Here is a 72,089-nt window from a genome sequence, read left to right as displayed (position 1 = left end):
TGTGAATACATTTACCAGTCAGTTGTGCACACCAAAAATGACATTGATAATTACTTCACAAACAGCCCTGTCCATGACCATGCAACAAGAGATAGACTCAACTTACATTTACCAAGAAAAAATAAACATAAAACTAAAAACAGCATTTTCTACCAAGGAATAAAACTGTAAAAAAATTACCAAAAGAGTTAAAGGAAATTGCAAAAATACACTTATTTAAAAAGGCATCTAAAAAGTACCTGTTATGCAATAAATTTTATACTTTGAAGGATTACACAGATAAAACAGAGTAGGGGTTTGATAAAAAAAAATGTTGTAAAAATAAATAATAATGATTATAAAACAGCCCACTTTCCAAATAACACCTTCAATTTATGTTCTTTCTTACTTCTTCTTTCCTTTCTAGAAATAGTTACCTCTCTTTCTGAGCTCAACATCTCATTCATTATGTACGGATGCTGACTCAGTGTTTCAGGATAGCAAATGGGAAGATGTACAGAAAATACCCCAGAGATGACCAGTGTGTGAGTGCGTATGTGTGTGCGTGCGCGCGCGTGTGCATATCCTTGTAAAAAGAGATCTTCGGACGAATAAAGCTACTACTACTAATAATAATATCTTAAAATTTTGACAAATCTTTGTGTGTGTGTGTGCGTGTGTGTGTGTGTAGTAAGTGAAGTGTTATAAAACAATGTTTATACAGTGAGTGCAGTGACGTAGTGAGATATGAGTGAACAGTGTAGCATTACATTAGTTGATAAGTTATTTGTAAAAAAATATACTGTATACCCGGAGTAAATCTAACGATTGCCTCTAACTAGAATTCTGTAAATGTAAGTGTATACGAATTAGATTATTTTAAATTGATCAAAACTTGTAAATACTTTGACATGTCCTATATCCTTGTATAAAGAGATCTTCGGACGAATAAAGCTACTACTACTATAATAATATCTTAAAATTTTGCCAAATCTTTTAAATACTTTAATCTCAAAAATACGTAACATTACAATTATAAACTAGAATTGTCTGATAAGCAACACTCTTCAGATCTGTATAAGTAACGGGGAAACTGCCTTAGATGAAATTGACTTTAACGAATTTGAATAACATGCTCTGTTTCAAAGTAATCAACATTAAAGAGTGTTACCATACCACTTATGGCGATGTCTCTGTGTCTACGTACACCGTAGGCTAGAAAGCCATCGTACGATATTATATCTCGGAACTACGTTGCATAAATATTGGGAAAAAACGAAAATACTTTTTTACGCTGACCTAAATAGGTAAATACGACCGTCAAAATAAAATAAGGGAAAACATAGCTCGCACGGAAACGTATAGGTGTTCGTTTTTCCGCGCGCTGTTAGAAAGTGGAGCAACAGAGAATTATTGTGAAGGTGGTTCGATGAAACATCTGGCAGGCTGATTTGCAGAGTAGCCATGAAAGATTCAAATATAGATATGTAAATAAACCGAAAGTTCCTATCAGTCACTGTGAACAGTTAACAATTTTAAGACATTACCGGAATAGGTAAATAAAGATACTGACAGCATACCATATTCACTTATGAGGTTGGTTTCATCACATTTTTGATTATACCAACGAAGTTAGAGATTGAAATTTCGAACCTGCCGTTTCAAATGAAACACGTACTCCTGTTAAACATAAAGGCACCAGGCCATGTTGAATCCACCAATCAATTTATAAATAGATGGACGCGAGAAATATAAAATGTAAGAAACATACCGAACATATGAAGAAGCGTATCAGAGTACAATGTTTACACTTCCTCATTATTGTTACTCAACAATTCTAAAAAATATAAAATATGAAAGTATGATAAACTGGTGAAGCTAGTTTGCCGTCATAACCCTAACAGCAGTGTGTGCTTATCGGCACTAATCAAAATTCCCCTGAAGAAACGACAGGTGGCGCGCAAGTACAGTCAGAAGTCAAATAACAAAATAGAATTTTTATTAAAATGATAATAATTACATATTTGAGGTAAATGCGAGACATTATATAAAAACGACAGAATCACAATATTAACGTCTGTTTCGCTGTATCTGTATTACGAATATATTAGAGACGAATGTAGTATCAAAAGACAACAATTTCAACAAAGAAAAATTCAAGGAATCTAAATTGTATGTTTGAAACAGATGAATGCGGATTAAAAATGTATTAATGTACTAGAGGCCAATGTACTGCCAATGTGACTGAGAAGCCACCTCCCAGCTTGCATATGCAGCGGAGCCGATGTTGGCACGGACACACAGATGGCCATGGCTAAGACGGCAATGTATGACGCCGTCTTCCATGAAAAATATATTCAAATCCGTCCGTAGCACCAACTCCTCCACATTCCAAACTTGCAACTTATTTATGAAGCAGATGATCGAAAATATTGATGAAATTCACGTTGTTCATTTGGTGTTTGTTCGGGAGATATTTAGTATAAGTTTCTATTTCCTTAAACTAATCAAGGCGCCTTTCTTTGTGCGTACAGTACATTACTTCTGTACCACGTCCACTATCTTGTACTGCACTGTACTGTACTGTACGGCTCTCTGTTAGAATGTGCGCAGCCAGGGCAGTTCTGTTCTGGGAGTATGCGGTGCTTTAAAACGAGTTTCAAATGAATGGCCTGTGTTGCCAATAGAATATTGCTCAAAGTCACTGGATTTGACTTTTTGCGCTCCTGGATTACGAAATCTGTGACGTTTGGGACAAAATTGATGCCGAAGGCATGATTTTAATGTATTAACTGTTTGGAAAAGTATGCTGAAATTCGTTCTCAGAGAGCATTGTTCAGTCTTCAGTGACACATCATCATTACAAGCCACAGATTCAAATACAGTTTTGTGCTTGCGGTTGTTATTCTTAGGCAAGGATCTATTAGCATCTTGTGAGGTGCTCTGTTTTTTTAGGTTTGTTATAAATATTAGTAGCATTGTCCCCTTTATACTCATTCGCTCCTATAGTCTGTTGTAAAATTCCTGTCTGTTTATCGATTTCGTCTTGCTGTAAGCGAAACCGCAAAAGACAGTGGACCATGGAGTTAAAAAGCGTCTTGTTATAACATTGTGAATGATACGAATGTGCGCTAATTATAACTCCAGTACATGTCGGTTACCTAAAAACCCCGAACACATCATAATAACTTTTCCTAGTGATAACCACATCAAGATTACAAATGGAACAATTCTGTTCAAGTTTCAGAGTAAAATTAGATTTTGGGGTTTAACGCTTAACGATGTAGGGCAGTTACTTACGTCCCATTCATTACCTTTAAAAAGGAGCAAAAAGTCATTCTCATAACGTGTGTAGTAACGGTTTTTTCCTGTAAACTGTTTCCCAACACAGAAAAAATCATTTACGTAATTGTAAGTGTAGAATTCCGTGGCCATTGTCACAGTCAATAAACTTTTGCTTCGTCCATGACCGCACTGATAATGTGTAAATAAAACTTCCGACACTTCGGCCACTATTGCAAAGTTATATAGTTCTTTCTGCATGTGAGCTGCAACCATCTGAGCGACAAATGACAGATTCATCAACCGTCTTTTTGAGATAAGAAGTGCAGTAATTATTGTTACGTAGGAGCTTCACAAAGTAAATTACACGTGTCGTTCCACGCTGACAAGGTAACTTCACCAACTTAACCTCACCTTTAAAAGAGAAAAAATCACAATTGCTAGATATGAGACCCATCAGTCGATCCCGCTAGAAAATACCTGTCTTAGATGTGATAATAAGCAGTTATGACCATCTGAAGACTGAGCTTCTAAAATTTCGCGCTCATGGATTGTTTGTCACTCGCACCAACCCACTCCAGTTGCCTGATGCCCGAGAGCGAGATACTGTATAGTGGAGTGACGATCAGAGCCCTACCATTCGCGCAATGTCGATGGCGACCCAAAGGACGGGGGCTTCACGTTTGCCAAACGCGCTTTTAGACCTAGTTCTGGAGTAACCATGTTGTTACACACGAAAAGAGGTATGTAATACGGCTAAGTAATCTATCAACGTCACCGACATCATCATCATCATCAGCGGCCAATTCAATCATTAAATGGTGTGATTTCTTCGAATAGTGGATTCAGGTAGGCTTTCAGCAGTCCTCTCCAAGTGAACGGTCGCGCTCGGTAGCCGCGCGGTCTTGGGCGCCTTGCTACGGTTCGCGCGGCTCCCCAGTCGGAGGTTCGAGTCCTCCCTCGGGCACGGGTGTGTGTGTTGTCCTTAGCGTAATTTAGTTTAAGTTAGATTTAGTAGTGTGGGAGCATAGGGACCGATGACCTCAGCCGTTTGGTCTCATAGGAACTTACCACATGTTTCCAATTATCCAAGTGCAACGGGCTTGGGCAGTTCTCTGGCAGGGGCTACCAGCGATCATATTGACGTCTTTGCCCCTCTGTTCTCTGGTCTTCCTCTAGGCCTCCGATTCGCTCTCGGACTCCACTCCAGTACTAGCTTCATCCATCTGCTGTCTTTGCGCCTCTCGACATGGCAGCCCACTCCCATTTCAAGGAGCCTACTGTCTCTAAGATGTCCTTAACCTTCGTCACAGACTGGATGTCATCTTCCCTTTCACTATTCTTTAATATTACTTTAAAATTATTCTGATATTGACATTCTTCAGCAGTTATTCATATAAGCATTCGAAGAATCAATAAGAAATGAATTGTGTGATTTTAGTTTCATATTTTAATCGGGCCTGTTACGTTGAAGGATAGTGCAACTCGTGCAAATTTACTTCTGCAAGGACAGGAACTTTAACAGTGGCAACTATTTATTTACAGCTCGTACAAAATAGATACGTGTTTCAAAGTTTTACTGACCTTCAAAATAGTCACCAGCGCAGTGTATAACCCGTTGCCAGCGATGTGGAAGTCGTATGGTACTCTTAGCGGTGCCCGTTGTGTTGAGAGTTCGAGCGGCGCGGTCTGTTGCCCGACGAATTTGTAGCAGTTCTGAAATGAATGCCATGAAGTGTTTTCTTCGGTTTAGAAATCGAGTTGAACTCAAGAGGGCCTACGTCAGGGGAGTCCAGCAGGTGGTATAGCACGCAGCAGTCCCATTAGTCAAACAAATCAGTAACAGCTTGCACTTTACGTGCTTGAGCATTGTTCTTCAAAATGATGGTAAGGTCCTGCAGAAAGTATCATCACTTCTGTCTCTATGCTGTTCATTTTGGGAACACAACCTACGACGAAAGGGTTACGGAGATGATAGATAAGCTCCAATGGAAGACTCTGCAGGAGAGACGCTCAGTAGCTCGGTACGGTCTTTTGTTGAAGTTTCGAGAACAGACCTTCACCGAGGAGTCAAGAGACCATGAGGATAAAATCAGAGAGATTAGAACTCACACAGAGGCGTACCGACAATCTTTCATTCCACGAACAATACGAAACTGGAATAGAAGGGAGAAGCGATAGAGATACTCAAAGTACCCTCCGCCACACACCGTCAGGTGGCATGCGGAGTATGGCTGTAGATGTAGATGTAGAAGATATGCCACAGTATTTTCCATGCAATCCTTTCTAGACACATTTAAGATCGCACCAAGAACAAACACAGTTACATTGTCGTAAGTGAAACAACTCAAGGGAAAACAGTTACACATCTACAAATCAGAATCACAGGAGATAGTACAGGTGTTTCACGTGAATGTCGTTCTCCCAAACAAGACGTATCGACATACAATCTAGAAAACGAGAGAAGGAAGCTACAATAGGAGCACCACTGAAGAGAATCTGACTCCCAGTCTCCACAGTGGAACGGCGGACTCCGCTCAACGAACATTTCACTGACGACGACCTCGACGACGCACTGACGGCGAGTCCAAGACGATGATACGGAACGGATGGCTTACTAGCAGAATACTATCTAAAATACTGTCACATCCCGGGAGGTACTTCCCCACAGATCACCAACAAAATTGCAAGTAGAACACATGTTCCATAAATCCTGGAAATCCTTACTCCTATAATTCCACAACGTCAAAAGAAATACTGAATCGAGAATTTTCGAGCCATCACACCTCTTAACTGCGAATATAAAACCGTAGTTCGTAGCTTTGCCGAATTCCTCAATACGGTCATGAACGAATTTCTTAGTACGAACCAAATTTGTACCAAACCAGGCAGCTCAATATTCTAAGCATTTCTAATATACCTTGATTGTGTTGGATATGGAACAGGCACCCCAATTCTCACACCATTAAAAGGAATTCAACAGAGGCAGCTATGAGTACTGAAAGATAGAAACGCGCTCTTAGATTTGAGATTAATTTTAGGACTGCAATCAATTGAGAAATTAAAAATTCTGGAGTCTTCGTCAGTGCTAAAGGGTGCTGAGTAAAACAAGGATGCCCGTTACCTCCAGAAATGTCTTATCGCTCGACCCATTACCACGCAAAATCTCGTCATCCTGCTCGAATCTGACAATGGGAGACTCACGCTCAATTTGTAATTTTACGGAGATGAACTACGGATATCTACTGTAGATGTTTACTCAGATGACATGGATATTTATGCCCAAGACATGGACAAGCGGTCGAGAGCGTTGTAACAGAATGCTAATACTGATTCAGCCCAAATATCCACATTATCAGCGAAGTGGTTAACTGCTGTAGTTGACTAAAGGTGCCAGATGGCATTCTCACTAATTAAACACTTGCTTCACAAGTCACTCCTCGAAGATAAATGCCGTAACGTAGTATTTGTTAAGAGTATGTTGTAAAACGGTACTTATTTTTGATACCGTTTGATGCGTGGCGCTTAATGCCCTATATCTAATACAATAATATACAAATAACCTTTCTGTCTCTTGGCAGTCTATTATATTGTCACTATGACTGAATGTAATGTTACAGTCTTAGGTATCTCATGTAATAATCTACTGCTGAATAGGAAAGTAATCTTCAGAGTACTGTACTGAGATGCCTGTAGGAACTGAACTGAATTGCCTACTTGCCGATGTCAAACTTTCTGAGTGCCTGCAGTGCGTCGAGTTTTGGTCCCTGTCGTTGGAAGAATTTCAATGTCCCGCAGTATTAGGCGAAAGAAATACGAGGTGCATTCAAGTTCTAAGGCCTCCGATTTTTTTTTCTAATTAACTACTCACCGGAATTCTATGAAACTGGCGTTACTTCTCGACGTAATCGTCCTGCAGACGTACACATTTTTCACAACGCTGACGCCATAATTCCATGGCAGCGGCGAAGGCTTCTTTGGGAGTCTGTTTTGACCATTGGAAAATCGCTGAGGCAATAGCAGCACGGCTGGTGAATGTGCGGCCACGGAGAGTGTCTTTCATTGTTGGAAAAAGCCAAATGTCACTAGGAGCCAGGTCAGGTGAGTAGGAAGAATGAGGAATCTCTTCAAAGTTGTTACCACGAAGAAACTGTTGTGTAACGTTAGCTCGATGTGCGGGTTCGTTGTCTCGGTGAAACAGCACACGCGCAGCCCTTCCCGGACGTTTTTGTTGCAGTGCAGGAAGGAATTTGTGCTTCAAAACATTATCGTAGGATGCCCCTGTTACCGCAGTGCCCTTTGGATACCATCATATTTTCAACACTGGCGGTTACCCGAAATTTTTTGGGTGGCGGTGAATCTGTGTACTTCCATTGAGCTGTCAGGCGCGTTGTTTCTGGATTGAAAAATGGCATCCACGTCTCATCCATTGTCACAACCTACGAAAAGAAAGTCCCATTCATGCTGTCGTTGCGCATCAACATTGCTTGGCAACATCCCACACGGGCAGCCATGTGGTCGTCCGTCAGCATTCGTGGCAACCACCTGGATGGCACTTTTCGCGTTTTCTGGTCGTCATGCAGGATTGTGTGTACAGAACCCACAGAAATGCCAACTCTGGAGGCGGCCTGTTCAACAGTCATTCGGCGATCCCCCAAAACAATTCTCTCCACTTTCTCGACCATGTCGTCAGATCGGCTTGTGCGAGCCGAGGTTGTTTTGGTTTGTTGTCACACGATGTTCTGCCTTCATTAAACTGTCTAACCCACGAACGCACTTTCGACACATCCATAACTCCATAACCACATGTCTCCTTCAACTGTCGATGAATGTCAATTGGTTTCACACCACGCAAATTCAGAAAACGAATGATTGCACGCTGTTCAAGTAAGGAAAACGTCACCATTTTAAGTATTTAAAACAGTTCTCATTCTCGACGCTGGCGGTAAAATTCCATCTGCCGTATGGTGCTGCCATCTCTGGGACGTATTGACAATGTACGCGGCCTCATTTTAAAACAATGCGCATGTATCTATCTATTTCCAGTCCGGAGGAAAAAAATCGGAGGACTTAGAACTTGAATGCACCTCGTAAAGTCTGTGGTTGACAGCTCTCTTTTGGTGGCTTTCCACACTGTTGGCAGACATATTAGACGCGGTGAAGGATGGTGCCGTGGAAGCAGAAAGACGTCTCAGTTTCTGAGGATTATCTCGAGGTTACTACATGGAAGAGAGTGACAACAGGCAAGTAATTGTGCCTGTCTGGTGGTGACATCTGGCGCTATTTGTTGTGTATGAATTGTTACGTAAACAGGATGAAGCAAGATTTAAATCTGCATGAAAAAGCAGTGAGTGCAGTTTAGTGTCACGAACCTGGTTTTAAGTGAACTTGTAGGAATTATAAGAAAATTGCTGTAAAGCGTTGCGTTAGCTGCCACTGAACTGTAAGTGCAGTGTGGTGACTTGTGACATGTAGATTATAGCCACATGTACACTAAAGGATTTAAACACCGGTTAGCGGTGCTAGGGAAAACATACGCTACACAGTGTTACCAAACTAAGGCCAGAACCATGTTACGAGCTATATCACTGGGGATGGTTACCAGTTCGACAAATACGCCTTGGAGCTTTATAAGCAGCTGTGAAATTTGAGGCAGATCGTTCGGAGAACGGCTGCACCACTATGGCAACAGAGCTAGTCCGGATGAAGAAAGTGGACACTGTCAGCTACAGCCATGAGTTCGAAATCGTATCGGGGAAGCTGCCTCTCGCACTAAGTGTTCCCTTTGGGACATGGTTCCACAGTGCTGATGACCTGCTGTCTGCATCTGGTGACGCTAAACTCTTGCCAGTAGCAGTCACTCCATGTCTCCACAGTGGGAGCGATCTGGGTACGAGTCGCCTGGGTGCGAGTGTTCAACAGGAGAACGCAGACGCAGGGAGAAGAAGAAACACGCCAATGACGTCATTGCCTTGACCCACTGTGGACCACCGGCCGCTACTCGGTCTGACGTCAGCAGCACACGATGTTGACACATGTACAGTACCTGTTCACTGGGGCACAAGCCAGCCTCCAGCTGGTTATCGTCGGCCTGGCGTGCCGGAGTGGAGCATGACTGCGTCACATTGTCTACGACTAAATGTGTAATTGGCATCTAACAAAATATTTGTCTGTTAATGGTCACACCAGTCCATAGCCCCCCACTCGCCCTATGGAATGGAGTCAGAAATCAACCCCATCTCCACAGCAGTTATAAAATAGATTAGATAGTTAGATTCGTTTGACTTGTTTGACCTTAGCATCCAAGATAATCATGATAATGTAATTTTGGTGGCTGCTTTTAATCCAAAAGATGGTGTAGCTCGTTTGCTTGAAGAATTTCCAAAACTCTTTTCCAATGGGCTTCGAAAAGCTAATAGGTTTTAGCGCACTTTGCCCTGCAAGACAATGCACAGCCTTACTTTTTCCGGTCTCTGCCCGTTCCCATTGCCTTACGAGACGAAGTAGAAAGTAAATTAAAAAAATTCAAAGAGATTGGTACGATTGCTCCAATAGAAGCTAGCCAGAGGGTATGTCCATTGGTTTTGATGCGCAAGCCTTTTGCACGCATTCGCATTTGTGTTGACGTCAAAACTATATTCAAAGCACACACAATAACTGACACATCCATTGCCTCATCCTGAGGAAAGTATGGACAGGCTTGGTGCAGGTCTTACTTTTCTGAGATAGATTTGCGTGATGTTTATTTGTAAATACCACTAGATGAAAAATCACAGAAAGTGTTTGATGTTAATACATACTTAGGCCTGTACAAGTATTTGCGTTTGCCCTTCTGCAGTGCCTCCACACCGGCATTTTTCAACGTTACTTGGAACAGCTGACTGCTCAAGTGCCGTTTTGTTTGAACTACCTTGACGATATTTTCGTCTCAGACCGTACGTCAGAGGAACACATTGCCTATTTGTGTACTCTTTTTTGAGTGTTGTCGCAAGCAGGACTCAGGTGTCGTCTCACAAAGTACGGCTTTTTCCAGACAGCACTACAGTACTAATGTCATGTGATAAACAGACAGGGTGTGCACCCCTCTTATCGCATTTGCTTGCGGTCCGTGACCTGCCTGTTCCTCGTAATGTATCTGAAGTGCAGTCAGTGCTAGGCAAGTTGACATAGTACTTTCGTTTCATTCCGAACGTTTCACAGATCGCGGCTCCATTGCATGGCTTGCGTCGCAAAAATGTGCCATTCGTGAGGACCAAAGAGTGTCACGGCGCATTTCAGAAACTCAAAAATGCCTTGGTCAGTTGCATATATTTAGCACATTTTGATCCTGCCAAACCATTATTTTGCAAGTAGACGCTCCCTCTTACGGAATCGGCGCTGAGATTTCGCACAGAACTGGTGTACAAGACAGACCTATTGCTTTTGCCTCAAAGTCATTAACTCAAACACAGTGCAATTATTCACAAACTGGAGAAGAAGTTCTCGCTGTTGTGTATCCTGTAAAAAAAAGTCTATTACTATGTGTTTGGTCCCAACTTCTATTTAGTGACAATTCACAAGCCTTTCCATTCATTGTTTCACCCATTCCTACGCATACTGCTCAAAAACTGCAACGTTGGGCTTTGCTTCTAACCCACAATCAGTACGAAATTGTGTACCGACCTACGACAAAGCATGGCGATGCTGACGCCCTTTCTCGCCTTCTAATCGGCGTCGACTCTAATTTTGATTTCTATGACGCATTTTGTTGCCTGATCGATACGCAGGACACTAAATTGCTGCAATCTTTGCCACTGAATTACAGACAGTTTGCACAGGTAACGGAAGCGGATCCTGAACTGAAGATTTTTTTTTGCATTACATTTGCTGTCTTGGCCTCGCTCGTTGAACAGTATTCAGCTTTCCGTAGTGCGCCGTTTCTTTGCTCGTCGGCATAACTTTTCAATACAGTAAGGTTTGGTCTTCGTATAATCTGACAGAGGACAATCGCATGTGCTCATTCCACAGAGCTGCAAAAGCATGTTTTACAATTACAGAAGGATGTATTACAGTTGCCTCACTAAGGGCATTGGGGAATTGTTCGCACTAAACTGTTAGCGCACCGGCATGAACGCCAACATTGAACACATGACGGGACAGTATCGCACATGCGCGAAGAACCAGTCTGCTCCTCTGCAAACATTCTCAGCTTGGCCTAAGACTCAATCGCCATAGACATGAGTGCACACTGACTTTGCAGGACCATTCTGCAAAACTCGTTGGTTTATTGTTGTAGGCTCTTTTAGCAAATTTCCATTTGCAGTGCATATGAACTCTACCACGTCACGTGGCACCGTTCACATGTTGTCCTCAATTTTTTTGCATTGATGGATTGCCTGAAGCCAGATACAACGGGGCTCCGTTCACGTCACATGATTTTGAACACTTTTGTGAACGGAAAAGCATTCGTCATCTAACAAGTACTCCGTTTCACCCCCAATCCAACGGAGACGCAGAACGCTTCGTACGCACTTTTAAACTGCAGCTTGCCAAGCTTCGCACATCCCACATAGGGGAACAGGCGCTGCCACTCTTTGTCGCCTCTTATCATCTCCACCCACGCGACGCACCCTCACCGGTGGAACTTTTGCAAGGCCGCCGCTATCGGACGCTGCTTCACTTTGGTCCACTTACCGCAGCACCACAGCATCCGGCGCATATGATGGTCCACAAGTATTGCTTCGCACCTCGTGATTTTGTTCTTTACACTGTTTTGGCCGACGTTAGCACCGGGAGCGAGGCGAGATCCAGAAACGTAATGGTACATACACTCCTGGAAATGGAAAAAAGAACACATTGACACCGGTGTGTCAGACCCACCATACTTGTTCCGGACACTGCGAGAGGGCTGTACAAGCAATGATCACACGCACTGCACAGCGGACACACCAGGAACCGCGGTGTTGGCCCTAGCTGCGCAGCATTTGTGCACCGCCGCCGTCAGTGTCAGGCTGTTTGCCGTGGCATACGGAGCTCCATCGCAGTCTTTAACACTGGTAGCATGCCGCGACAGCGTGGACGTGAACCGTATGTGCAGTTGACGGACTTGGAGCGAGGGCGTATAGTGGGCATGCGGGAGGGCGGGTGGACGTACCGCCGAATTGCTCAACACGTGGGGCGTGAGGTCTCCACAGTACATCGATGTTGTCGCCAGTTGTCGGCGGAAGGTGCACGTGCCCGTCGACCTGGGACCGGACCGCAGCGACGCACGGATGCACACCAAGACCGTAGGATCCTACGCAGTACCGTAGGGGACCACACCGCCACTTCCCAGCAAATTAGGGACACTGTTGCTCCTGGGGTATCGGCGAGGACCATTCGCAACCGTCTCCATGAAGCTGGGCTACGGTCCCGCACACCGTTAGGCCGTCTTCCGCTCACGCCCCAACATCGTGCAGCCCGCCTCCAGTGGTGTCGCGACAGACGTGAATGGAGGGACGAATGGAGACGTGACGTCTTCAGCGATGAGAGTCGCTTCTGCCTTGGTGCCAATGATTGTCGTATGCGTGTTTGGCGCCGAGCAGGTGAGCGCCACAATCAGGACTGCATACGACCGAGGCACACAGGGCCAACACCCGGCATCATGGTGTGGGGAGCGATCTCCTACACTGGCCATACGCCTCTGGTGATCGTCGAGGGGACCCACTGAATAGTGCACGGTACATCTAAACCGTCATCGAACCCATCGTTCTACCATTCCTAGACCAGCAAGGGAACTTGCTGTTCCAACAGGACAATGCACGTCCGCATGTATCCCGTGCCACCCAACGTGCTCTAGAAGGTGTAAGTCAACTACCCTGGCCAGCAAGATCTCCGGATCTGTCCCCCATTGAGCATGTTTGGTACTGGATGAAGCGTCGTCTCACGCGGTCTGCACGTACAGCACGAACGCTGGTCCAACTGAGGCGCCAGGTGGAAATGGCATGGCAAGCCGCTCCACAGGACTACATCCAGCATCTCTACGATCGTCTCCATGGGAGAATAGCAGCCTGCATTGCTGCGAAAGGTGGATATACACTGTACTAGTGCCGACATTGTGCATGCTCTGTTGCCTGTGTGTATGTGCCTGTGGTTCTGTCAGTGTGATCATGTGATGTATCTGACCCCAGGAATGTGTCAATAAAGTTTCGCCTTCCTGGGACAATGAATTCACGGTGTTCTTATTTCAATTTCCGGGAGTGTATATGTCTCTAATTGCAGGTCCCGATGGTTTGCAGTGTCATCCCGGAATGAAATTGGCATTTCTCGTTCGCCCCGTTATTCTGCTGATTTTCTTCCCCCAGATTCATGGCCTCTCACGCGGCCTTCGTAGCTACCCACTGGTGCCGCCTCGGCATCCGGGGACGAGCCAATGGACGTCACGCCATCGCCTCCGCCGTCACCGCTCTCCGACCCTGGACCCGCAGTCGCCGTTGCCATCGCCGTCACAGCCCCATGAGACGCTCTCAGGGCTGGACGTGTATCCTGAGCAGTGTTTTCGGATGGACGTTCCTCTGTTCTCCCAAGCCAGATGGCGGGGCACGGTGGGGAATATGGCGTCCTTTACAGCTACGACTCCCTGCAGATCTCTATGCCGAGCTTAAAGTCTCCCTTCCCCACCCTCCGTTGTCGTCCGCATCTCCAGTATACGACAGTGGTGAGGCATTTCGAGGGGGTAGGGTGGGGTGGGGGGAGGGGGGAGAAATCTGTTGGCGTACGCCTTGGGTAGCACACTGTTCGGCACTAGTAAACATGTAAAGCAGGCGCTGAATTATGTGCGCCTATGACAAGAGAAGACCAAGACATGACCCTAGACTCCACGCTGATAATGCAGTCTAGGCAACTTGCGTATAGGCCGCCGCCACCGACCGAGCAGCCTCAATCTCTCAATCTCTGTCTCATTACCTCAGTACTTCGCATCGGCACTCAGTTCGCATCGCATTCAATAAGTCGCACTGTGCTCTAGTCTTCCACAGTTATAGTTGCCGCCTTTCACTTAAGCTAGCTGTGAGGGAACGTTAGTCGTTGTATATAGCTGTGATATGGACACGAACAAGATTCAAGAATTAGTACATGTTATTTGATTGATGTGAACCACAGAATTTCACATCACTGAAGTTATGTACTCAATTGGTTCCTGTAGTAAAACAGTATTTTAACCACGTATACATTTTGAGTTGTAGCGAGAGGAAACGAGCGACCCACCTGCCAAACCCCCCTCTCCTCGTCCAGGAACCATAAAACAGTATAAGAGGGCGCAACCACAACAACGACGAAGTGAAGCAAAAAATTAAATTAAATTAAATTAAAATAAAGATATTTTTAGCGAAGAAGTCTTGGGACATGGCTCACATTTTAAACGAGGGCAAAGAACTGGGATGAGCTGTAATACAAGCAGTATCGTGGCTACGGCATGGAGAAATGTGTACTGTCGGCTTCTGCCGACAGTGCGCTGCTCTGCTGATACACAGGACATCCATAGTCATAGAAAACAAAGCAGTCAATCCGAAAGTGGCCTTGTTCGACAAATACAGACAGAAGTTGGCAACAGCGCGCATTGACTACACAAAAATCATATCTACTCGTAACTCAGCACCATGTGGCAATATCATAACCAGAACCAGAAAAACTAATAAAGCCGTAAAACATAAAGAAATCTCTAGACTGGCCAGCAAACTGTTCAACAGCAATACACGAGAGATGGGCTTCTAACAACATCAGGCCACAGCAACACAGCCTATGAAGACGTGAGATGGAAGCGGCAGCAAGGGAACCAAGAAGGCATGATTGTGAATGGAGTCTGATATCAGGAACACCCAGTCGCAACAGGACACTTGCTGTAAACAATGCGAATGCACAGGAATCACGAATACGAAAATAAAAAGCTTCTTATGTGTTAAATCGACTTTCTTAAATTACTGCTTTTGCTAATCCCTCTCATTGTTCATTTTATGCCACTACTGTGCCAAGTGTCAAAACATTTCTATTGCTAAAATTTAAAAGGTACATCGCAGGCTTCTTTCCTGTTTGCTTTTCAGTTTATATTCTTAAATTTATTTCGTGCTGTGCGTTTACAGAGCACAGTCCTACTTTTTAACAATTTTTTGGCGTATTGCTCCGCTATCGTCGGTGTGGATAGGTGACTGTGATTACTGTGTTCGGATACGAAGTTGTGTCAGCGACTCTTCTCTCATAGCTCCAGATACCGCTGGATTCAGTACGCAACTAGAGGCTGCTGCTAATGGAAATCACTGTGGGGAGAATCAAATCTCCCCCGATGAGTCCACTGCTGTGACTGCCCCGGTTGACGCCCTTACTAAGGTTGACAACCCGACCGTGAGGGGTCATTTCAATATAAGACAGTGATAATCTTCCTGACAATTCGATTGAAGGCTCCCCGGTTCGCCCGACTAACAGGTTTTGGGCAACAAAGGCTGATAAGGATCCTGAACCAGATGCAGTCACTTGCCCTATTTCAGAGAATGCCTGTCAGCCTGCGGAAACAGGTCTACTGGGAACTTGTTATTCGCGTTTGTGGAATTTGAGCATACTTTGGACGTTTGAGGCTCTGTGGGACATTCTTGAACTGCTCATTATTCACGCACAGTCTTTGGTACAGCTGTATCGATGGAAGACGTTCTTCGTTTGTCACCGTTACTGTACAGCGAGGATCGCGAGAGTAGTGAGACAGACACCGATCTGAGGACTCGTGGAGATGCAGGCGTAAAGTTAAGGACATCTGTGTATAAGTTAAAGGATTTTTGTTTGTATATCGTGAAACAGAGGATACAGAAACGATTAGTGATTTGGAACTAAATGTGGTTTAGTGAGATTATAAAAAGAAACAACATATAAAGATGAGTGAAGGTAATATTGTTTATTTAGCCGAATTGCAGTAGCGCGCAGTTTGGAACCATTGTTGAATGAGACTTTCATATCAGGGAACTTCAGATTTTTCATTAGAGATTGAATAATTTCACTGTTAGGTACTTATCGTGTTTATTAATTATTTGTCGTGTTTTTCATTTTTATTTTAAGAATAAGAGTTTGAGATCAATGTTGTCCTTTGTCAGCTTAATGCGTGTTGTAAAATTAATTTAATGCATGTAATAATATATCAGCTAATTTAAAACCAGTTTCTTAAAGAAATATTTCACCTAAGAGCATTGTCCACATCCACGATTAAAGCTGCAGTCAGCAAGTGTGGTTAGAAATTTGCAGCTGGCGTATATCGAGCAGCAAGCACCGCGTTCCCAAGCAATTCCATTACGAGGTAAGATTTTTCGTTTCAGGATCGGTTTGCTACGAAAATTATTAACGGACAGGGACCATTTTATGAACAGCATTATTATGCAGAAAGTTAAGTCACAGATATCACTCTGTTTAATTAAAGAGATTAACTCTAAAGTTAAGGATTTAATCAGTTAGCAGATTTTGAGAAAGATTATACAACAGGGCCAAATCATGTTGTATTCTCGCAGTCAGATACAATGTATTTGGTTTCTCTGGCAGCAGGAAATGAACAAAGTCGCCCATAGCTAAACAACAGCAATGTTACAACCAGCCAATCAAGCTAGTACGAGTTCAAAGTCAAACGAAAACTAAATTTTACTGGTTATTGGCAGCCCCAATGTCAGGCATATAACGGGGTCACTTAGGAATATGGCTGCCAAGGAGAGGGATGAATCCAATGTGTATTCTGTATGAATACCTGGAGCAGTCATTAGAGATACGCAACGGGTCCTTTCAGATGATATAAAGAGCACAGAGTGCGATCAACTGCACGTGGTGACTCATTTCGGCGTGTAATTACAGATCGAAAGACATTCTGTCTTGCTTCGTGCGGCTGTCTGAAGCGGTAAAGACTACCAGCCTTGCTTCCTCTCTGAACCCAGAGCTCACCAACTGTAGCATCGTCGACAGGAATCATGTGGATTCTTGCTGCAGAGCAGAATGGAGGGTTTGAGTCAGCTCACACAGGTCTGCGAGCATGTTGACTGCAGATTCCTCGACTATCGTCATAGGTTGACAGGGTTTTGCGTTCCGCTTAATAAGTCAAGCGCCCGTTACGCGTAGAAGGTGTCTACACTGTGGCGGGGGTTGGAGTACACTGGACGTTTTTAGGTTACAGGATGTCTTTGGAAAATACAGAAAGGGCTTCGGTCATAATGGATGCACGGCAAACACATGGGTACACTTAACGACGGTCGCTATTATAGTTGCAAATTGTCGTAACTGCGATGGAATAGAAGCAGAGCACCTGGCATTAATAGAAGATGCTATGGAAGCTCAAATCGTTATGGGGTACGGAAAGCTGGCTAAATCGGGAGCTAATTTCAGGCGAAAATTCTGCAAAGGAACTAACAGTGTTCAGAAGAGGTAGGGAGTGTTTATTGCTGTTCGAAGTATTTTACCTCGTATTTAAACTTAAGCAGGTAGTCTCTGTGAGCTATACTTGACAACAGAAATAAATTAATAACCGGTTCCTTTTACCGACCGATCACTCAGGTGATGCAGTCCCTGAATTGGCCAGAGAAATCCTGAGTCTCATTGATAATAGGAATCTGACTCACACAGTTCCAGTTGGTGGTGACGTCGGTTTGTCCTCGGTATGTTGGCGCAGATACTTGTTTAAAGTCGGTGGTAGGCACAAAAAGTTGTCCGAAATCTTACTGAATGCTTCCCAAAATATTAATTTGATTAATTAGTGGAGGAGCTCACTCAATGCATGAATGTGTGCGAAAATATACTTGACCTCTTAGCAACAAAGAATGCCGTCCAGATAACGAGTATCTTGACGGTTACGGGGTATAATTAACATAAAGTCGGTGCAGCACAATAGTTCATTTGACGCCTTCCGAAGAGGCAGACATCACTTCGCCCAAACTAAATATGTAAGCACCGATCAGACTGACTTTCAAGAAAATAATTTTGACGTTAATTGAGCTATATATATACAAAATAAATTGATAAAAATACCACTGATCCCCCATGGCAGGCCTACACACAACAAGTCAGAACACTGTTTCAGAAGCAAAAGCCAAATTTAAAAGAACACTAAATCCCCAAGATTGGTGCGGTTTTACTGAAGCTCTAAAGTTACCGCGGACTTCAATGCGACATGCCCTTAATAGTTTCAACAATGAAACTCTGTCTCGAAATCTACCGGAAAATCCAACGACTTTTGGCCATATCTAATGTACACCAGTGGTAAAACACAACGGTAGTATCACTGAAGCGGAGGTACAGTTCATGGTTTTTCGAAATACCTTCACCAAAGAAAAGTAAATATTCCAGAATTTCAGCACAGAACAGCTGACAATATGAGTAACTTAGAGCACATTTCCTCGATGTATTGATGTAACTGAATCCACTTAATGAGGGCAAGACCTGATTATACACTCCTGGATATTGAAATAAGAACACCGTGAATTCATTGTCCCAGGAAGGGGACACATTCCTGGGGTCGGATACATCACATGATTACACTGACAGAACCACAGGCACATAGACACAGGCAACAGAGCATGCACAATGTCGGCACTAGTACAGTGTATATCCACCTTTCGCAGCAATGCAGGCTGCTATTCTCCCATGGGATCGTAGAGATGCTGGATGTAGTCCTGTGGAACGGCTTGCCATGACATTTCCACCTGGCGCCTCAGTTGGACCAGCGTTCGTGCTGGACGTGCAGACCGCGTGAGACGACGCTTCATCCAGTCCCAAACATGCTCAATGGGGGACAGATCCGGAGATCTTGCTGGCCAGTGTAGTTGACTTACACCTTCTAGAGCACGTCGGGTGGCACGGGATACATGCGGACGTGCATTGTCCTGTTGGAACAGCAAGTTCCCTTGCCGGTCTAGGAATGGTAGAACGATGGGTTCGATGACGGTTTGGATGTACCGTGCACTATTCAGTGTCCTCTCGACGATCACCAGAGGTGTACGACCAGTGTAGGAGATCGCTCCCCACACCATGATGCCGGGTGTTGGCCCTGTGTGCCTCGGTCGTATGCAGTCCTGATTGTGGCGCTCACCTGCACGGCGCCAAACACGCATACGACAATCATTGGCACCAAGGCAGAAGCGACTCTCATCGCTGAAGACGACACGTCTCCATTCGTCCCTCCATTCACGCCTGTCGCGACACCACTGGAGGCAGGCTGCACAATGTTGGGGCGTGAGCGGAAGATGGCCTAACGGTGTGCGGGACCGTAGCCCAGCTTCATGGAGACGGTTGCGAATGGTTCTCGCCGATACCCGAGGAATAACAGTGTCCTTAATTTGCTGGGAAGTGGCGGTGCGGTCCCCTACGGCACTGCGTAGGATCCTACGGTCTTGGCGTGCATCCGTGCGTCGCTGCGGTCCGGTCCCAGGTCGACGGGCACGTGCACCTTCCGCCGACAACTGGCGACAACATCGATGTACTGTGGAGACCTCACGCCCCAAGTGTTGCGCAATTCGGCGGTACGTCCACCCGGCCTCCCGCATGCCCACTATACGCCCTCGTTCAAAGTCAGTCAACTGCACATACGGTTCACGTCCACGCTGTCGCGGCATGCTACCAGTGTTAAAGACTGCAATGGAGCTCCGTATGCCACGGCAAACTGGCTGACACTGACGGCGGCGGTGCACAAATGCTGCGCAGCTAGCGCCATTCGACGGCCAACACCGCGTATCCTGGTGTGTCCGCTGTGCCGTGCGTGTGATCATTGCTTGTACAGCTCTCTCGCAGTGTCCGGAGCAAGTATGGTGGGTCTGACACACCGGTGTCAATGTGTTCTTTTTTCCATTTCCAGGAGTGTATCTGTACCATATAAAGAAACGTAACTTTGTGTTGAAAGTGATGTTTCTTTAATTGCAGTAACTGTAAATTCCTGCCCATTGTGTGAGCCGCCGGACATATGTACATCCCTCCTCAGCTGCAAGCTGCATTTGTCACATCTTGTTCCATATCGGAAATACATAATGTGGAAGAGATAGGTGGGACGTGGTGAGGATAATGGCACTTCAACACAAATAATGAAAAGGTGTCCATTACATTTAGGTTACACGATAAATCACACAAATCTAAAGGCTGTCAGATGAAGTAAATACTTAACAAATACAATTAAGAATAACAGAAATCTGAACGATCACACTGATAGCGGTGTGAGGAAAGTGGACGAAACACTAGGTTTAACTGGCTGGACACTTAAAAGCTACCGAGAGTGTACTAAAGAGACTGCTGATGCTACAGTTGTGTGTCATTTCTGAAGTATTTCTGAGGGGTATGGGATCCGTGTCGGATATGGCAGTTCGTTTCGTATTGTCGCGAAATGGGAGACAAATGTCATTGCTATGACACGCGAAGTCTGGTGGCAACCATTAAAATGATGGCGTGTTTTGTTGCATCCTTTTCGTGATATTACAGCATTTACCAGTAGAATCATTAACTTTCTCCTTATAATACCAGAATGTTTCGTTGGATTCCACATTCGCAGGGCGAAATTGACGTCGTTGTAAGAGAAATCTGGTTCGCATGCAAATATTTATTCGCTTGTTTTCCCATGCGTGGTTCGAGAATGAAACGTTAGAGAGATAGGTTGAAGGTGGCTCGATGAACGCTCTGCCAGGTACTTAAGCGTGAATTCCAAAGTACTCACGTGGATAATGGACTCCGTTAGTAGTCAGCCGTTCGCTATCAGAACTGCTATTAATTCGACTGGTTACTTCGTCACAATTTGCCGAGTGATGCTGAACGTCTGGCACCTATGCCGAATAGGATTGTAAAACTGCATTTTGCCAGTGCTTGAAATTTAGTCTTTGGCTTGAGAAACTTACATCCCGTAGAGATTACTCGGCAGGCCTGTCTAATAAACCCACTTCAATTGTGCCTTTTCGGCTGCAGCAGTGTTTTGCTGATACAGCACAGGTGAAATCTGAAAGTGTTGCTACAGTAGAAAAATAGTTGAATTGTGTAACATGGTTCCGTAAATGAAAACGATCATTTTAACATCTATCTAATCTACTGGAGTTAGTAAAACTCGAAAAAGCTGCTGCAAAGATATCACACAATATTCACCGTATTTCACTGTCGCCACAACACACACGCACGCCCATGAGTTCCATATTCGGCCGTTTTACGTCATGTGCCATAATTCATATCACCATAAGCTGTAGAACCATACGAGAAATAAGTGCGTAGTGTCCACCACTAACGATACCTACAGTTGCACGTTGTTACTAGTAACTCCTGGGTGGCCTTATAATCGAAAAAAACTGTTCATCTCAGGGTTTACAAACTTCTTCTCTGAAGGAACACGTTGAGAATCCTCGTAATTTGATCGAGCATGTTTTTTATTTTGAAGGTTAATAAAAACTTTTAAAATGAAAAAAAGATGTTTAGTCGGTTGCTACTTTAGCATAAAATCATAACTAGTAATTCATAGATCATAAAAAATCTAAAACGAAATAATTTAATCTCATCAAAATGCCAACAAAACGCCATGTTATCGTTTTCCTCAGAACACTTACTCACTTCCCAAGGTACACCAGTGTCCCGCAGAACACTGTTGGGAAACCGTGCCCCAGACGGACTGAGATTTTTGGTACTGTCATAGGTACACCATTATGCCATTGGTGTTCCATTATTCCACAACAAGTAGTCACATTCTATTGAGGAAACAAGACGAAGAGCTTACCTTGCTCCGTGAATCACAATGTCTCCTTCATAAACATCACTGTCTTTATCACTGCAGTTACTTTGAGCTTCAGTGTAACACTCAGACAGTACTGAAATCTAGTACTACAATAATCAGTTTGTCCAAAAAAAATGTACATTCGTGTGTAAATGTTTAATGTCATCAGCCAGTTAGTGACCGATGACGCCTGCAGTTTGGTCCCTTAGGAATTCACACAGACACACACACTTGCCAGAGTTTGTACTGTTGCCTTGGACAAAATGTTTCCAGCAGCACTAGAGCAGAAGAGTATCCGCATGTCATACTGAACCCAGACACAAAAATAAATACTACAGTATGTTGATTCTGCCAACCAATTTTTTCGTTGGTGGAACAACAAGAAATGGTTCAAATGGCTCTGAGCACTATGGAACTCAACTTCTGAGGTCATCAGTCCCCTAGAACTTAGAACTACGTAAACCTAACTAACCTAAGGACATCACACATCCATGCCCGAGGCAGGATTCGAATTCGAACCTGCGACCGTAGCTGTCTCGCGGTTCCAGACTGTAGCGCCTACAACAACAAAAAGTAAGGAGTATCAGAGGTCTATAAATATCACACTAGCGTTCATCTGTACCTTCTCCAGGACGGGGAAAGTAATCTGTCATGTGTTTCAACCAAGTACTATCAAGGATTTGCCACGTAAATCGACTGCCTCACTGTCATACTGGACAGTGCTACGTGTGGTATAGGCAGACGGCAGCTTTCCTTATTCTTCGTAGCCAAGATAATGTCAGGCAATATCTCTGAGAAATGAGGGCAGATTTTCAGATGGAAGATATTGCCTTGAAAGGGGTAAAATATGGAAATGTAAGTACTGAAATATACAGGGTGTTTCCATAAGGGCGTGCTGAAATGTAACAGGACATAGAAAAGGCTCCACTGAACAATTTTCGATAGGGAACCTGGGGTCGACGAAGCCAGCTACAGGAGATATGGAAATAAACTAGTCTATCGCTTTGTCTAGCATTAATGTTTTCCAGCTTATTTACAACAAACACGAGTACAAGTTTACACATACTTTGCTGTTTATTTACATGTACATTCTTTATTTCCTGCAAGGAAACAAGGAGGAAATCATTAATCAGTTTTTGTTTGCTTTATTTGTGCATAAGGTGCCTCTGCTGAATCGTATTTACATTGTCCCATAAGAGAATGTGTTATGAATCAACGTCAGACCCATTCATTACTCAGTGCTATTAAGAGACGTATCCTACAATGCGATAGAGCAGTACCGGTATTGTTACTGGTACTGGTACAGTAGCGATACAGTACTGGTCGCTGGATTGGAAGGGGAGGTCCTATTCCGTAGCCACCGAGATCATCTTCCCTGAATCCCCTTGCCTATATCCTGTAGGGTTATCTAAATGCCGGCCACAGTGGGCATGCGGTTCTAGGCGCTCCAGTCCGGAGCCGAGCTGCTGCTACGGTCGCAGGTTCGAATCCTGCCTCGGGCATGGGTGTGTGTGCTGTCCTTAGGTTAGTTAGGTTTAAGTAGTTCTACGTTCTAGGGGACTAATGACCACAGCAGTTGAGTCCCTTAATGCTCAGAGCCATTTGAACCATTTGGTTATCTAAAGTCACTTGTGTGTGAGACCACATTGGATTACACGGAATTAATTGCCGGAATTGTAGCTGCCTATGATGTGATTCGAAATACACCAGTGATATTTGTCAGGGTGTGTCAGAATTTTGTTCGCCGATGTCATTCTTGCATTGTAGCTGATGTCCGTCAGTTTCAGCAAATTCTGTAAGATACAGTGCAATTGGTACGTTTATTATGTCAATGATGGTATTTGCAGTTAAATATAGCTAATGAAAATAAAAACGTACACAGTAACGTTATTTTATTCCTATTATCTCCTTCAAATGGCTTCTCCAACCCCATGTTCGTACCTCAAATTGTTAAGTGCACCATCGTCTACGTCCTGTTATATTTTCGCACCCTCTTACGGGAACACCCTATATACAAATCATCTCTTTCCCCCAGACGACCTTTTCTCTTCATAAATGACTTTAAGGATCTCTATAAACTTTCAGTGTTTTTGCCTGTAGACAGATGAAACATATGATGAAACGAAGTCTCTAGAGTGGTTGACGAAGTCCTGGTCGACCCCTTCGTCTCGCATATTGCGATAACACTTATACCCATCTAATACGACACCCGTACCAGGTAAAATAAAATACCTTACAAGGGGTTCTTAAGTTGCCTCACCACGAGAGTACACAAGAAGGATAGAGCACTTCGTAGATAGTCTCTCTATGCCATAAAATACAAGGGTCACTCCAAAAGAAATGCACACTATTTTTGTAAAAATACAGTTTTCATTCGGAATGTGTGAAACTTTTTTTCAAACTTAGTTCAACCTGTTCCCGTGAGTGGTGCCGTCACAGCATGTCTTCAAGATGGCTGCTACACTTGACGTTCGTCAGAAGCAACGTGCTGTTATAGAATTCCTGTGCTGTGAAATCAAGAGGTTGAAAAAGGTGCATGGAGATGATGCTGTCGATCGCAGTGGGCAAGCAAGTTACGTGATGAAAGCGGGCATGGCAATATTGAGGATTGTCCTCGCAGCGGCAGGACTCGTACTCCACACACTCCAGACAATGTGCAGAGAGTTAACGAATTGGTGTCTGATGATAGACGCATTACTGTGAACGAATTGTCACGCTACGTTGGGATAGGGGAATGAAGTGTTTGCAGAATACTGAAAGTGATGGCGTTAAGAAAGGTTTGTGCCAGGTGGGTTCCCAGGATGTTGACAGTAGCTTAAAAAGAAACAAGAAAAAAATTATGCAGCGAACTTCTGAAACAATTCGAGAATGGTGAAGATGAATTTCTTGGAAGAATTGTGACAGATGATGAAACATGGCTCCATCAATTTTCACCAGAGACGAAGAGCCAACCAATGTGGTGGCATCATGCAAATTCACCCAAGAAAAAAATTCAAAACCACACCTTGTGCTGGAAAAGTTATGGCTACGGTGTTTTTAGATTCCGTAGGACTTTTGCTTGTGGACATCATGCCAAGTGGAACTACCATAAATACTATTGCATATGTGACAACACTGAAGAAACTTCAAGCTCGACTGAGCCGTATTCGACCACATCGCCAAAACCAGGATGTTTTGCTGTTGCACGACAATGCACGGCCACATGTCAGTCAAAAAAAAAAAAAAAAAAACATGGAAGCGATCACAAAACTCGGATGGAGAACACTGAAAGACCCGCCTTACAGTCCTGACATGGCTCCATGTGAATATCATCTCTTTGGGAAACTGAAAGACTCTCTTCGTGGAACAAGGTTTGAAGACGATGACTCCCTTGTGTGGCCATAACCGAATATTCATCCTTATTCACTTCCTTTCCTTATATTTGGTGCGATACAGCTCAAGGGGGAACACATCATTAGTTTTCTTATAAGGTTTAACACATGTCTGACCATGAAATTATTTTATTTCGCATTTGGCTGCAAGCTCCACTTCCAACAAAACTTTAAGCACTTTTCCAGTGTACATACTCGAGTAATTAATTTCCGCCACGAAAAGGTGCTTTCGTTAGATGTTAAGACATATTCAGTTATTACTGTTTACACCGTTACTGGGTGATTCCAAACAACATCCAAATTCTCTAACTCGACTATTTTTCCCCTTGTGATATGATACAGTACAACATCACCGGTCTATTGCGGTCTAACTGTGTTGGTGAGGCAATAAGTTTATCCACAGGGCAGTAACTGTGTCTCTGCCATTCACTTTGGAGGTGTGGCGGTGGGACGTATAGTCCCGTACCACCCTCTGACGGTGACAGTACTCAACTCGACTATGAGGCATTCGATATATGTATCCCTCGAGTTGCACACGCGACTACAACACACAAAGCTTCTTCCAAAGCACAGTCCACATACGCTAGGATGGGGTACATAATTAAACATGTTCTTCAGCCAATTAGTATCACGGCATTTACCATATCTTATTTAAGGAAATCATTAAAAACCTGAGCCTCAGAGACTTTAAGGTGTGTTGGAGTGCAACCCTCTCGGATGAAAGTCCAGTGCGTTACCCACACTGAAATTCCGCTCATATGTGTTCAAAGATTAGCTTTGGTTCAGAATACCAGATTAAAATGTCCAACTTTGGACTCAGTCAAAGAAGACAGAATAGTTATCATTAGGAATCACTTACTACATGCCTGTATCCACCTTTTTTGACACCATGTGATGAAATATGTTCCAGATCCTCGAATAATGGAGCCAAGTTCAAGGTAGCAGGTGTGCAGGTGCATGGTGGGCACCTTTCGTGCTATATAAACTTTCAAACAGATACATCGTACTCATTGCTGGCATACAATACCGTTGAAGGATTTTACAGTATCTTCGAATAGGCCAAGTCTTCGGACACATAGAAAGATGATTTCACGTTTTACAATCACTGTGAACCACATGTGACACATGTTTTTAAGTGAGCTACAGCAGTTATTTGAAAGTAGATCTTTCGTTGTGAAAACATGACTAACAATGCACAAAACAAGCTAGAAAAAGGATAATTTATCTGTGCAATGAAAGAGTAGTACCTGAAACTTTTTATTTACCTCAGAAATACCATCAATATATAAAATTCGACCGTAAATATTGGGAGAGGAGAAGTTACTTTCTGACTTATTTTACACATACCGAAAATTATTAATGATTTTACTATGACATGACACACCTTGAGCGAGACACAATGTTCTGACCACACATTCAGTGAGCCTGGTAGGGCTCTAAAAGTATGAGGTATTTTTATGGTTCTTAGCTCGGCATGTTGGGAGTTGAAAGCAATTGGCTACTTCCCATTCTCAGTATATCTTACCGGAGAGACCCACAGCCATACAGGGCAGACAGGGCAGCCTCTTGTCGAGACAGGTTTCCAGCAGAACAATGCAGAGCTACTTTCTGTGGCGCCAGCAGAAGACGTGCCTATACTGTGGATTCGTAAGCCGGGCATTGTGTGTAGAGCCACACATAATAAAAATTCACCTGTTTTCGTATTTGCGAATAAGGCAAGTAGGCCAGTGAACCACTTCTCCAGCCAACTCAGTTGTATTAGAAAAACAAGGAGTCTGAGAAACGTTTGGAAATAGAATCTTTATTACACTTCATAGCTAGGACGAACAAGCTCCAAGACATAGGCGTTTTAGATAAAGATCTTTAAGATTGTATCTGTTCGCTTGTTGCCGTCGGAAGTGACACAACTTTGGAGAACACCATCTTCCTCCTCCGCAAAAACTTAAGAGAGCCAGTAATTGGCTCTCTTCTTTTTTTCTTCCACATATGCAGGTTTCTTAACTCTTGGCCTTATTGACAGGAGTTCGTGCTGTCATGTGGGAGCTGAGATTTAGCGCCTCTTAGAGCCCTATGATTGGCTCAAGATGGTGTGAAGATGGTGCCGTTCATGCTCTTTGCAGGTTGGAATGATTACAATGGCTCTAAGCACTATGGAACTTAACATATGGGGTCATCAGTCCTCTAGACTTAGAACTACTTAAACCTAACTAACCTAAGGACATCTCACACATCCCTGCCCCTGGCAGGTATCGAACCTGTGACCGTTGCAGCACTCTTTGCAGGAAAACGGATTTTTTTCTGAGGAGGTGCAAAGCAGTGAGGTATGCTGGTTGGCTTGTCCATGAGTGGCAGCAGCAGCGCTTATCGATAACTGCACTGACCTAGTGTGGAGTTCAGCCGGGAACGGAGCGCCAGTGAAGTGCGCTCAGGCAGTACTTTCCGACCACTGGCCACACATATCAACTGTCCGATGGAAGGAGATTGGAGCAGGAACGACTCTCGGTTGGTCATTCGATCGGTCGTCTCATTAGGCGACGTGTATTTGGTTTTTTGACCGTTTCTGGGCCTCGTCAGTTGGTCGTCTTGACTGACGTGGGTCGGTTTCTTCTTTGTGCAGAGATGTTGAAAGGTGGCTACACTGAGTCACAGCGCCAGAGATTGCGCCAAAGGGTATTATTCCGCCACCTCCACTGACGCAGTGGTTGTTCTGAGAATGTCGAGGGCAGCAGTAGTTCAGAGGTTGCCGTGAGCAGTGATTGTTGAGAGGATGTCGAGAGCAGTACTAGTTGAGAGCATGTCGTGCGAATTTGTTCTATTGGGCGAGACAGCAGATGCTGTTTAGTTGGTGTAATGTATAGATGGAAAATGTTGCAATGATCACAGTGTACGTTTCGTCAATATATATGAAGGTAACAAAAAAAATTTATTTCAACTTTCCTAAATAACAATGCCTCCTGGTCACAGGTTCAGTCAACAAAGCATCTGCCTCGTGTTCATGTATTAGACTGTAATTCTGGTTCCTATGTGCAATTATAGTATTTCTGGTTTTTCAATTAGTTCATTGTAAATTGTGTTTAAAATATGTCGTCGTATTGAGGAAGAACCTTGCCAGATACGTGTACGTTGAATCACACTTCCACACACAGAACAGTTACATTTGTGCTTCATTGTTTCGTAACTTTTATAGTTGCTGGGGACTTAATTAATCAATTGTGGTAACGGAAATTTCCCCTCATTCTTTATTGTTATTTTACGCAGTCAGATTGCGTACTAATACTAGTCAGGTCCAACCTGTTACGAGACTTGGTAACCGGACACACAGCTACCAAAATTACTTTTACTGTGTATTTTTTTAAATTAAGCCCCCATGCACGTGGCGACAGCTGCTTCCGATCGCCCCTTCGAATTCTGTTGATAGTAAAAATAGCAGACAGTAGTATTGTTGTCGTAATTTGAAGTTTAGTAATTGTAGTCTATATTGCAGTGTAGATTTGGTAATTGAACATTTGTAGTTGTCTTGTCATTCTTCTAATGGTATTTTTACAGAATTTAATTTTTAATGTCTCGTACACGGGTGTGACAATTATGTGCAATTATGAAGATTTCAATTGTTCGTTAATCGTGTATGTCGGGAAGCATTTCGTGTGAATGGTAGTGTTGGTGATAAATTGTTATATTGTGTGTAATTTTCGTATAGTGACGCGTTTTGTGTGTTATGTAAACGATTACGCGATCGATGAAAAAGGCAAAAATGATGGATAGTCAGAATGACGAACTAGGCAACGCAGGAGAACAGTATGATGACTAATGAAGTAGAAAATAATTTAATAAGCCAGGAAAATAGTCCGCAAACAAGTTCAAAATTTGTCACAATAAAAAAAATTTCCGAATACGAGATTAACGACAGAAGATTCTGGAATAGTATCGAACACAGATAGCTTTACAGATATGACGAAGGAAGTTAGTTTAACGGGAAATGTCAGGGGCGGAAAGAATTTCGAACCAGTTAATATGGAGCAGTTGATGGATGCAATATTAAATTTGTGATCACAATTAGGATCTGTATTAAACACAGTGGCAACACGGTTAGACACTGACATGGGAACAATGGAAACACGGTTAAACTCACGAATAGGGACATGTTTTAAAAACATGAAAGATGAATTAAATAGAGAAGAAGTACAACCGATTTTGAATGCTCACAATAATAGATTAATTTCAATAGAAATTAGACAAAAGGAACAGTACAGAGAACAGGAAGAAAGAGATCGCGAGATAGTACAAAAATTTTCAGAGTTAAATCTTCAACGTGCATACAAGGAAGAAATATTTGAAAGAATCGAGGAATCCGTACCAAATGACAGAATAAATAACCTAACACAACAATATGAACATTTAACTACTAAATGTGTCAATACTGAAACCCGAGTCGCGACACTTACGGAAGACGCAAATAAAGAGAAAGAACAAATAGGTGACTTATCGGAAAGAGTTGAGGAGATTACAGATAAATTGACAAGTCTCAGTTTAAATGGGTCAGAGATTCAGATGATACAGCTCCATTGCCATTTGCAGAATCAGAAAAGTACCAGAATATAAATAAACATGTTGAAAATCAGGGAAAATTTAATGAACGCGTTAAAAGGGAATTTGAGGCGTTACGAAAGCAAGTTAAACAAATTGAAATCGAAATCGTAGGAAAAGACAGTAAAAGAAACTTAGAATCACCGATAGCAGCGGGTTTTGAAGAAAATAATTTATTTCATTTACGAGACGCAACAAGAGAGCGCCAGGCGCGTAGTTGACAATAATTATTTTCACTGGGACAGACCCAGTAGGTCTTTGTCGCCACGAGGCGAAAACTTTGACTATAAACACTTTTTAACTGTTCAGAAATTTAAGATCATTCGCAATTCTAATAATGACATACATCCATGTTCAAGATTAGTTCAATTTATGTACGCACTTCCGCCAAATGGCCAACAAGTCACACTGGAATTTGTGTGTGGCTATTTAAGTCCTCAGGGGATTCACTACACTAAGTGAATATGTGCCGTAGCGTGCACAGGGCCCCGAGTCGTAGTGGTGCAATTTCCCTTTCAGTTTTCTGCACTGCTGCCTACTCTTTTACTATTCTTTTTGTCTATCACAAAACTCTTCAATTATCAATCTATTTAGAAAAAGAGTTAGCAAAGAATAACCGGATATGACTATTTTACCCAAAAGTGATTTCTGAAATTACCGTTTGGACTTACTATATCTTCTGCAGCATTCATTCGTAGTTTAAACGAAATTTTACCTGTTTATCTTCGTGACAATATTACTTCATATGTTGACGATATTCTTATTGCTAAACGTTCTTGGAGGGAGCATAACAAAATTTTGGATTCATTATTACGTATTTCTGCAAGAGTCGGCATTACAGTGAACTTGAAAAAAATATGAATTTGGTCGTTCTCAGGCGAAATTTCTTGGTCATATTATTTCCACATAAGGTATTCTTTCTAATACAGAGAAACTAGACGCTATTCGTAATTATGCTGTTCCTACCACAAAACGTGGTGTTCGTAGTTTCCTTGGTGTCTGTAATTTTCTTAGACGCTTTGTTAGACTGGACAATTCGGCCACACCTCGTTTATGCGAACTATCTGGAAAGAATTCTAATTGGTGTTGGGATGAGGAAGCTCAATCAGAATTTGAACAACTTCGTGATGCTTTAGTTGCTGCTCCACTTCTTTCAAATCCGGATCGTTGTAGTACAGAAAACTATTGCATTTGGAAGCCGTGTTCTCTCTAAATCAGAAAAGAATTAGTCGATTACGGGCTTTCACAAAATTTCGCATCCTTTTGTATGGCATAGATACTAAGGTGCTATTTCCCTTTTAGTTTTCTGCATTGCTGCCTAGGGCGAACAGGCTTAGATGGTGGGGTCATGTTAAACACATGTGAGAAGCAAGGTTACCCAAGAGACTCATGGGTTCAGCAGTAGAAGGTAGGAGGAGTCGGGGCAGACCAAGGAGAAGGTACCTGGATTCGGTTAAGAATTATTTTGAAGTAATAGGTTTAACATCAGAAGAGGCACCAATGTTAGCACTGAATAGGGGATCATGAATGAATTTGATAAGGGGGCTATGCTGCAGACTGAACGCTGAAAGGCATAATCAGTCTTAATTGATGATGATACATACTAAGGTTTACACCGATCATCGAGCTTTGGAATTTCTTATGTCAACGAAATTAACACATGGAAGATTATCACGATGGGCGCTGTATCTACAGGAATTTCATTTTCGTATTGTTTACATACAGGGTTCTTCAAATATTATTGTCGATGCTTTATCACGTGCACCTACGGGTTTGAAACAAAGTGCTGAGGAGGACTGCATAGAAAACAATAATAGTTTGATGTATATTCAAGGTGTTGCGTTTGAAAATTTTCTTTCGTCTTCGCTCCAGGACATCGCTATGGAGCAAAACAAGGATCCAATCAGGAAGGACATTAAGGAGAAGTGGAGGAGAAACGAAAGCGTAGCGATTAGACAGTATCATTTAGTTTTGATATTATTTTTAAACGAAAATCTGTTTACAACTCTGTTTGGTTAGTTTGCATTCCTGATGAGTGGGTTAATAAATTGATTTGGTATACACATTTCAGTTTATGCACACTTTGGTCCCAGAAAATGCTTTCATAAATTATGAGAAAATTGCTACTTCAGTAATATGGAAAAACGTATTCGATTTGTTCTTGCCAAATGCAAATTATGTCAAAAGGCTAAGCCGCCAACTATTTCTCACAGAGCACCGTTGTTTCCTATCATTCCAGCGAAAGTAGAGGAGATGACTGCAGTCGAATTGTTCGGTCCAGTGGTTCGTTCTACTAATGGTTTTTCGTACATTTTGGTAGCAGTGGAACTGACATCAAAATATGTGTGTTTTACACCTATAGGCAAAGCAATAGCTCGTTCAGTATCTAATGCTTTCATCAAACATTTTCTTAAAGAAGTGGGTCATGTTGATAAGGTTATGTCAGATAATGGATCACAGTTTTGCTCTAAAATTTGGCTTCGTACTCTACGGCGTCGTAAGTTTAAACCAATTTTAATTTCACTTTTTCACCCTCAATCTAAAGCTTCAGAGAGAGGGATGAAGAAAATCAATAAATTGTGTCGACCTTAGTGTCATCAGAATCACAGAACGTGGGATCAGTATCTTCATATTTTTCAAAACATTATGAAAGAACTCCCTAATGATTCAACTTCTTTACCGCCCATATTGATATTAAAAAATAAAGCAGCTACAAATCGCATTTCTGAAATAGTTCCTTTTCCGCGTACACGGAAACTGCGGCATTCTGAAGTTGTCAACATGGCTCTACTAAATATTGAATCTGCGACTGTTTAAAAACCTTGTCAGTTGGTCAAAAGTGTTAATTAAGTCTCACCGTTTGTCTCACAAAGGAAAAGGATTGTGTTGCAAATTTTTTCTGCTTTATAACGGTCCATATAGAGTTCTCAAAATTATTCATGATAACACTGTCGAAGTAGAAACTCTTAAATCACGGTGCTGTGGGAATACGTCATATATCGAACGTTAAAATTTTTGTGCAATGGCATACTTTTGAGAAACTAACAGTTACATGCAAACACGCAGAGAATATAAAGGTACCGCGCCGGGTTCTGGCGGCGGCACATACTCAAAGCAACAGTTAAGTCTGCGCGCCGCACAAGGCAGTCGTTGACCGCAAACAATTATTTCCTACGTCACGCGTACCTACAGCTGATCGAGCGCTCAGTGCCAATGCACTGACAGCCGTAAACAAATACAAAGTCTAATTTCTCCGATTAAATTCAGAATAAAGTTACAGTAACTTGATAAATTATGTTATTAACGTTCAGTTTTTTCCAGGATACAGTTGTATAAAATACACTCCCGGAAATGGAAAAAAGAACACATTGACACCGGTGTGTCAGACCCACCATACTTGCTCCGGACACTGCGAGAGGGCTGTACAAGCAATGATCACACGCCCGGCACAGCGGGCACACCAGGAACCGCGGTGTTGGCCGTCGAATGGCGCTAGCTGCGCAGCATTTGTGCACCGCCGCCGTCAGTGTCAGCCAGTTTGTCGTGGCATACGGAGCTCCATCGCAGTCTTTAACACTGGTAGTATGCCGCGACAGCGAGGGCATATAGTGGGCATGCGGAAGGCCGGGTGGACGTACCGCCGAATTGCTCAACACGTGGGGCGTGAGGTCTCCACAGTACATCGATGTTGTCGCCAGTGGTCGGCGGGAGGTGCACGTGCTCTTCGACCTGGGACCGGACCGCAGCGACGCACGGATGCACGCCAAGACCGTAGGATGCTACGCAGTGCCATAGGGGACCGCACCGCCACTTCCCAGCAAATTAGGGACACTGTTGCTCCTGGGGTATCGGCGAGGACCATTCGCAACCGTCTCCATGAAGCTGGGCTACGGTCCCGCACACCGTTAGGCTGTCTTCCGCTCACGCCCCAACATCGTGCAGCCCGCCTCCAGTGGTGTCGCGACAGGCGTGAATGGAGGGACGAATGGAGACGTGTCGTCTTCAGCGATGAGAGTCGCTTCTGCCTTGGTGCCAATGATGGTCGTATGCGTGTTTGGCGCCGTGCAGGTGAGCGCCACAATCAGGACTGCATACGACCGAGGCACACAGGGCCAACACCCGGCATCATGGTGTGGGGAGCGATCTGCTACACTGGCCGTACACCTCTGGTGATCGTCGAGGAGACACTGAATAGCGCACGGTACATCCAAACCGTCATCGAACCCATCGTTCTACCATTCCTAGACCGGCAAGGAAACTTGCTGTTCCAACAGCACAATGCACGTCCGCATGTATCCCGTGCCACCCAACGTGCTCTAGAAGGTGTAAGTCAACTACCCTGGCCAGCAAGATCTCCGGATCTGACCACATTGAGCATGTTTGGGACTGGATGAAGCTTCGTCTCACGCGGTCTGCACGTCCAGCACGAACGCTGGTCCAACTGAGGCGCCAGGTGGAAATGTCATGGCAAGCCGTTCCACAGGACTACATCCAGCATCTCTACGATCGTCTCCATGGGAGAATAGCAGCCTGCATTGCTGCGAAAGGTGGATATACACTGTACTAGTGCCGACATTGTGCATGCTCTGTTGCCTGTGTCCATATGCCTGTGGTTCTGTCAGTGTGATCATGTGATGTATCTGACCCCAGGAATGTGTGAATAAAGTTTCCCCTTCCTGGGACAATGAATTCACGGTGTTCTTATTTCAACTTCCAGGAGTGTATTTAAGAACTTCAGGTAAATTCTGTGTGTGTCTGACGTTACGAAGACTTGCTATCGAGAAAATTTCAGGAAGAATGTAATTTCGAAGAAGAAAGTAATAGACTAAAAAGGTAACTATTAATTGAGTTTATTTTTCAGGTAACATATTTCTTCTTAGATATGTACTTTATACTTAATTTTCTGCTCGCGATTACGTGATTTATACTTTGTGTTAACTGATTTTGACAATGATTGATTAATGAACAGGGTTGTTATTTATGTATATTATGCATCGCGGTTTCATTGTTCGCCTTTTTCACTAATGTCATAAAAAACTGTTAATCATGGAATGTGTTCTGGAACTATTTTCGAGTACGTAATATGTGTAGTTTTTAATGAATGGCATATCAATGTGTTTCTGGCAGGCGAACATCTTGGATGGAAATCGAACTAGTACAAGATCTTTTTTCTATGCGATTAAGTGAACATTAAATTTGTACTAAGATTTATTTTACGTTCAAAGACTTTCGAGGCAACAAAAGTATGATAATGAACAAAACTTTATTTATATTACATTCCATCAATGAGCACTTGTTAATATCGTAATTTTAGTCTTTCACAATTCTAAGTGGTGATTGTTGTCATGGACAGAATCTTTGTAATCGAAAGAGATGAGATCGACAGAAAACGTTGTACGATTCCCAATCGTAACTTTCTACGGCATAGGAACAGAAAGTTTAGGAAACTTATGTTTTTTTCTCAGAAGTTCTGAGACATGGCACCTACTCAGGTATACTTTATTTGTAAATACCTTGATCGCTTATAACCCATTATTCACAATAGCTTAATCACAATGGACAGCTTCCGTTCATTGCCACCACCAGGTCTCTTCTAAAAATCCAAAAAACACTAATGTGGCAATAATACAGTTCATTATATACGGGGCCTAAGAACCCATCAAAAATATGAAACTTAGAATACGTAAGAAAGGATAACTTTCCACTAAAAGTATTCCGGTGAATTAGTTTTAATTAATGATTGTGAATATTTTAAAGTATTAAATATATGATAGTGATTGCTTATGTGCCTCAGAATTAGCTTCCTCTGCTGGTTAGAGCTGTGTATATATAAATATAGAACGCTCTCAGGCCATCACTAGCACTTAATATTGATGCTCGTATCTGATTACTTTCAGTGGCACGTTATCCTTTTTCTATGTATTCTACCTCTTCTTACACATGTCTTTTTTACAGGCACTTATATTTTCTGTTAATTAGGTTTCAATCGATTTGAGCTTATTAGAGTCACTTTAGTATTTTTTCTTAATTTTCGTAACAGATCTGATGATGGCAGTAAACAGGAACCGATCATTGCTAATTATTTGTACTGTTATATGCAATCAAGAGGCCAATTTATGAATTAAATGCCAGACATAAACGTGGACTCTTTTACAGACAGACGAAGTGGCTTGTCACGAACTTTTAACTTTCAGAAAAATTCATGCAAACGATATCGTCTTTCTGTTTGCCACACTGTCAGAGACGATGACATTTCAAGAAGATTCTAAGGTTTAAATGTCTCACTGAGACATTATTCATGAAGCTTTCTTTGACGTATGATATTAGAGCTTGAGGAACTACATCATATAGCTGCCCGAAAGACAACAATTTTTTTGGACACACATTAGCAAATATTTGAGGATAAATCGGAAGTGAGGATAATATTTGACATCGTTTCCAAATGAATTCATTTTGAAACCTTAGAAAATGATAATCTGTCAGTTCTCGTGACATGATCACAAGGTTGTCCATTCAAACGGTGAGTAGAGCCTACGAATTTATCTCGTCTGTACCTTCGCCTGATCACATCTCCTTCCAGGATTTGTGTCAGTCTCATAACATCTGCAGTTGTTTACACACACTATCTCAGAAGGGCAGAAGACGAGGTTTCGGCTTGTGGTACGTTGTATGTTGGCAAGAACTGCGGGGGTCCTTTAGCGGCCGATGAGCGACAGTTTGGCGTTGGGGCTGAGGAGGACTTGCTTCTCCAGCTTGGGCGGGTCCACCGTCTCGTCGACGGCCTCCAGCTTGGACTGGTAGCCGTCCTTGTCGGCGACGTAGTTGACGGAGTACTTCTGGCCGCTGGGCGACTTCCATAGGTAGCTCCCGACCGTCTTCAGGAATCCGTCCACTATTCCACCAACCTCCTGTCGCTGGCTGCCGTCACTCGACTTGTAACTGCAAGAGAGGATCTTGAATGAGAATTGTATGTTAGGCACGTGTCTGGAAGCTCCTCCCTTATCATTTACTCGTTGGGATGAAATTCTTATACTCCTAACTTGCAAAGTCACTATCTTTGATTGAAGGTACATTCCTGTAATGAAAGGTTTTGGGACAAGGCTGTAACGGTGACAGGTTAACACATAAGTAGAGAGCAAAGACTAAGTTCCTTATCTCATTTACCCAAAACATCCGATTTGAAAGTTATTTATATCGTTAAGGACTACGTGGCACGAACATACTGACAACCCAATACTGAATAGAAATAAGACTAGAGCAGTGGTTTTCTAACATTTTCGGTCCCCTCCGCTCTTAATCCAAACTTTAATGTCCATTGCTCCTTTTGAATAAGAACCCGACTCGAAATGTTGGATAAATTGAAAATTGACTTACGTTTACAAAGAATTAATAAGAATAGTAGCTTTTTCATTAACGCCAAAAACTTTAATCAACTTTTAATGTTAATGTACCTTATTCATGTAGCGATCTGGAAAGGATAAATTGCTTCCTCACTGCCCGTTCTTCAAATCTAGGCACGAGATTGGAAACTGTGACTCTTATCTATTTCTCCACACTCATTCCTGAACTATACATCGCGTTATTGGCTTGAAATTCAGAAAAATCCGCCTTAGATAACGAGGTTATTACAAAAAGTTCGCCCGCATCTCGTGGTCGTGCGGTACCGTTCTCGCTTCCCACGCCCGGGTTCCCGGGTTAGATTCCCGGCGAGGTCAGGGATTTTCACTGCCTCGTGATGGTTGGGTGTTGTGTGATGTCCTTAGGTTAGTTAGGTTTAAGTAGTTCTAAGTTCTAGGGGACTGATGACTATAGATGTTAAGTCCCATAGTGCACAGAGCCATTTGAACTATTTGAACAAAAAGTTTCAAAACTCCAGGAAGTTTGTTTTTAGAAGGGGTTATTTAAAAGCCTCCGCTCGGATGCTGCCAATCTAGAATTTTTTTGCCTGCAAAACTGACGTTGACTCTGAGGCCATCTCCCCGTCCGATAGGAATGCTCGTCGATTAAAGGCCAATTTTTCAGACACTGAAGACCTGATAATGGCAAGGGGAGAGTACTGTAGGGCGAGTGCTCTCACTTGAGTTGGTGTAACTTAAGCGTTACCACAGTTGTGATATGACGAAGTGAGTTCGAACAATTGGCACACCATTCCACAAAAACAGTTTTCGAAAGATGTGCTTCCCCATACACGTACTTCATTCACTGATAAATGTCTGCCGGTATCTGTCCTTCCGCAGCCAAGTAACGAATGGTAGCACGGTGGTCCTGTTTGGATGCATTTGAAATAACGCAGCCGTAGTACACGTTTCATTTACTCTCGCAAGTCAGAAAGACAAGAACTCAGCACTTATTCCTCCCCTCTATATCGGTGCTTACATACGCGCTACGGAGTCGCTCTACGTTGCAGGATCATGGAACTATTTTCAAAAAGATAATGCACGTCTACAAATAGCATGCGTGGCTCTGAACTTCGGCGATGTGATGAGCTGCTCCCATGGCCAGCAGTGTTTCAGGATTTGTCTCTTTTGGAACATGTGTGGAACCCACCGAGACACCTACAGCGTCGCAGTGCCAGCATTTTGATTGTCAAGGACCTGTTAGAACAGTTGTTGGCCAGCTGCCCTCTGGAGAGGAGAGGAACGCCTTATGACACTATTCCCAACCGAACCAGTGGCCGCATCCAGTTCAGAGGGGCGCAGCGTCGTACTGATAAATTATCCCAGTCTGCCGAGTCCCCTGTAAATTTGAGTCGGTTGTGTAATCACAGAAGTAATATCATATACCCTCTCAACCCGTGAAGTTTAATCTCGTTTCCTCCTCCATTTGTGAACGCCACATCTTTTTTTAAGGAAATGGAATTTTCCAGCACAATCATCCATGTTCGATGTCCTTGTCTCAGTGGTTGGAGGAAAGTACTCTATGTGTCTTTGATTTGAAGATGACTGGCGATGACCGAAATCGGCAATATGTTATTGAAAGCGCGTTTGATCGTGTCGCAAAACGAACGAGTTCCAAAATAAGCATTTGAACAGATATTGACGTCCACAATATGACACAAAAGTCGTAATAGCCGAAAGCAAATAACCATATCGCTTCATTGGTTACTGATGTCAGATTACTCCCTTAACGATTCTCTAACATCCGCAAAATTTTGACCCAAAGGTTCAAGATTTTAAGAAAAGTCTGTATCGCTGTCTTAGGTCAGTCAGTTGTAATGGTCAGTTCTAATTACACACTGTTCACTCACATTAATACGAGGGAGGATGGGAAAGAAACGCACAATAATTTTTTCCCCCTGGTATTGCAGCTGGAGTGTACAAATTTCACGACGATATTGTTTTAAGCTGGCGCTGCAGAGGGTATTTTGTTTTCATGTGCAGTTCTACTCAGAGAAGCCTGAACCACGAAACAAACATGGTGCGCATGTTGCCATCGTCCACTTGTGAAGAGCAGCAAATTGTAGTTCGATATCTGTGAGGCCGGCCGCGGTGGTCTCGCGGTTCTAGGCGCGCAGTCCGGAACCGTGAGACTGCTACGGTCGCAGGTTCGAATCCTGCCTCGGGCATGGCTGTGTGTGATGTCCTTAGGTTAGTTAGGTTTAAGTAGTTCTAAGTTCTAGGGGACAGATAACCACAGCAGTTGAGTCCCATAGTGCTCAGAGCCATTTGAGCCATATCTGTGAGCCAAAGCACATAAACCGATTAAAATTCATAGGAACATGTGCGGTGTGTATGCGGACGACTGTATGGGCCGTAGCGATCTCTTCAGGTGACTTGTATTCTTCTAAGAGGACCGTCTGAACCGTAGTGATTTGTCATGCTTCCGACGGTCGGGTACAGCTGCAACCCCGCAGATAGGCGTATCCATTGAGGCAGCAATTTTTAACGACTGCAGTGAGCAACTGGGAACAGCATTCAACATTTCCCATAGTGCGGCGTACGATATTATTCATCATACGTTGACATTTCATAAAGTTAATCTTCGCTGGGTGCTTAAGACCTGACAGAGAACCACAAGGGTCAGCAAATGATGACAAGCTTGAATCATTTAACGCACTACGCCGCAGAAAAAGGCATGACTTTCTGAACGGAATTGTCACGGGTGGTGAGTCGTGTGCGTACCACTACACTCCTGTCACGCCTGACACCAACCAGGCCTCTACGGAGTGAAAACATGCTGATTCCCCGCTCCGAAAAAGATTCAAAGTTAGTCAGTCTGCTAGAAAAGTGCTTGTGAATGTGTTCTCGGATATGAGTGGTGTGTTATTGGTGGACTTTACTGAAAACGGGACCTCTATAAACGCTGCAGCCTACATTAAAACTGCGGTTCAGTTCCATCTTGTTCTTCGTGACAAAAGCCACAACATTATTTCCGACGGTGTCAAAGTTTTTCATCAGAATGCTCGAACACATGTGACAGCTCCTGTTCGTGAGAAAATTTGGATGGGAGGAGCTTCAGCATCCACAATACTGTCCGTTACACGCACCGCCGGACTTTCATCTGTTTGGTCCCATGAAGAAATTCCTGACCGGCCAGCGCTTTGCAACAGGCGTGGAAGTGAAACGAACAGTCGACAGGTGGCTATACTCCGACCAAACCGACTTCTACCAGCAGGGCATATTGAAACCGGTATCACTATAGTAGAAATGTGTTAAGAACGTTGGTAACTGTACAAAGGTAGATAAAAGTTGTATGTTCGTTTGTGATTTTTTATGTTTTGATGCCTGTTAAAGTTTTTGTTAACAAAATGTTGTGCGGCACTTTCCGTTCTTCTCTCGTATTAGTGTGATCATCTGTAGAAAGCCTGAATCACCATATTTTTAAGAGTGGAATGCTGCGAGACGTGAGGGAAGAGTCAATGAGTATCTGAACAGTACCGACAGGGATGTTGAGCCATGCCAACTCCACTGCCGTAGCAAGGTCTGCTAGGGTTCTCGGTTGAGGATCTAAGGCGTGAACAGCCCGACTGTGGTGGTCCCATGCATTCTAGATTGGGTTTGAAATCTGGAAGTTTGGTGGCTACGGGACTACGTTAATCTCACCCCGGCGCTCTTCGATCCACCTTTTCTCCGTGACTTGTGTGACAGGCTCCATTTTCCTCCTGGTAGATGCCATCGTGCCAAGGATAAACGGACTGCATGCAGGAATGGACATGGTCCTAATAATCAAAATATCCACGGGTGTACTGCCGGTCTATAGTGTCCAACGGGCACAATATTTCGGCGATCAAACATGTCGCCATCATCAGGTGAACTGACGGACTGAGCTCCTGTGAACGCGCCGGCACGGAGATCCGTACGCTATGGCTGCTCAGGGGGAACTGGGTTCGGTCGCGGCGGCGGCCGATTTAAATACCCCATTGTCAGCAACATCAGGGCACCTACATATTTGTTGGCCAAATACCTGACGGGAATATTAAGCCCTTATGTGGGTAAATGCCCTCATCACATCCGTAATTCCGTGGATTTTGTTAAACGCCTTGATAGCTTCAGGTTGGATGAGTCAGATATCATGGTGAGTTTTGACGTCGTTTCCTTGTTTACGAGGGTACCCCTGCGAGAGTCGCTAGAGTTGATTGGTCAGAGGTTTGACGAGAATACCACTGAACTTTTTAGGCATGTCTTGACTTCCACGTATTTTCTTTTTAATGGAGAATACTACGAACAAACAGAAGGAGTCGCCATGGGTAGCCCACTCTCACCGGTAGTAGCGAATTTGTACATGGAGAACTTCGAGGAGGAAGCCCTGTCGTCATCCGAATGGAAACCTACTTGCTTTTTCCGTTACGTGGACGACACGTTCGTCATCTGGTCACATGGTATGGATAAACTCCTTGACTTCCTTACACATCTAAACTCCATACACCCCAACATCAAATTCACTATGGAGACTGAAACGGAGGGTAAATTACCTTTCCTTGACGTCTTGGTCAGGAGAAGGGCTGACGGCACCCTAGGTCATGGGGTGTATCGAAAGACAACACACACTGATCTGTATTTGCACGCAGACAGCTGCCACCACCCTTCACAGAGGAATGGGGTACTTAAAACTCTTGTACATCGGGCGCGAAGTATCTCTGACACAGAGAGTCTACCCCAGGAATTGGAACATCTGAGAACTGTATTTCGAAAAAATGGTTACTCAGAGTGGCAGATCCAACGTGCTCTCCGCCCAACCACTGCATCACAACCTGTTGAGATGGATGAAGTCACGAGGGAGGAGGTAGGCACTGCATTTATTCCATACACAGGCGCACTCTTGGGGAAAATCGCCTGCATTCTGAAGAAACACCGGGTCGTAACTGTGTTTTGTCCTCCGAATAAGACTCGTGCACTGGTTGGGAGCGCCAAAGATGACCTCGGACTGAGGAAGGCCGGCGTGTACCAGATTCCGTGTCAATGTGGCAAGTCGTATATTGATCAGACGATGCGTACCGTCGAGGATCGATGCCGTGAACACCAGAGGCACACTCGACTGATGTATCCGAGCAAGTCGGCGGTCGCTGAACATTGTTTGTCGGAAAATCACGCTATGGAGTATGACCGCACGAGGATTCTGGTACAGACGTCGAGATACTGGGACAGCGTTGTTAGAGAGGCCATTGAAATTCGCACCAATGATGACTTCATAAACCGTGACTGTGGCTATAATCATAGCAAGGCTTGGGAACCAGCGATTGCGTTAATCAAGAGTAAATCGAGCAAACGCATAGTTGTGACGACCACGGCGGACAGAGCCATCACACCGACGTCATCTCAGACGCCGTCGCAATCTGTTCCACCGCGCTACCGTGGGGCGGGGCGCGGACGGCGGAGGGAGCGCGCCGAAGGCGGAGGGTATTTAAATCGGCTGCCGCCGCGACCGAACCAACTTCCCCCTGAGCAGCCATAGCGTACGGATCTCCGTGCCGGCGCATTCACAGGAGCTCAGTCCGTCAGTTCACCTGATGATGGCGACATGTTTGATCGCCGAAATATTGTGCCCGTTGGACACTATAGACCAGCAGTACACCCATGGATATTTTGATTATCAAATACGCCGGGAGAAACTCAAGAATCACATGGTCCCTAATGACAGATAAGTACTTGTGTTGATCCATTGTGCCTTCGTCAATCACGAGATCACCAAGGAAATGCCACGGAAACATTCGTGATACCGTAACACTCCATCTTCTGGACTGCACCCTTCCGACGATTAGTGCAGGTTGTTTGCTTTAAGACGTATGATGCCTTACATTCCACCGGCTGTTTGTCATCTGAAAACGCCACCTGTCACTTTTCAGTGGACTTCCAACTGCGATATCCACATCAAAATTCCAGCCTTCGTCATCAATGAACAGAAGTCAGCATGATTGCATTAACCAGGCGCCTACTGCGGATATCCATAAGCAACAACTTTCGCTCAACAGCCGTTGAGGAGACAGTGTTGGTAGGCCCTTGTTTCATCTGGGCGGTCAGTTGCTCCACAGTTGCTCGTTTATTTGTCCGCACATATCGCCGCAGCTGTCGTTCACCGCTGTCATCTATGGCTTGTGGTATATCGCAGTTGACTGGGCGCCAGTTTTGAATTGCGCCGTTTTGCCATGCACTCACTTTAACCACGGAGGCTCGCGAACAGCTTACAAACTAACCTGTTTCGAAACTGCTTCCGCCCTTGTCACGAAAGCTAATAGTTATGCCATTTTGAAGGTCACTTAAATCTCTCTGCTTTCTAACGGCGTTTGCATTGTTTTCCCGCTCCCACAGGACACGTTTTGTATCTCCTCCTCTTTTACGATCATATTGATGTGACTGGACAGTGCACCTCCTTCCATGAATGGTGAAAACGTTTTTTTTTACTGATTTTTTATCTCCGTGCTCTCTTTAGTTGTTTTTGCCAGCATACAAACTCCCGGTGTAATATGTACCCCATAATATCATTATAAAAGAACAACAAGTAGTGTTACCGTTCTAGAAACACATACACCATACAAATTGGGACCACTCGAACGTACACCTAAGTCAGCGTCCCCACCGCTAGAGGGAATGGATATTGCGCTCCATGTGGCCAGCCACAGAAGCTCTCACCAGACCCATCGGCTCAGAAACACATAACAGTAAACTGTAATGTACGACGGCCGTTCAATAATTAAAGAGACAAAGAACAAAAAGCGTATATTTTTACAGAATAATACTTTTCCTACTTCTCAACATAACCCCTTAGAAAATTTATACAATTATTTCAACAGGCTACAAGGCTTTTTATTCTGGCTGCAAAGACCATCTTATCTTGATGTTTGAAGCAATTTTCCACAAACTTTTTCATGTCCTCCTTGTCCTGGAACCTCTCCGCACGTAATGCCTCCTTCAGTGCACCAAACAAATGGAAATCACTAAGTACTAAATCATGACTGCAACGGGGATGAGGCAGTACTTCCCAGGCCATTTTATCGATGGTTTCACCGATTAGCTCAGCAATATGAGGATATAAGTTGTCTTTCTGGAGAATCACACATCTCGTCTCTGATCCACGACGTCCCGCTCTCATGGCTGGCTTCACCATGTTTAAAAGCAAAGCCGAGTAGTATTGGCTGTTCATTGTATGCTGCTCTTCGAGGTAATCACAACAAACTGGACCTTCAGAATCCCAACACACCGTCAACATGACTTTTCCTGCTGATGCTTGGGTTTTGAAATTTTTCTTGACGGGTGAGTTGGTGTGCTTCCATTCCATGCTTCGTCTTTTGATTGTAGCTCACAATAGTGAACTCAAGTTTCATCACATGTAAAAATTTTTGTTGAGGCAGTGCCCACCTTATCTTTCATAATGTTCCTTTAGCTCTGTGGATACTGTCAACGTTGTTTCCTTGTGTAGCCGCGTCAACTCCTCTCGGACCTAGCTTGCACATGTTTTAGGGTACTTCAGCTTGTTACAGATAATGCAATGAACTGTACCAGTACTAACGTGAACCTTATAAACTGTCATTTCCACAGTCACGCGCTATTCGGCAAGAATAATCTCATGAATTCGAGGCAGTTGAAACCGCAACTCGTCGGCTACAACGGCGTTTGTCAGTCACTGAGCCGCGACCATTTTTGAACTGCTCTACCTACCTGCACGATTCATACACTCTTCAGCATAAACGTAAGCAATCTACACTACATATTCACTTGTTCCTCGCGTTCAGCAAGTAAAAAAACGAATAATAGAACAATCTTCAAGTAACGTCGGCGTTTCAAGCGGACTCGCCATCTTGAAATGGATTTTTGAGGTTATAAACAAAACAATGTTGATACATCAGCTGATCAGGGCTCAGCCCAGTTATACCAACTTAAAGCCATTAAATTACCAAATTTGCCCTACTAACAGTTTTTTCCCCAGACAAATTTGTTTCTTTAATTATTGAATGACCCGCGTAGAAGGATGAAACGTTGACAATGAAACTGATAAAGGGACTCTAAAATTTAACAGTGTGGAGACCAATTAGAAATATGCCACCAAAACATGGTATGAAAGAGACACAAATGAGGTGGACAAAAACATGGCAACACCAAAATCACTTCACATTAACGTTCCTAATACGCTGTTGACACTCTCAAAACAGCTTCCAGTCGTCTTGGAATGGATAAATGTCTTGCATGGTTTTCAACGGGCTCTTATACCGTTCTTGCTGCAAAACCGTGGCAAGTTAATGTTACGATGTTGGAGTTGGATAGCGATCACGCACCCTTCTCTCCAAACTAGACCACAAAGCTCACCTATACTGAGATCTGATTAACTTCTCACAGTCGAGGTTCACACTCATGAATAATGTTTTTTTAAAGTAGTAGCAAGTATAAGGTACTTAAAAAAATATTCAGATGTGGGGACTGTGGTGGCCAGGGTATATGTGACAATTAATTCCCGTGCTCATAAAACCTGTCCTGGGTTTTGCGAGCTGTGTGAACAGAGCCTGTCATCTAACTACAGCATCGCTATTGTACCATGGAATGGGTCTCATCATCAAAAATGGCCACTTCTTCCCTTGGCAATAAAGCGACCTTGCAGAGTAACGAAGGATCCCGCGTTATGGCTGCCCAAAGCATGACTGAACCCCCGCCGTGTTTCACTCGTGGAACGTAAATTCGGCTGGAAGTCGGAAACAATCTGAAACAACACTCATCTGACCAAATGAATTTCTTACGTTTGCTACATAGCCCAAATGTTATTTTTCCTTTACCAGTACAGTTTCGTTTTATGGGGACTTATATGAATAAAGAGTGGTTCTGAAATGCCAGATCGCTCTTATGGAACTTTCTTCATGTTGTTCCGGAGCTGACAGAATTTGCGGGTACGACTTTCAGTTCTGCAGTGACTCGAAACTGTTTTCTTATTTTTCGGCACAGTCCTTTTGAATGTTATTATAATCTCATCACCCATTTCTCACCGCACTGTGACATAGCGGGAATGTTTATGCACTTTCCCTGTATGAGGTACAAATGTTCAACACGTTGCCTTTTGAAACACCCAAAATTTCAGCTACCTTGTTTACGGAAGATCCTACCATTTGAGCACCAACAATTTTCCCTCTTTCCAATTAACTTAGCTTGTACGTAATACACTCATAACTACACAGAACATTGTTATGGTAACGGCTAACATTTGTCTTATTCGGGACAATGCGCAGGTGCTGTTTATAGTCACACGCACAGAGTAACCAGCAGGTTTGCTAGCTTGTGTGTTCATGTATGAATTTATCGCGGTGTTTCCAAACTTCTATCCAACCCCTGGATCTTACTTATAAAAATCCTTCGGGTTTCCAGCGGCGTGGCACTGCCAAGACACGGCCGCATCTCGACGAGTCTCATTCTCATCATTTTCTGCCGAAGACCATGAAGAATGTGACACTCGTCGAAACTTCGTATTATCTTAACGGTGCCACCCTGCAGGAAACATGAAAGCTATCCATCAACGAACGCACTGCTGGGAATACTTTACAAATAACTTGCTAGTGTAATTCATAAGGTCGATAATCGTGAATAACCGACAAAAAAATACTACTCAAGTTAACACTGCTTTTATGTTACTCACAATATGGTACAATGATTTAGTAATATTGCTGTCAAAACGAAAACGACAATAACAGTCCTGGAAATACAATTTTTTTTCTAGGGTCGCCAGTCCTCTGACTGGTTTGATGTGGCCCGCCACGAATTCCTCTCCTATGCCAACTTCTTCATCTCACAGTAGCAACCTGCGTCTTCCATTATTTTTTGGATGTATTCCAATCTCTGTCTTCCTCTACAGTTTTTTACCACTGCCGCTCCCTCTCGTACCATTGAAGTTATTCCCTGACATCATAGCATATGTCCTATCATTCTGTCCCATCTCCTTTCAGTGTCTTCCACTTATTCCTTTCCTCTCCGATTCTGAGCAGAACCTACTCATTTCTGATCTTACCACTCCATCTAATTTTCAACATCCTCTTCTCTTCCGGTGTTCTCACGGTCCATGTTTCACTACCATCAGTGCTGTGTTAAAAATAAACGCTCTCAAAAATTTCTTCCTCAATTTCAGGCCTATGTTGGATACTAGTAGACTTCCCTTGGCCAGAAATGACCTTTTTTCTAGTGTTCTTTTGGTGTACTCTTTGCTCCGCCTGTCATTGGTTATTTTCCTGCCTAGGTAGCAGAATTCCTTTACTTCATCTACTTGGTGATCATCAGTTCTTATATTAAGTTTTTCGCTCTTCTCGTACCTGCTAATTCTCATTACTATCGTCTTTCTTCGATTTACTCTCTATCCATATTCTATACTCATTAGATAGTTCATTCCATTCCGCGTACCATGTAATTCTCCTTCACTTTTACTCGGCATAGCAATGTCATCACCAAATCGTATCATTGATATTCTCTGACGCAGAATTTTAATTCCGCTCCTGAACTTTTCTTTTATTTCCATCATTGCTTATTCGACATACAGACCGAACAATAGTCCCACCCTTTTTAATCCGAGCACTTGTTTCTTGTTTGACCACTCTTGTTATTCCCTCTTGGCTCTTGCACATATTGGATACTATCCGTCTCTCCCTGTACCTCACACTTATTATTCTAAGAATTTCGAACATCTTTCACCATTTTACATTGTGTAACGCTTTTTCCAGGTCGACAAATCCTGTCAACGTGCATTGATTTATCTTTTGTCTTATTTCCATTATCAACTGCAACGTCACACTTATTTCTCTGGTGCCTTTAGCTTTCCTAAAGCCAAGCTGATCGCTATCTAACACATCCTCAATTTTTTTTTTCATTCTTCTGTATATCATTCTTGTCAGCAATTTGAATGCATCAGCTGTTAAGCTGATTGCGCGTTAATTCCCGCAGTTTTCGGAATTGTGTGGATGGTACTTTTCCGAAAGTCAGATGGTATATCGCTCGAGTCATACATTCTACACACAAATGTGAAAATCGTTTTCTTGCCACTTCCGCCACTGATTTTAGAAATTCTGATGAAACATTGTCTGTCCCATGTCCCGTACTTGATCATTAGTCCTTCAAGGCTTTCTTAATCTCCGATTCTAATACTGGATCCCATAGCTCTTCTAAATTAACTCCTGTTTCCTCTTCCATTACATCAGTCAAACCTCGCCTCCATAGTGGCCTTCAATGAACTGCTTCCATCTATCCGTTCTCTCTGCGTTAACAGTGGAATTCCTATTGCACTCTTAATGTTACCACCCTTGTTTGAATGTCTCCGAAGGCTTGTTTTGACTTTCCTACATGCTCAGTCAGTCCTTCCGATAACAATTTGTTTTTCGATTCCTTCATATTTTTCATGCAGCCGTTTCGTCTTAGCTTCCCTGCACTTCCTATTTATTTTATCCCTCAGCGGCTTGTATTTTTGTATTCCTGAATTTCCCTCAACATTTTTGTACGTTCTTCTTTCATTGATCAACTGAAGTACTTCTTCGGTTACCCATAGTTTTTTCTCAGTTACCTGCTTTTTACCTACGCTTTTCCTTCCAACTTTTGTCATTGCCGTTTTTAGAGATGTCCGCTCCTCTTGAACTGTGCCGCCTGCTCAGTTTTCCCTCTTGCAGCATCTATACCCTTACAGAATTTGAAAATTGTTTCGTGCTCCCATAGTGCTTCCGTATCCCACTTCTTTGCGTATTGATTCTTGTTGACTAATCTCTTAAGCTTCAGCCTACTCCTCATCATTGCTATATTGTGATCTGATTCTGTATCTGCTCCTGGGTACGCCTTACAATCCGGTATCTAATTTCGGAATCTCTGTCTAACCAAGAGTAATCCAACTAATATCTTCCTGTGTCACCGAACCTTTGGCCAATATACCTCCACCTCATGTGATTCTTGAGTATTCCCTTTTACTAGCTTAAATTTGTTGCAGAACTCAATTAGCCTCTCTCCTGTCTCATTTCTTATCCCAGGCCCACTTTCTACTGTAACCATTTCTTCTACGTCTTCCCCTACAACTGCATTCCTGTCCCTCATGAATATTAGATTCTCATCTCCTTTATGTATTGTATTACCCTTTCAGCATCCACATATACTTTCTCTATGCCATCATCTTCAACTTGCGATGTCGGCATGTAAAACTGAACAGCCGTTGTTGGTGTTGGTTTGCGGTCGATTCTAACAAGAACAACCCTATCAGCGAATTGTTCACCGTAACACACTCTTTGCCCTAGCTTTCTATTCATAACGAATCCTACTTCCATTATACCATTTTCTGCTGCTTTTGATATTACCCTATACTAATATGACCACATATCTTCATTCCCGGTCCGTTACCGTCAAGTGATGTAAAAGATTACGAGATTTCGTCTATTTAAAGAGTTCGTTGAGCTTATATAAATATACAAGGTGATTCAAATGCCTCTACTGGTGCGTTTTATGCAACCCATAACACCTTCAAATACCACATGGAACAGTTTTATATGTATCTCGCTTGCTCCATCAGTGGTATAGAAAAAGAGACCTTTTTGTTGGAAATGTAACGTAGTTAAATTTTGAACTGGTTACATTTTCGTAGGACGCAATTGTTTCAACGTAATCAATAAAAAGGTACTACACTGACCCTTTAGCGCATTTTTCTTGAATAATTCTGAAGCCGGGCCTCCAGAGAAAATGTATAGCGGCACAAAATTTAACTACATTAAATTTGCTGGAGAAAGGTTCTGTTCATTTTTCTGAAGGACTAACAGTTGGCATGTAGTGAGCGAAAGAAATATGGAAGTCTCCAACATGGTTTCTGAAGCTGCTGCAGGTTGCATAGAACCTATCGGTTGGTGTAGCTCAATCACCCTACATATACAGGGTGTTTATAGAGTGTGTCCTAAGGAACAAATCGAGGAACGGAACCCAGGACCAGAAACGTCAGTTAGGACGCTACAGATCTTTATAGGTGCCAGCGCCTGCCACTAGGCCACTCGTTCGGCAGTAAACGTGACCTTGTACGCGAATGGGTCGTAGGAAGAACATCGAACAACATTGTTTATTACTCAGTGATCGTGACTGTCAGATCTTAAGCGGAGAAGATGGAGCTAGTTTCTGTGTAGACACATCTGGTCTCCTGTGAAGGTGACGCTCTATTGCTTTGGTGGATGATGGTTTCGGGCACGGGTTCTCATCTGCAGTTCTCTCTGTGTACTTAAAAACAATGGAGATTTTACAGGATTTCTAGAAAACCACAAGCAGTCGATGGAGACCCGTACAAAGTTGTAATCCACCAAGGCGTCAGAACATCACATTCGTAGGAGACCAGGCCTTTCTATGCAGAAGCTAGATGCATCCTCACGAATAGTGACAGTGACATTCGATCACTGCATAACAAACATCTTTGACGCTCGGCCTATAGGCAGTCAGCATAAAAAGTCACGTATGCCCCCAAAGCGGTGGCATAATGACAGCCGCGTGTAACTTCGATAATCTGTAGCATCGTTGGATGATATTATCCGACAAGTGTTTCTGTCCTCTGTTCGTTTCTTCAAAAGACGTTCTACAGCCCCTCTAATTTTATCGAAAAATTTCTGGGGCATCTTGTATATTATTCTCAGTGCTGAGCCGAGTATTAAGCTGATGCTGGTGTCGCACCAACAGCTCTGATGAAATGTCTGCTTGTATGCTTGCCAGGATGTGGTATGAATACTGTAAAACTAAGATCACGCTTTGTAATTTGTTGCGGCAGTTTCATTTATTTAAAATCTGAAAACATGAGCTTTAGAATAACCGTGTGAGGCTGAAATTGATTTTACCATTGTCCGATACACGCAGGATGCCAAGCAATTCCTGTTTTAGCGCTCTAAAGTCAAATGTGCTTATCATTATACTGTATATCTCATCATAAATTACTGAATTGGTACGATAGATTCTAGTTTCATAGGCCATTGCTAACCAGACACTCGATGACTTGGTTCAAATGACGTAGGTATACATCCCTGTTCGGGAGACAAATTGCTTATGACCACACTTTTTTTTCTTTACGTTCTTTGACAAATCTAGAGCGAAGGTTAGCAAACCGAAAACTAGTGTTGTACGTTTTGTAGCCCAAAATTTCTGTTTCGTAGTGGGGTTTATGGCAAATGAACATAGCATGGAGAACAAATACCAACCAACGGAGCACTAGAGTGTAAGTTCTCTCATTTTGGATTTGACTAAAAGTCCTTTCCTTCACATGCAGTATTAGTACACGGAGCAGAAAACATTGAGACACTGCATTTCTCTTTGAAAAGATCTAAGTCTATGGTTATCCTTCTGTAATTACATGATACTGAGCAGAAGCGCTCTAAACGTCTTTAGAAAGGTTGTTTCCACTGAATCCTCATAACTGGAACTGAGTCCTTCCCAGTGTTTTTATGATATTCAGTGAAGTTGCTTGTACTTTAAATGTGACTCTGTACCTCCAGCGCCAGTTGTCGACGCCATTGAAGTCGTTCTCCTGCTCCAGAATAGTAGCGTCTTTCGGATTGTCACGTTGGGGTGCCGCCAACACAGCAGTCACCAACGTCGCTAGGAGGAACAGCTGAAAGAAAAAAAGCAGAAAATAAATAAAATACTAGTGCTGCCCGACGTCAAATGAGGCTCTATTTTAATCAGAAAGCACGATTTTGTAGCCCTGATTTAAACAAGGACTAACGACCGACTGGCTATTCATTACTTTGGGTGTACGACGTTAGTCGGAATGTAATCACTACAAGTTCATTGTGAAAATAATACTAGTCGAAACTGATAAGGAATGTCGTATTCATAGCACACACAAAAGTTGTCACTGGGGATGGTAATTAAAGATGTCGAAGAAAGAAATGGCGTACATATGTACACAGATTTTATAGTGTGAGCTCAAAAATATTAGTAGTTGTTCAGTGATATAAGCGTGTTATAGAAAAACGAATAGACACCAAACATAAAGGCTTATTCAACGTGCAATAGAACATTATCAATGGCATGGGATTTATACGCCCACCCTGATTTGCGGTGGTCAGACAGGTCCCATATAGTCTTTTATAAACACGGACTGACAGGGAGGAGAGCATTATTAAGTGCTCAAATGAGAATGCTTCTGGGACATCTAGAACCGAAGTATTGTCCCCTGTAGTAATATGGAAGGACGATGTACTTGCATTGAAAACGAATAACGGTGATCGATTCTATGATAAGGCAGTGAAGTTGGCCATATTCCAGTTGCCACAGAAGGCTATTTTAAATAACATTCCGTTCGTCAAAGTAGAATTTGGCTACCTGCAGAGGTTGACGTAAGGAAATACTGTTGTAATGTATTGGGTAAATCTCATTGCCATGGAGAGGGGGAGCAGCTAAAACCATAGAAGGAAACTAATACAAAAATAGTTTGCTACGTATATCGAATGATATGTTAATTAGTAGATTATGACTATGGAATCGAGTTCGGTTTAGCTAAAGTACCTTGAATGTATCTAGAAATTTTTCAATATTTTAATTGTCATCGTATAAAATATAATAGTCAGCTATCCAGTTGGATGACTACCACGTTTTATATAATTGCATACACGATTGATGAGCTCATAGCCACAAAATATTTAAATTATCATAATTAACATTGTCTTTTTTACCTAACAAGTTACTTATATAGAGGTATCAAGCTATTGGGCTATTGTACTGCTAGTGAAGTAACTCAACTGTTTCAGTATAAAGGGTAAAAAAATTGGTTGAGCTATGCACTCTAATCAGACTTGGTGGGTTTACTTAACATATGTACTGTGTACTATGTTAGTTGGAGTCTAGATTTCATGATGGAGACAATTCCTGCAAAATAAAGACTTAAGTCCAGCACAGGCAGAGTCGTTTTCCCACCATTTTCCCCCACCCTAGACCACCATCTTGGGTTATCTCACTGAAGAGACAAGAGCACCCTCTGGTCGCAGTAATGCATACTAGGTTAGTTTAACTCTGGACCCCATGGTAAACACACTGTTTACTGCCATTTCCCCCCACCATCTTGGATTACATCATGGGAAGGATGACAGCACACTCTGGTGGTAGTAATGTGTCCTTCATGGTGAACATACTGTTTGCCGCCATCTTGGATAACGATACTTGGGTCATCAGCTGACTTCATGGCTGTCATCTTGTATTACGTCACAGAATTGACGACAGTACCTTCTGGTATTGGCACAGTGTACTAGGTCATTTGGGCTCTGGACCTTGCGGCGAATGCACTGGGTGGCAGTAGTGGCTCAAATTGTTTAAATGAAGACTGGTACATGGTTTCGACAGTTGACAATTAGCAAGCATGTTTGCAGAGTCTTCTATTGGTTTGCATGCCTGTAGGCTATGTGACGCGACCCCAAGAATGTCAGAGCATGTGTTTTGCATCATTGCAATAAGGATACTATCTCTCAAAATCGTCCCAAGTAAATTGTTCGAAAATAAATAAAGTACACTCCCTCATCTCTCCAACAGCCTAGCACTGGTCTTTTTCCCATGTATCCCTACGAGGAGTTGGCGGACAGGTGACTGAGGGTAGTCCAAATCGCTTTTCTTTCCCGCCATTTTCTTAGTTAGTAGATATAGCCCAAGTGACCTTTCTTTAGTACTAAAATTCAAACTTGGCGCAAGTTCCTAGGAGGAGGTGGCAGTCGGGTGACTTAGGTTAGTGGAGGTAGTCCATGTGACTTCCCACCATTTTCTTAGGTTAGTAGAAATAACCATGGTGTGATGCATTATCCTGTTGGAATTTGAACTTCCTGCCATTTTTCTAGGGGAGGGAAGGAGGAGTAGGTTAGTGGAGGTAGCCCAATTGATCTATCTTCTCACTAAAATCCGCCAGCTTGGATGACGCCACAGCCGCCATTTTGGATGACGTCATGCGATGTTGCTACATCTACAAGCCGCCATCTTAGATGACGTCATCGCCGCCATCTTGGATACATCTGCCAAAAATACAGAGTGCGGCCGCATCCCTGTATCCCTACTGCTGCCTTTCAGTGAGTGTTACCCAGCAAATGCAATGGACTGTGCACTGCAACCTCGCCATCTTTCCTGCATCTTTATTTCTCTGCAGTTCATTATGAAGTACCTGCCTGAGGGTTCATTGACCACATCTAAGCTATTTATCTACCATTCCACTCTCGAACAGCGTGCAGGAGAATAAATATTTAATCTTTCTTTCGAGCTTTGATTTCTCTTATTTCATTGAGATGATCATTTCCCCAGTTCAGGTGGACACCAACAAAATAATTTCGCGTTCGAAGGAGAATCGTGGTGACTGAAATTTCATCCGAAGATCTCGTGTTAAAGTGAAACTTTTATTTTAATGACTTCCGCCTCAATTCATGTATCACTCCTGTGGCAATCTTTCTACTTTATCACGTTAATACAGAACGAATTGGACTTTGAAATTTCCCGATATCTTCCGTCAATCCTAACTCAAGGTTAACGCACACTGGGAGCACAGGAAGGACAAGATTAGTGTAAGCAGTTTCTGTAGTAGATCTGTAGCATTTTCTAAGTGTTCTGCCAATAAAGATAAGTGTTTGGTTTGCCTATGACGCTTCATTATCAAGGTAATTGTCCCAGTTATGTCCGTAATTGTAATTCCTATGCATTTAGTTAAATTGAGAGCTTTTAGCTATGTGTGTGATTTATCGTCTAACAGATATTTTGCAGATTCATTTTAGTACTCATGTGGATGGCTTTACATGTTTCAGTATGTAGAATCAATTACCAGATTTTGAAATATACAGATATCCAGCCTAACTCATTTTGAAATTACGTTTCGGACGATGACTTTACAAGAGGGCTGCTCATTTTGTCTCACAAATCTGGAGCACAAGAAAGTTCTCTCCAGTAGGGAAAGCGCGGCCCCCTTTTATTCGCCACCAAAACTCAGTTCTCCATTTTTAAAAATTTCTGCACAAAATCGTACATTTTTTGGAGAGAACAACGAAGATTTCCCGTAAAGTCTACACAAAAAAGATTCAGTGCATATTTTAAGTCAGACGAATAATTTTCGAAATATGAGAGTTGGAATAGGATTCTGCCTTTGATATTTGATCATTTATGCAAATAAAGAGAGTAATTTGGTATGTGGAAATAATTCGCAGATTTTCAACCTGAAACAATTTCTTGTGCCTTCAGTACCGTTTTAATCAGGATTAGGAGGCCAGCAAGGAAAACGGGGAGTTCCCCTTCCCATTTGTCAACGGTCCCGTGGAGCTGTCGCTGTCGTTTTTCGCAAAAAGCATCCAGTTTAGTTGACTTTATGTCGTGCACTTATTAGAGCCCTGCGAAATAATTAAGTCTGTTGTGTTATGTAATGCTTTTTCTTACGCTTGTGTTCTGTGGACTAAGAAAAGGATCATGCTCGACCCTACCATCTGTTTTATTTGACTATTTCGTAATGAAAGGAGTCAAAAGTGACGAAGGGGTTAGAAAATTTTGTACGTGTCACCAAGGAACGGAAGCATGATGCTCGTAGTCTTCTACAAAACGTTGAAATGAATGAAGTAATAAGCTTTGTCGACGACACTACATTAAAAAACGTAAGGTAAAGAAATTAGTTAACCAGACATTGATACAAGCATATGATAGAAGTTTAAGATCGTCTTCGTCTTAGCAAATTGAATTTTAAGATAGGATCTTTGATAAGTAGTGAGAACTGTGACATGGAATTTGAAATAAAAAACTTTCCAATCCTGAGGCCACTGCCAAAGCGGGGGAAAAATACATTCTCTCTCTCTCTCTCTCTCTCTACCTCTCCCTCCTCTGTCTCTCTCTGTACATAAAACACGAAATAGCCGTTATGATGCCACATTAATTCATAAAAACTGTCACCGTTTTAATGTGTTCGTGGGTCAAGCAAGCAATGCCGTCATACTCTCGTTTGCCAACCCACCACTGACTCAGGACGCCTCAACTCCTTCCGAGCGTGTCTACAAGTCCAGCTATGGTTGGGTAACAGCTTGGATCCTACATGCTATAATTGGAGGGAATGAAACTCATCACGCTCTCCAGCTCAAATGAAATGACTACCATCGACAAACAAGATAATACTAGCAATTTCATGTGGCTGCACTCAAGGTTGCGGAAGAAAATGCAGGTATGAGGAGGCTGACTTACTCTGCACAACAGCGTGTACAATCTGTCTAGCATAAAGATGAACTTGCATGACTCGCACTGCTTTGACAGAAGTTTCAGAGGAGAGTTTTCTGGGAATATTGATGCACAATGGCTTATTTGTTCAAAAAGTATTGCAGGATTTTTGTTGTGTAGGTGTTGTGCATACAACAAAGCGACAAATGTCGTCGAATAGCGATGTGCACATTTGCAGATGGCAGGTATAAAAGGGCAGTGCATTGGCGGAGCTGTCATTTTCACTCAAGTGGTCTATGTGTAAGGGTTTCCGACGTGATTAGTTACTAGACCTTAAACGCGGAATGGTAGCTGGAGCTAGACACATAGGACATTCAATTTTGGAAACGTTTAGGGAATGCAATATTCCACAGGGCCAAGGGTTTGCCGACGATACCAAATATCAGGGATTACATCTCACCACGCAGAACGCAGTGGCCGACGGCCTTCACTTAACGACCTAGTGTAGTGGCACTGGCATTGGGTTGTCAGTGCTAACACTTCGTGAAATAACCTCAGAGATCGATGTGTTACGTACAACGAATGTAACCACTAGGGAGTGGCACCAAATCTGCCATTAATGGACTGGGTTCCCTGGTCCATCTGAACCGATCGTTGACTGGAAGTGTTTGTGTTCGGCTACTTGGAGACATTTTGCAGTCATTCATGGGCTTCGTCTTCCCACACGTCGACAGAGTTTTTATCGATGACAATGCTTCATTTCATAGGGCAACAGCCGTTGGCGATTGTTCTGCAAAAGATATGGACAATACGAGAGAATAATTCGACCATCAAAATGCCGGATATTGAACCAATCAAATACTCAAGGGACATAATCAAGAGATCATTTCGTGTACAAAATCCCGCACGTAACACTTCCTCCATTTTGGACGGTTATGGAGGCAGCTTGACTAATTATTTCTTCAGAGTACTTCCAACAATTTGCTGAGTCCATGCAGTGTCAAGTTGCTTCAGTACACTGGGGCAAAGGAGGTCCGACATGATGTTAGGAGGTTTCACATGACTTTTGTCACCGCAATCGATAATCATTGTAAATATACGAGGGTTATTCAGAAACTAAGGAACGATCGGTTGCGAAATGGAAAATACAGCGAAAATCTGATGGAGCTTAGTACAGATGCGTCGGGCACTGTGTCTCGTATGTCACTTTTTTCAGGTCTGAGCTCACAGTGAGAACGTAAAAATTGCTAGAAATTAGCGGCTCCCGCCAAGCATGAGGGCCTCGCGAAAGATTTCACCGGAAAGCACATAATTGTTGTGCAGTTCGTTCTACACGTCACTTCTCGGCCGCACTCTGCAGGAGCAATGAAGATGCTCCTGCAGCGTTTTCGATGGAAAGTGTTTGATCACCTACAATACAGCCCGTAATTGGCTACCCCAGTTGTTCTTCTCTACTCAAATGAACCGCTGGTTATGAATACAATATTTTCACACATACAACGAGCTGCAGTCCAGAGTAGAAAATTGTCGAAAAGCACTGGCGGCTGTCTTATATAACGAAGCTGTAGCTAACCGTTGTAAATAAAACAGTTTTGGTTTTCACTGTTTCCATTTCGCGACCTATCGAACCTTACTTTCCGAATAGCCCTCGTATTATGAAGATATGAACTGTTACTTAGTTCTAGAACTATTACTAATTTTATGGACAAATTATTTTAGTTCCATTATAAATATTAAGAAGCATAGCACTGAATAAAAATATGTATTGCAGAACTGTCCAGAGTCAATAAATGTCAGTTTTAAAAACAATTTCTCTCCCTCCCTACTTGTTTTAGTACTAACATTTATATTGTATATGTATCTTTCTAGATTTAGATGTTTGTTTCTATATTCATAAAAAGCACAGGTCTTCAGAAACAGAGGAAATATTTAAATGAATTAAAATCGAAGTAGAAAATTATGCCCAAAACATAGGTTAATGTTTTTTTATTCTTCTAGCTAGAATGTCACGAAAATTGGTTATTTTGCTTAAAATGAGGACATAACCTTCTTTGAATAGAGCCTCACTACGAATACTTTTTGTCATGGTACATGTCTGCGAAGAATGAACCGTTTCTCGTAAAAAGGTACCAAACAGTAGTCTTTCACTTCTGGAGAATGTAATTTGTTGTTTCTTAAGACTACATCTCCTATCAGTGTTTTCCCAAACTTCGAGAACTTTATAAATTACTTCCCCGAGTTTTCGTATTTCTTCTGGGGTTGTGGACGAGGTTCCATATTACGGCCGTGTTCAACAGACGATGCTGTGAACAAGCTGAACCACGGCTTACGGGGAAATGTCTCTCATCCGCTAGAAAATTCCTTCCATGGGTGGCTGGGAGGCTCACACACCGGCACACGCCAGCCATTACGACTGATTAACTTTCCTCTCGATGTTCAGCTTGGTTACAGCCATTGCTGTAGCCAGAGCCTTGTTGGAGTCCAGGCCACGAGCACACAGAACACCAAAACTCTGAGCGCCTGAAGAAGATGACTGGCTCAGTCGTCGGAATATTGTGCAGAAAATGGAACCAGGAACTCGGCAGAACACCCCGAAACAAACTCTGTACATTTTCGTATGCTCTTTATACGAAGACTGAAAAGTACGGTCCGCTGGCTGACGACATTTGTCGTAGCGTTATACCAACTTTCCAACACTCTTGTCATAGAAGGCAGCCGCCTGTGATTTCCGAAATTTTCTATGTTGGTCTGTAGTGAGTTACCTTCATATCCAGCGTTTCATGTGAATAGAGATGATACTCTGGACGAGCCAATTAGGGATCTGTTGTGCGTGATCTAACACTTCCCGTCGAAAAGGCTGCAGAAGCGTCTTCACTGCCCCTGCAGACTGCAGCTGAAAATTGCCATGAAGAAGGAACTGCGTGGCACTTGTGTTATGTCGGCTGCATACCTTGAGGCGAAACCTCTCAGCGGGCCCTCATGCTTCGCGGGAGACACTATTGTTCTAGGCACCTTTACTTGTTCGCTGTGTTCTCAGAACTGAAACGAGCGGGTTTATGCGATCGACAGGCATGTCAGAGACACTGCCCAAAACGTCTGTCCAAAGCTTCGTCGGATTTGCACAGTGGCTTCCATTTCGCGCCCAATCAGATCACACTTTCTGAATAGCCCTCATACTGTTGTGAAAGGATACTAGTTTTTATTTTGTTTCCATTATCGAGCGAAAGTCAATCTGCTTATTAGATGTTTATTATAGCCAGCCTGATGGTCATTCAAGAAATGTTAAATTTTATTTTTCATACTTATGTGTGACTGACCTCTTCGCCAGGCCGTGCAAGCCCAACGGGTCTTACGGGTATATTTAAATCGTCAGGGAGATGCGCTGGTGGGAGGGGCTTGTAGTCAGCATACTGCTTTTCCTGCTGTTTTGCAGACTTCCCAGACAGTAGAGCCGCTACTCCGCGGGCAAATTGGTCCACAGTGGGAATTAGGAGGCTGAGTGCATTCCATACCTGCTCTCCCACCAAGGAAGAAAAGTCGTTGATGGTATACTACGTATGTCAGAATTCTACGCGGATCACTCAGTTGTGGAGGTGGACATTCTTGCGTGTGTTCGCTGTCAAACTAATTGTGTTATAGTTTTGGCATTTATCTATCCATGCAATGTTCCGTATTGTGTGCACCATACTATTCCTAAAGTTCTATGGTATGTCGTTAATGTCTTAGACCGTACACACTAGTGCACACAGGCAGAACGTGCTGTAACAGTTACGGAAATACGGTAGTGAAAGAAATCAGAACCACTAATTTCCCATAAGTGGTCTGTGATGACGCTGTTGAGCCACGCGGAATTACTACTTTAACAGATTAAAAAAAGAGAAAAATCCTACCAAGTAACTACGTTAATACAGATCCAAGACTGTCAACAACTACCAATTATTTAACAGTAGAGTCCAGTTGTAAATGTCTTTTTCTACATCTTATCTGCTAAGGTACCTCCAGCTTAATATTTAAATCGGAAACCTCGGTTTACTAGATCTGACTTCTTCAGGAGCCACGTTAGTTGGCAAGCACCCACACGCCACATGGTCCTAGAAGGTGACACGTTAGTCCAGCGTTAAAGTAAGCAAGTAGATTATTATTTTTTAATTGTTTTTGCAATCGAATTGCTGGCTTTGAATAGTTTATGTGCTTTCAGAAATTTGCTGAAGAATATTCATGACCTTCTGCTCTACAACTTCCGATGTATAACTGATAGAAAAGTAAACGAAAAATGATACTCGTATCTCCCGATGTCTTTTAGTTACATATTATTCATATGTACACTCAATTCTTAGCTATGGCATTCTTTTTTGGGGAACAAATCCACAAAATATGAACACAATTTTCAAACTCCAGAAAAGAGCCATAAGAATAATAACCAGAAATAGTAGTCGAGCTCATTGTAAAGATCTGTTCAAAACACTGGGAATTTTAACTGCTCCATGTGAACACATTTACCAGTCAGTTGTACACATCAAAAGTAACATTGGCAATTACTGCACAAACAGCTCTGTCCATGACCATGCAACAAGAGATAGACTCAACTTACATTTACCAAGAAAAAATAAACATAAAACTCAAAACAGCATTTTCTACCAAGGAATAAAACTGTACAATAAATTACCAAAAGAGATTAAAGAAATTTCAAAAATACACTTATTTAAGAAGGCAGCTAAAAAGTACCTGTTATGCAATACATTTTATACATTGAAGGATTACTTAGATAAAGCAGAGTAGGGGTTTGATAAAAAAATGTTATACAAACAAATAATAATAATAATGATGATTATAAAACATCCAATATTCCACATAACACCTTCACTTTATTATTTTTCTTCTTTTTTCCTTTCTAGAGACACTCTCCCCTCAAGCTATGCATAGCACAATACTAACACCTCTTCCTCTTTCTGAGCTCAACATCTCACTCATTATGAAGGGATGCTGACTCAGTTTTTCAGGATAGCAAATGGGAACTTGCAGTACAGAAAATGGCCCAAGGATCACCTGTGTGTGTGTGTGTGTGTGTGTGTGTGTGTGTGTGTGTGTGTGTGTGTGTAGTGAGTGAAGTGTTATGAAACAATGTGTGTACAGTGTGTGCAGTGACTGATAGTGAAATATGAGTGAATAGTGTGGCATTACATTATTTAATGAGTTATTTGCAAATAAATTATTGTATACCAGGAGTAAAATCTAGAAGTCTGTAAATATATATGTATACGAATTAGGTTATTGTAAATTGATCTAAGCTTGTAAATACTTTGACATGTCCTATATCCTTGTAAAAAGAGATCTACGGATGAATAAAACTACTACTACTACTACTACTACTACAAAGGTATATGAGATTCCCTTGCTGTTCGTCACCAAGGGTGTTCGGAAAAATTGCGGGTACCGCGCGTTTTTGTAAAGAAAAAAGTGCACATTCGTTTGACGCCGTGAAAACGAACTTCATCTTGATCCTTAACCTTTTTATGTGGTACACATTCCGAACATGCTAGCTGAGTGGCACTATCTGTAAAATTGGAAGACACAGTACTAGAAATTAATCCATATATATTAGTATCTGCATTTAACTTCCATTGTAACTTAACGCTTCTGGTGTTACGTCGTACAAGCAGATTATGAAACTTTCTTCATTGAAAGATAACGCCAGTAGTAATACGTTATGTTCTCCTACCCAACCGGAATACGATATTAGGTCGAATGAAGATAGTTGCTGTTTTTCTGCAACAAGGAGAATAACTATATATCACGAGGACGTGAAAAAGCTTAAAGTTTTTTTTAAAAAATAAAGCAATATTAACAACCTGCGTCCTCATTCGTTATGTCTACATAGTTATTTGTCAACGTAGTCATCCAGGCAATGAACACATGCAAGGAGTTACGTTTGTTGATAACCGTCGCTGTAGAACGTTTGACTTTGGTGACTGGGCCACAATCTCACCTCTCCATACACCACTTCGCCACTGTCCAAGGGAAATCCTCGCTAACTGTTCTTCATGGAAGTAAATCGGATGAGGCCAAGTTGGGAGAATATAGAGGACGATGGATGACAGTGAACGCAAGGCGTCGGCGTGTGCGGAATTTCATTGCTTTGCTGGAGGAGGGGGTGCTCCACGTGTGGACGAACTCTCCGAATTCGAAATTTCATCAAAGCACGCTGTTTCTAACGTACCAGAGTAGCTACGCTACTCACCACCATGGTACACGCTACAATTCGAAACAATCTACCCACAGAGGTCTGGAAATGTGTGAACGTGCAGAATAATGATGTAAAATGTTACGTTCGTTTGTTTTATTTAAAGAGCTTGGGTAGTTTTCACATAAGAAATTCTGAGGCATTTCTTTTCAACACACTTTCGTAGTTAAATTTAGTTTCTTGGCTGACTGTCTAAGGATTCACGCCTAAAGGTAGTGAGTGGCCCCTTCATGTGATCTCTTACCTTTAGCTGGATAAAGACGTACTATAGGGAATAGTTGCACTATCGATTACGAGCACGTTCGCTGAAATTTATTTGACAGTTGCTGTGTTCTTACTATTTTTTGTCAGCTAACAGTCTTCTGATTTCTCTGCTGTGCCAAACTCCTCATCTCAGAATACTATTTGTAACCCACGCCCTCAATTATTTGCTGGATATATTCCAATCTCTGTCTGCCTCTACAGTTCTTACCCTCTGCGGCTCCCTCTAGTACCATGGAAGTAATATCCTGATAGCCTAACACATGCCGTACCAAATTTTTGTCCCATATTCTTGTCAGTGTTCTCCATATATTCTTTTCTTCGTTGACGCTGCGGATTTCCATACTTTACCATTCCACCTAATATGCAACACCGTTCCGTGACACCACGTATGAAAGGCCACGAATCTCTTCTTTGTGGTGTTCTCACAGTCCGCGAGTCACTTCTGTACAAAGCTGTGCTCCTAACGTTCATTCTCAGCCTGGTCTACTTCATATTGAGGCCTAAATTTGGTACTAGTAGATTTCTTTTGGCCAGAAATACTCTCTGCCTGTGAGAGTGCTTTCTACGCCCCCTTGCTTAATCCATCATATGTTATTTTACTTTCACGCTACCTGAATTCCGCAACACCTTTACTTAGTAGTCACCAATTTTGAAGTTAATCGTAAATTTTATTTCTGGTACTCCTCATTACTTATTTCGTGCAGCCATATATCTCCATAGTTCCCTTGGCATAATGACAGAGTTACCTGCTCCACGCGATGGCCTTCAGTTAATTTTTATGCGATGTAGGGCTACTGTTTTGCACGCAAAACACCTCAACTTTTTCTCATAATGAAAACGCATGAGGCCGAGGAGCCGGTGACGACATAGCTTGGAATACTACGTTCCAATATACTGCGCAGCTTGAAATGAAGAACCTGGAATGTAAGAATTTTGCCTCGTGGACAGGAACGTCAGTTGCGACACCGTTTTTTCACCACAAACACAACGGAGCAACCATATTATATTAACCTGCGTGTATGGTGGGTTTTCTCTATTATGCAATAAGTGATATGAAGATCTTCAAACCATTGGCCAGTTGAGGATCTCTCTAAGGTGCGTCATTCTAGCTACCATTTGCTTAGACTGAGTGGAAATTACATACTGGTAGATGAGGGCTTCCTACATTTGATATATTAAGTGTTACATATTGTGTAATCTGAAAGTATACCGTTTGAATGCCACGGCATTTGACGATCTATCAGAATGCATTGTTTTAATACAGTTTGTCACAGTTAAATATCAAATAGACAGTGACAGTGTATACCACACACGAAGGCTTGGTTGTCATGTTGAAGTCATAGTTAACTTGAAAGTGTAGTGGGCTGCGAAGAGAAAGGCAGCAGATTGGAGATGGCAACCTCTTTACGGTTTTTTCGTCTTTTGTTTTCTAAAAGATTCTGTGTCTTAGATACTAATTTGATAGAAGTATTACTTGAATATTCGATGTAATTTATGAACAATAATCTATTTTTAGCAATTATTATTGCAGAGGCCAATGACTGGAATATCTCTCCACTGGCCAGATATCTTACAGTAATAGACAGTTTATGTCAGGAAGAAACACGAGTTACGCATTGGAAGTTTCTGCTGTTATGAATGAAATTGCGAAACGAATCTAGACCCTGAAATGTATGTGATGAAGTACTTTACTTCAGAGCAATGGTCGTCAATGGAACATCAAGAACAGACAACAGATGCATAATTAAAGGGGCCGACCAATTGATCACTCCAGTGTAGGTGCAATTCTTACTGGAATCGGCGAAATGCCGTGACTAATGAGGATAGTGGTCAGGGGCACGATGTCAGTAGTGTATGGATAAGTTGAGAATTTTGGTCTGTCGGGAGGTGTGGTAGGGTAGTCGGTTTAGTTTCGATGACTTTTGCGCCTGGAAGTGGTCTGCTCTTCTGGCTAATAAACAGCGGACGCGGGTTCAAATCTCGATCTGGCACAAATTTCAGATTTCCCCATTGCCTTCAATCAGTGCCCACTAGCGCCTAATGTTAGTCATTTCTTTCTGTCTCCTAGTATTATGTATGTCAAATCGTTGTGCAACATTATTCGCTATTGACGAGTCCAACATTTTCTATGCTGTTCTTCGAAATTCGCTATGATAATAGGCAGCTGTCTTACGCGGGCCCATTTTCGTAAAAGAAACTATGTAAATCATGTGCCAGATACTGCAAACTGCCTCTTGAGAATGTTGCCGTCGCAAATCACGATGAGGAACACGTTCCATGAGATGTAGGAAGTCGTATCAGAGCGTGCAGCAACCACGACGGACACCACGTCTGGCGTGTTTCGAGAAGAGGAACACGTCCCGTGTGAGGACGGTTAACGTGCAGCGCGCACAGAGAGACGAGCCTGACCCAGATCGAATCTGTTCTTGAGAACGGCCTTGGGCTGGTGAACCGAAAAACCTGTCTGTTGTGTTTGGCGTTTTCTCACGCTTGTTCTGATAAATTGTAGGTTATTGCTCAATGTCTGTCTGAGAGAATGCTATAGGTATATAACATTTAGAGTAAAGTTACCACGATTCAGAGACAAATGACTCACATGACTTCCCTCCCTAAGGTTTCGCTGAAGACTGTTGCTCCAGAAAGTGCGTAAGTCCACAATAATAGCCAAAAAATAAAAGTTTACAAATCCTGAAAAAGGGAGCCGCTAATAGGTGGGATAAACCCTAGGACAAAGAGGATTAACAGCAGCTGAGTAATCAGAATGCATCCACCTGGAATTTTTATAGCTTCGGAAATAGCATCTGAAGATGAAAAAGTCATTCAGACGCATAAGAGAAATTCTTAGGTTCAAGTTTAACTGTAATCAGTCCTTAAGTTGATTATATTTGTTCACATGTTACGCTGATGATTTACGTTTTATCTTATAAAACAGTATATATTTCAATTTTTTAATGTCCAAACGATGACCAGAATAATCATGTATCGTAGCGACTCTGCTTAATATGTAAGACCACGTTCATTTCCTACTTTAAATTGGGTGATACATCACCAATCCTGTCTAGTCGTAATATTTGCTGTATATTTTGTAGCAGGGGAGTCCACATCTCAGGGACAGCTATCTCCTGCACAGAATGTCGTTAGCTGAGACAGAATACCTTTTCATTCCACTATTGTCATCCCATTATACCGTTTCATACCACTATTGCCATCGTTTGAAGTGAGTATGGCGTGCTTCGTCAAACGTATATGCGAAAGCACGCTGAAAAGTTCGTCCTCCATATCGTGCAGCCAAGTCTCGATCCCTGAGTCAACAGATGGGGACGTTTGCAAGGACGTTTGCAAGACAACAACCATCTGCACGAACAGTTCGACGCCGTTTGCAGCAGCAGGGACTATCAGCTCTGAGACCATGGCTGCTTTTACCCTTGACGCTGCATCACAGACAGGAGCGCCTGAGATGGTGTACTAAAAGGCGAACCTAGGTCCACGAATGGCAAAACCTCATTTTTTCGGATGAATCCAGGTTCTGTTTACAGCATCATGATGGTCGCATCTGTGTGTGGTGACATCGCGGTGAACGCACATTGGAAGCGAGTATTTGTCATCGCTATACTGGCGTATCACCCGGCGTGAAGGTATGGGGTGCCATTGGTTACAGGTCTCGGTCACCTCTTGCTCGCATTGACGGTACTTTGAACAGTGGACGATACATTTCAGATGTCTTACGACCCGTGGCTCTACCCTTCATTCGATCCCTGCGAAACCCTACATTTCAGCAGGATAATGCACGACCGCAAGTTGCAGGTCCTGTACGGGCCTTTCTGGATACAGAAAATGTTCGACTGCTGCCCTTTCCAGCACATTCTCCAGATCTCTCACCAATTGAAAACATCTGGTCAGTGGTGGCAGAGCAACTGGCTCGCTACAATATGCCAGTCTCTACTCTTGATGAACTGTGGCATCGTGTAGAAGCTGCATATGCAACTCTACCTGTACACACCATCCAAGTTCTGTTTGACTCAGTGCCCAGGCGTATCTTGGCCGTTATTACGGCCAGAGGTGATTGTTCTGGGTACTAATTTCTCAGGACCTATGAGCCCAAATTGCGTGAAAATCTAATCACATGTCAGTTCTAGTGTAATATATTTTTACGATGAATACCTGTTTATCATCTGTATTTCTTCCTGGTGTAGCAATTTTATTGGCCAGTAGTGTAAATACTGAGAAATACAATTCATTAATCTGTAAATGTTCTTCTTTCAATTCATATAGGAAAAGAACACATTGGACTGCTTTAACCCTTTTCTGCCCCTTTGTGACATGTATGTCACGTAACATTCTACCATTGTTTTCTCTTGTTGGCAACAATTCTTGCATTTGATAAGCCTATTATTGTATGTCTCTCAGTTAACGAGGCTCTACTGTTGATATTTAAGCGGGTTTCTACCAGTTGAAAGCAGGAAAGGGATAGTGTCAGTCTGACAGTTCATTTACTAAAAACATTTTCTCAATACGATTATGTCTTGAAATTAGAAGTACGTACTATTTTCTGAAGCAATATACCATAGTATTATTAAATGTATTGACATTTATGTTAAAGGTTAGATACAAAATGCATTTCTGTATTATGGTTCCACATATAGTTTTTAATTGAGTGTCGCACGTATCATCCGGTAAGCAGAACAGTTAATATAATTTCTCCTTCTTTCTTAGAGTCATGTCTGTGTATGAAATCCTGGTTGTTCTTGAGAAGGAGGAAGGAGATGTAACGAATATATTTACTGAGCCGCCCGAAGCTAATGTAGAGTCAGATTAGGATTATGACGGAGAAGAAGTAGGCAGAGAATTAGAGTAGCTTGAGCCAAGGAAATTTCGTGCTGCTGCAGAAGCGGTGTTGACCAACAAAAACAGGTTAGGTGTGAACCTCAGACAGAGTGCACTCTTGTTCTAAAAGAGGAAATGTCAATTCAAATGAGACAGAAAAGCTACAGATCTCAAAAACTGTAATAAGAGATTGGAAGAGTGATCACAGTAAAGACAGAAGTTTGCCTCAAATTCAGTGCTTTGAACTGCTTTGGAGGGACGAAATAATTGAATTTCTCAGTACTGAATCTACAAAATACGTTTTGTTCAAGAACTGCCTAGATCCCAAAATAACCCGTGAAGAGATGAAAGGATTTCTAGGAATTCCAATTCACTCCGGCTATAACCTTCTACCTAGCAGATGATGTTACTATGATTCAAGAGTAGACGTGAGAAATGAAATGATGCACAAATTGATGAGAAGAGACAGATTTGAAACAAGTATGAGATTCATTTATTCGTGTGATAATACATAAATCAATGTAAACGATGAAATGTGGAAGCTTAGTCCATTGATAGGTATGTTAAAAAAAGTAGTTTCTCTTCGCTTTCCAACTGAGCAAGATTTGGATTACGATGAGAGCACAGTAAAGTATTTTGCCATAGGATCAATACAGTGAGCTCTGTGAGCCGATGTTCAGGACAAGAGAAGAAAAGGATACTTGTACCGCGACCACATGTTATTGGAGAACACAAAAAAAAGAAATAAAATGCGGGAAACTGAGGAAACGGACGAAGATAAAGCGTTCCATAGAATGAGCACCAGAGGAAACAAATCGTGGTGGCCAATATTTGCATGGTTGCTGTATGTGTCTTTACGTAATGCGTGGTTTCTCTACAGAAAGACAAGTATGAATATGCCACGACTGCTGTTTTGGCTTTACATTGTGAAATGTTACCTGACTTCCACTGCAACAATCTCTAGAGGTCCTGGTCACCCTGTAGGTAATCCATAACAAAGTAGAGTGCTGCATATTAAATACGGCTAAAAAAATCGTCTGGTATTTTTCTGGTGCCACAGAGAAAAGGAAGACGCTGAGCTGCAGAAAAATGCACTACAGAACAAAATACTGTAAATTTGTTGTTGGTTTGTGCATAGAGCGTTTTGGACCGTACCACACAAAATGAATATTGTTGCCAAAACATAATGTAAATGACGTATAGTGCTTTATTTTATGTACTGTCATGTATTTCGCATAAAATATATGATCTGATTGGCGTGACATATATATTATACCCCATTTTGCTTAACTTATTCATTACTTTTTTGTTTAGCTTGCTGTAGTACGTTTATTTAAGGACAATGAACAAATAAATATCTGATTTGTAAAAGAAGAGACAATTAATTCAGGCAAAAATGGACTAAATTGTGCAAAATTAATTACAAACAATATGCATGCGAATCATAAGACAGTTACATGCTCTGAATCCGATTACAGTTTAGTTAGATTGACAGATGTTAAACATTGGTCCTGCCGCGAGGGCAGGGGGGGGGGATGCGAAAGGGGAGGAGAGACATTTATATTGAAACTGGACTCTGCAGCGTTACTGACGGAATGTTTTCCTTAATTCTTAGATAGTAGAGTAACAATCTTGTGCCACGTAACTGTCTGCTACATAGCAAATTTAGGCAGGATAAGTGATCTGACTAACCTTCATATTTGCAGCGCTATATGAGTTTGCAGGACAACAATTGATCATTTACGTCATCAACGGAGTCAGTTTCTGAAAAATTGCTCTGGGGCAGGTGAAAAAATTGAGATCAAAATTGTTGAAGTGAACGCGAAAGACGGTGATTTCAACAGTCAGCTATCAGTTCACACTAGGATAGTTATCATTGCAATATAAAGTCCAATGGCTAAGCAAGGCGCGAAATACACTGATGATTAGTTGTAACAGCGACAACAGCGTCTTCTAGGAAATCACGACGGACTAACAGTTACTTTGAAATCACACCTAGCGTGCATACGTCTATTATTGAACCACTACAACGCCTCGTTGGCAAATGTAAAAGTGAAATCGATTAACACCAGCACTGGAGCACAGGCCATGACACTACCAGATATCTCCGGTGGAACGGACTCTCCGGCTACGTTGATCGTAAAGTTTCGCAAGCGGCGGGTAGCGGTAAATCCCAACTCAACTCCAGGTCCCGACGTATTCAAGGACGGCTTGGTCCTAAAGGATACAGCGTGGCGGGAAATGGAGACTGAGTGAAAAGGTCGCAGGAGTAAGAAGATGCGCAAGGTCGAGTTGAATAGTCCTAAACGAGCGCGTCGTTCCAGCGGCAAATTCTGAAGGTCACGTCAGAGCAGTCCTGTCTGTATGCACACGTATGCATGGGAGGGTGACTAGGCGATATGGGCGCGTTACTTACCGTACCGGCGGCCATTGCTGCGGCAGATGCTCCTGTCGTGGACGAACGAGGACGACTGAGCTCCTGCGCCGGCCATGCCGCTTTTATACCGTCGTCACGTGTAGGCACCATGTCCCACTTCCACTTGTGCTGCGTCTCCAGGGTTACACAAGATTGGTATCTATTGAGATCCCTCAGCAGTCGACTACCATAAAACTAGAAACTGTTGAGGAAAGTAACATAGATTATTTACGAAGTTTTATTTCCAATTTTTATTTTATATTAGGAGATTGTAAAACACGCTACCGAATAAACTGATTTGCAGTCGTTACTTCTCGATGTCTGCAGTGCCACAAAAAGCGATATGTGAGAAAATTTCTCGGAAAGTACTACCTATAAGTACGTACGAATTCATCTGGTTTATTGTATTAAGACGGTGTTAATGGTGTCTTCTTCTGTTGCCTCATTCAGTTTCACTCTTATACATTTTTAGAGTACCTAAAGTTTACTGAATGTAATAAATATAGTATTGAATACTTCTTGATTGAAACAGTTACTGAAGCTAGTTTTGCAACATACATCTACATCTATATCTACATCGTTACTCTGCAATTCACACTTAAGTGCCTGGCAGAGGGTTCATCGAACCATTTTCATACTCTCTACCATTCCACTCCCCAATTTCGCTTGGGAAAATGGAACACCTAAATCCTTCCGTTCGAACTCTGATTTCTCTTATTTTATTATGATGATCATTTCTCCCTATCTAGGTGGGTGTCAACAAAATATTTTCGCATTCGGAAGAGAAAGCTGAAGATTGAAATTTCGTAAATAGATCTCGCCGCAAAGAAAACCGCCTTTGTTTCAGTGACTGCCACCGCAACGCGCTAATCATATCAGTGACACTCTCAGCCCTACTGATCGATAACACGAAACGAGCTGCCCTTCTTTGCACTTTTTCGGTGTCCTCCGTCAATCCTACCTGGGAAAAGATCCCATATCGCGCAGAAGTATTCCAGCAGAGGACGGACAAGTGAAATGTAGACTGTCTCAACAATGGCTCTGAGCACTATGGGACTTAACATCTATGGTCATCAGTCCTTAGAACTTAGAATAGAACTTAGAACTACTAGTGATTACGAAGATGCAAGATAACGAATTCTTGAGTGTCAGAATATCTCCAGTAATACTGTCACTTCATGAAATACAAAGGGCGTTCAAAAAGTTTTGCACAGTCATCTCTAATTTTGTTATTTTTTGCAGCAGGAGAATGAAATTTTTTGTGAACGTACTTGAAACATTTAGCTATACATTGAGCTTATTCAATGGAGCCTCCATTAGCTGTGACGCATCTTTCCATGATGTAAATGCACTTTGGTAAATTTCTGGGGTTTGACTTTTACACCATCGCTTGACACAGGGAATAAGGTCTTTCCCACTATCAAATGTTTTACCGTGCAGGTGGGCCTTCAGACGACCAAAGAGGTAAACATCAGACGGAGCCAAGTCCGGGATGTAGGGAGGAAGAGGAACAGTTGTCTAACCCATTTTCCTGATGTTCTCCTGCATCATAAGAGCTGCATGGGGTTTAGCAATGTCATGGTGTAGTCTGATGAGCTGTCCCTAAAGCTGTGGTCTGTGGGTCTTGATGGAACGTCGTAGCTTGTCCAATGACAAACAGTAACTGTCCCGGTTAATTGTGGAGCCAGTTCCAAAACGTCAATGAAGATGACACAACACTGCTCCTAGAAGAAGAAGGGCGTCACGTTTCGGCCTGGTGTTCGTGAAAATCTTGGTTTCTTCTTCCGAGGGGAACCCGGATGACGCCACTCTATTGGGCTTTACTCTCAGGTTCGGACCAAAACAACCATGTTTCAACCTGGGTAACGACGCCGTCAAA

At 42.7% G+C, this 72,089-nt stretch overlaps 1 protein-coding gene across 1 annotated transcript; it reads right to left on the bottom strand.

Moving 5' to 3' along the window:
• Positions 1-35,160: 35,160 nt before the first annotated feature.
• Positions 35,161-70,281, bottom strand: LOC126284845 (endocuticle structural glycoprotein ABD-5-like). Its single transcript, XM_049984071.1, has 3 exons — positions 70,211-70,281; positions 51,797-51,918; positions 35,161-36,855 (listed from the first exon to the last, which is right to left on the bottom strand). The coding sequence occupies exons 1-3, from the start codon at positions 70,223-70,225 to the stop codon at positions 36,612-36,614; spliced, it is 381 nt and encodes a 126-aa protein (XP_049840028.1). The 5' UTR covers positions 70,226-70,281; the 3' UTR covers positions 35,161-36,611.
• Between the last annotated feature and the right edge of the window lie 1,808 nt (positions 70,282-72,089).

The sequence above is a fragment of the Schistocerca gregaria genome, chromosome 8 (assembly GCF_023897955.1).
Source record: "Schistocerca gregaria isolate iqSchGreg1 chromosome 8, iqSchGreg1.2, whole genome shotgun sequence".
NCBI lineage: Eukaryota > Metazoa > Arthropoda > Insecta > Orthoptera > Acrididae > Schistocerca > Schistocerca gregaria.
This window is presented reverse-complemented; position numbering and strand designations above follow the sequence as displayed.

Coding starts and splice junctions, on each gene's coding strand:
- LOC126284845 (XM_049984071.1), bottom strand. Junction 36,856..51,796: donor GTCGACAACTGGCGCTGGAG/GTACAGAGTCAC, acceptor CCTCTCTTGCAG/TTACAAGTCGAGTGACGGCA.